The 72089-nt window shown below is 39.0% G+C and overlaps 1 protein-coding gene across 3 annotated transcripts; it reads left to right on the forward strand.

Annotated features, from left to right (window-relative positions):
• Positions 1–1552: 1552 nt before the first annotated feature.
• PPM1A (protein phosphatase, Mg2+/Mn2+ dependent 1A) lies at positions 1553–48840 on the forward strand. Of its 3 annotated transcripts, none has more exons than XM_020882900.2 (6): positions 1553–2108; positions 31930–32783; positions 34968–35085; positions 39233–39341; positions 40754–40811; positions 42032–48840. In XM_020882900.2, exons 1-6 carry the CDS (start codon positions 1838–1840, stop codon positions 42059–42061), a joined length of 1440 nt encoding a protein of 479 aa, XP_020738559.2. In that variant the 5' UTR covers positions 1553–1837; the 3' UTR covers positions 42062–48840. The 3 variants fall into 3 exon arrangements, with proteins under 3 accessions (XP_020738559.2, XP_070325540.1, XP_070325539.1); XM_070469439.1 differs by lacking the exon at positions 1553–2108 and adding an exon at positions 5533–5942; XM_070469438.1 differs by lacking the exon at positions 1553–2108 and adding an exon at positions 12561–12700.
• The last annotated feature ends 23249 nt before the right edge of the window (positions 48841–72089 follow it).

Here is a 72089-nt window from a genome sequence, read left to right on the forward strand (position 1 = left end):
CCTCCTTGGTAACCGTAAGTTTGTTTTCTATATCTATAAGCTTTTTTCAATACTACATATCATCTTTGTTTAAAATATAATTGGATGTTTAAATAATTTAATTTTTAACAGTGGCTGTGTTTAACAAACTGGCAAAATCCCTAGAAATTTAACAGTCTGCTCTCAGGAGATAGCATAAACCAGTTTTGAACACCACTGACTCTAAGTCCATGCTCTTTCTACCCCTGACTCTCTTGACTACTTTTATTACTACATGTAAAAGCTAGGGTTGGTCTATAGGATACAAGGGAAAACCTGGGTACCAGTCATTACTTTTGATGACCTTGGGCAATTGCTGGCTAGCTCTCTGACCCTGTTTCCTCTTCTGTAAAGGATGAGAGCAGTTCTTGCCTTGCCCAAGGGTTATTTTGATGATAAGATTGGCTGATCTAGGTGACAGGGCTTTGTAAATTGTAGAGTCAGATACAGAAAAAAAAAAATTTTATTATGACGGTCATTTCATCACTAGTTTTCAACCAGGCATCCATTGTTCAGTTCAGTTCAGTTGCTCAGTCATGTCCAACTCTTTGCGACCCCATGGACTGCAGCATGCCAGGCTTCCCTGTCCATCACCAACTCCTGGAGCTTGCTCAAACTCATTTCCATCGAGTCGGTGATGCCATCCAACCATCTCATCCTCTGTCATCCCCTTCTCCTCCAAAATATGTTGCAGTGTTCAAAGGTATGCTTTAGTGTGAGATCTTCTGTAATGCCCACAACAGACAGTAAACTCCTGGAAAAACTGTTCTCAAGAAGTCCAAATTTTTGCTAAGTCTTATTAAGAATAGCTATCTAAACTGGGAGAAAAACATTTTTTCCTAAACTTTAGTTTACTCATTTCTAGCTCCTGTTGGACAGTTTGAAGGGACCTCTTTATGGTATTGCAGAATGCTTTTTAATTTCAATAGCTGAATAAAAGTCCTTTGATTTTTAATTTTGATTTCTCAAAGCTGCTTTGCCTTTTGGGGCTAGATCAATTCAGCAAGTTATTTTGTATGATTTGTGTCCCTCTACTCAATGTGGTTTCCCAGCTGTAAACTGGATTAAGTATCCCAAATATTTTAAGTTATAATCCTAAACTTGAGCAAGTTTATAAAATATTTGCCTGAGTATGCTGAACTTCTCTTTGGTCTGCAGACAGCTATTCTCTCAAGCCCTTTCCCACATCAGGCCCTTGGTTTCTGGTGATCCTTCTGCCTGTAAAGCTCTTCCCTGGTTGATTACAAAGCTGACGCCTCATCCTTCAGCTCGAATGCTGCCTTTCTAGAAAGGTCTTCCCTGTACACTTGTTTCAAGTTATCTCCCCAGTCTATTTCCTTACTTATTTCCTTCATAGCACTGATCACAATCAGTAATTTCCTTGTTCATTTGTTGACTTCTTTGTCTATATCTCTCATTATAACATCAGCTGCTTGGGGCTGAGACTTTTGCTCACTGATGTCATAAACTACCCCCAGTCTCCAGCACAGTGCCTGGCACATAATAGGCAGCTGTTGAACAGAGGAACTTGTCTAATAAGGTCCACATCGATGGTGTGGGGCTGGGGCCACCTACAGTCTCCTGAAGCAAGATCCTACCCTAAAGATTAGCCAGGGCTTGACCTGTGATACTCCCGGTGGCCACATTTCTCTGGGGTCCAGAGTAGCCACAATGGCAGCTCCAACTTGCTGGCTCCTGTCTGCCCCACCCCAGTGGGGCCACCTCAGTGATATCATACAGGACAAGATTCTCTAATCCTTTTCATTCTGTGACTGTCCTTTAAACAGCTGATTTTCATGACCTGCTATGGTCAGAGAGGATGGAGCAAGGAGGGTCAGGTGAGGGGGGGTTCACCCCTCCCAACAAAATTCGTGTAGGGGGCCTAGCGGCTCATATGTATTTCTTCAGGAGAAAGTGGGCAGCAGAAACTGTCATTTCAACTAGGCTAAGGAAAAGTGAGAAAAGAAAAATGAGAAAAAGAAGAGCAAAGGAGATAAAAAGAGGACAGAAGGAAAAGAGAATAAGAAGGAGGAAAGAAAGAAGAGGAAGACATAAGAAGAGGATATCTGTGAGAAAAATACGTGCAACAGGTAGTGAAGGAGGAGGAAGGGTGTTGAGTGTGTGTTCTGCTTGACTTTGCGGCTCTTGGGTAGTGACTGGCCTCAGTGTGAACGGATGGATGATTCAGTTGGGGGATTCACAGGTCCTCACCCGAGGGGCTACTTACTTCGCTGAGATCATTTTGAGAGGCCCAAGCCAGGCTGTCTTCGGTGACTGTCTTGGATGGATTCACAATAGTAATTGGGCTTTACAAAAAATGGAGACCTTAAGAAAAACATCCTGGCTGTGGAGGAAAAGCCAGGGGTACTGCTAACCAGAGTAAGCTTCCAATTCATCACTGCCTGTCCTCAGCCCCAAGCCTCTCAGTTATAGTCTAATGGCACATAGTTAAATCCAGGACTTGAAAACTAACCTTTCAGAAAACCACCTTCCTCTTTGGTAACTGAAATACAAACAGATTTCTGAAGCAGAGTAGAACAGTTAGACAATATACCTGTAAAAATTACTGAAGTACAATTATGGCAACACATTCTCACTGATGTTTTGCCAAAGCTGACTATGAACATCCCAAATGTGTGTAGGAGACCCAAGCAAAGCCTTGTAGTTGAAAAGAGAAGAAAATTTTAACCTTCTTTTTTCAATGTCACTTTCCCCCCTTCTAATAGTTTAATTTTTTTGCCCTTAGCATAATATTTAGGGAATATTTAGTACAATATTTAGGGAATATAAAATGTAGTATAACAATAATAAGGAAGAGGCTATTATATCAAGCACATTTAACATCAAGCACATCTAAACATTTATTTAGATAATATTAAGATATCTTCCAAATTTTAAACTGTTAATCTTACAACCTATGAGTTTCCTCATGAATACCTGCAATACCTGAATGTTCCTGCAAGCTGTATTCAGAAATAAGAAATAGTGGAAAGGTGCAGCTTAATTGGCAGTCTATGGTACACTACAGACTCCTTAAAAATTTCTCTATGCTCATATTTCCTATTTTTCTACCTCTTCCATTATAGCTGACTCAGATTCTTCTATAAGTGTAGAACAGAGAGAAGATGTGGAAGCCTAAAGGAAGGAAGCAAAAAGACAGGCAAGACCTTTGAGCTCTTTATAGTCCAATAGTGCCACTGGTGACCCAGGTCCTGTCTTACGAATAAGAAAATTTGTTCTCTAAGGGTGCTCCAAATAGGGGTAGTCACATGGGCTTTTCCATTTTAGAATGGTAACGAGTCCACTAGCATGCTAATCATGCTGCTAGCATGTAGATATTAGCATGGATATTAGCAATCCATGTCTGAAGTATTATGGATTCCAATTAGGTAGAATTTCAAAGATATTTGATCTAATTTCCTTCTTTTTTCTTTTAGCAAATGTGGGGAGAATTAATTAGGAAATACGTCTTCAGATAATACTGGGACCAAATATATAAGTGAACTTTATTTTTACTTTGTATACCTGGAAATGATCCATCTTCATCTTACTCTAAGAAATCCTAACCCCAAAGATACTGGGTAGAGTAACACTGAAGTTCCTTGAAGAAGTGGCCTGCCAGTGATCATCGGGTGATATTGTTTGATACTGTTATTAGGTCCCAGACCTGAAAGTGAAAGGAACAGAATCTTCCAAAAAAATATTGAAAAAAACTCCAGAGGACTTTTACAGCTTTAAAGCAGCTATGTGAAAGTTGCTCAGTCGTGTCTGACTCTTTGCAACTGTATAGTCCATGGAATTCTTCAGGCCAGAATACTGGAGTGGGTATCCCTTCCTTTCTCCAGGGGATTTTCCCAACTCAGGGATCGAACCCAGGTCTCTGGCATTGCAGGAGGATTCTTTACCAGCTGAGCCACCAGGGAAGCCCAAGCTAAATGACAGGGACAGAATAAATGGGTTGCTTTTGATCTAAGAGTTGGAGCAACAAAGTGGTTTTAGGAGATACAAACTAAGCATTTGTATTTTAGGAGATACAAGTAGGGTACAAGCTTCTGGGATAAAATAGAGAGGCCCCATTACAAATTTACCTTTTATCTGCCAGAATACGATTTGGATAATATTTTCAGTTGTTCTTTTTAAAGTACCTGCCTCTAATAATGAAGTGTTTGGTTTTTCTTTGTATTTACCAGAGCATCTTTTTAAATATCAGATCTCAAAATCTATCTTTTTAAAATCTCAAATCTTTAAAAATTTTTAAATCTCAGATCTTTAAATTGTTCCTTCAAATTTGGTGTAGGTTAAACCTCTGAACAGGTTAAGTCTCTGACAAGAGAAAGGAAGGACACCCCAGCCAATAGGAGACCCTGCTGGTGATGTACTGCTCCTCAGTTCTGATTCATTGGCCGCCCAGGGTTTGTCAAGGTCTGCAAACAGCGTGGGTCCGGTTTTCCGTGGTCTAGCTAGCTAAGCTGGATTTTGGTCACCTGCACATTCAGTTTCAACGAGGTTTAGCAGATCTCCAACTCTTAATATAAGCAGCTGTTACGTTTTTATTGTCTTCCGGAATTTGAAAAATCTTTCGTTTCTTTAACCTCACTGGAGGTCGTTGGAAGTCCTCAGTGACAGAATCATGTGACTGTCTTAACAAGTGCAAATAAATACAACCTGGAACCTCACGAGCTACAGACTGGAAACCGGCCAGAAACTCGGAGCATGTGCCTGGTGTGTGCAGCAGCTGCACTCGCACGTGGGTGGGTGGCAGTACGGTGTGCGGGTAGTTGCCCTTCGAGATGCGAGGTGTGTGGCTGGGGTACCTGCGTGGGTCTCCCAGGGTCCCTGGGGGTAGGGTGGCTCTGGAGGGGTGGAGCCTTGGAGGAGGGGGTCTGGCGGCGGCCTGACACCGAGTTAACTTTTGAGCCGCAGCAGCCAGGCCTGGACCAGGCCGCGACCGTGCCCGCGAGAAGTCGAAAGCACGGGGTTGTCCTCCGGCCTCTGTGGACTGCGCCTTCGCAGGGAGCGGTTTGTGTATTTGCAGAGGGTAGCGCCTCGCCGTGAGGCCCGGATGCCCCTGGGGAGCGTCCGAGTTCCCGTCGGCAGACTGCCAGCCTTGGTGAGCATCTTGATTCCTGGGGCTCCTAACAATCGCACACTCCGTCCAACCCGGCGCCGGAGGATGAAGGCCCCGGTCCCGGTTCCAATCCGGGATTCGCGATGCTCCCTTAAGCCTCGGTCGGGGCCGGGGTAGCAAGCCGACTGCGGCGAAAGATGCCGGGTAGGGCAGTGACGTCATCTGCACCCTCCCCCCCCCCCCCCCCGCGGCTGGCCGGCCGGCGCGGTGGTTCCTGCCCAACGACATCCGGGTCTCTCCAGCTGCTCCACCGCGCCGCAGCTGTAGCGAGGGCTGAGCCGACTGGGAGGGGTGGGGCGGGGCGGGGCAGTCAGAGGCGTGGGGGAGGGGCAGCACGGCGCCGTCGTGAGCGCGCCTGCGCGGGGACGCGCTCGAGGCGGCGGCGGCGGCGGCAGCGCTAGGGACGGGAGCGCGCGCGGGAGGGAGGGAGCTGTGGTCTCGGCGCCCGCCCGGCTTGCAGCTTCGGGTGCTCCGGAGGCTGCAGCTCGGGAACCGGTGATTGGGGAGGGGGGGTGGGGGGCGCCAGGCAGGTGGGGCGCGAAAGCTATGACTCTTCGGCTCTTCCTCCTCCCGGACCCGTTCTCCGCCTCCCGCTCCAACGCCCGGATGATCTGAGCCGCGAGGACGCCGAGAGCCGGGGGCCCGGACGCAGCCCGGCTCCTCCCCTCCTCCGCCCCCTCCCCGGCCTGACCTGGCCGGCCGCCGCCGCGGTGACCCCCCTCCCGCCCCCTCCCCGGCCGCCGTCGCCGCCGCCGCCTCGGCGGACCAGGGACTTGCTCGTCCGCGGCTGCTCCGGGTAAGCGCGACGCTCGGGCCGACAGCGGGCGGGAGGGCGGGCGGCGTGGGCCTGCGCGGCGGCGGCCAGGCCTGGGGCCTGGGGCCTGTAAACAAGCCGGGCGTCTGCCCGGGCGCTCCCGGGAGGAGACGCGACAACTCCACCCCCTGGCCCGGCCTCCTCCCCGGAGCCCGGCGGCAGGCGGCGAGGGGTTAACGCTCCGCGAGGGCGGCGGCGGGGAGGCGGGGGCGGGGTGTTTGTGGTGGCGGCCGGGGGAGGGGTCGCGACCCTCCGGCCGCCCAGGCCCGGTTCGATGTTAGTGGAGGCGACGCGGACGAGGCCCGTGGCCCGGCCTGCCCCGAGAGCAGTCGGCGGAACTTTTCCCGAGCGGGGAGGGGGCGTCCGGCGCCCCCACTCGCCTGGCCACCCTGGGCTCCAACCCTTGGAGCGAGGCCGAGAGTTAGAAGCGGGGGAAGGCTTCCTTCGGACCGGACTTGGCCTCGAAACACTAAATTTGGGGGAATTTGCTTTAGGTTTTTATGGAGACCGTGCTGAGAGTGAGGTTCCTTCAGAACTCAAGTCAGGGATGCCTCCAGTTCATTCATTATTTAGGCATCGAACAAATCCATTGAAGTAAATCGAACTGATTTCTTTTTTAACCGTATAAAAGTTCTTGATGCTAGAGTTTAGTTGAGGTGTGGTTCTGCTCTGCTTGTACATGTTAAGTATTTTCTTGAAGGACAGCTGGCTGTGGAGAGCCTCTGCCAACCGCAGTTTTAGATATGTTTTGAAAATCTCATCACCTGAGGTTTTTTTTTTTTTTTCTTTTTTCAAGTACCGCGGTGCTTAAAAATCCACAAAGGTCATACTTCAGTTGTGCAAGCCAAGAAGTCTATTCGCCGCCCCCACTCCCAACTTTAAATTTTCTTATTGCAGTAATAAGCCGAATGCATCTTAAGAAGTGACTGAAAGAGTATGGGAAATGTAAGAACCAATGGGAGGTGGTTTTCGTTTTCCCGGAGTAGATGATTTTGACATTACTAAAGGAAATTAGAAATTTAAAAAAGTTGTTCCGAGGAAAAGGTTTAACCTTTTCAAACTTGCACGTTCGGGTTTTAAACACAACCACTTTTTAGGCGTAAAGAACTCTGAACAGAGTCAGAGATTTTTAACAGTGCTCTTCTGAGCCTTAGGAGTTCCAGAACTCTGAGTTCAGCACGGATTGCTCTCCACCTGCTCTTTAACTCGAACAATTTCACTTTAGTGTTTTTATCTTTTTACACATTGGGCCTTTTCCAAAGTCTGTGCTTCTGTAACTCTTTCGAGATTAGGAAACTGACTAGGGCCATAGTGACCCACCCCACTCCCTGTTTTGTAAGTGTATTTTGTTTCTTTTGACAAATAATTTGAAGCACAAAGTAACATTTCTGTTTTAGGTCTGTTCTTATGTGCAACTCACGAGTATCTGTTTAAACATTCAGTCATAAAGTGATGATTACTTTTAACCTGCAAGGTACAGCTATACCACATTTTGGAAACTATAGTGAACTGCACATAGAAGTTAAGACATTTTTGATTAGATATCACTAGATATTTTTCAGTAATTACTTTCAGTGAAGTAATTATTTTATGGGAGAGATATATTAAGACTGGTAAACTTTGACTAGGTACCTCAGTATATATTTGAGAAATAAGATGGTCGAATGCTTGAGTCATCAGAATTTCTTTTTATGTGATGTGTGTGTTAACATATAAAGGTGGTTTATATTTTTGTTTGAAGAACAAAATTGATGCCTATAAGTACAGTATAAACTGTTGAAAGAAACACTGCACTAGGAGACAAGAATTGTTTGGTCATGGTTGTGTTCCAAACATCAGCACAGCCAAAGGGGTAGATTATCAAATGTTTCTTATTCTCAACATTGTGTATTTAATAGGCTTTGACTCAGTGCCTGTTATGCGCCAGGCACTTAGATGTTTCAGCATTCTGGCGCTGATTTTCTTTCAGGGTTGTGTCTTACTTGAAAGAATTTTAAGTCAGTGATTGTTATTTAGGAAAGATATTCCTGTGGGTAGCCTTTACCAATTTTTCTGTTGGGAATGAGAAGTCTAGAAAAGCTCTTGGGAGGAAGGCAGATGGAGATTCCACAAGAGACAAAGGGTGGTTGAGCCTACAGGTTTGAACAAGCACAGGACCCTTGGTAATTTGATGTGAAGGGCATTTTAAGAGCACATTGTGCAGGTTTTCCTGTCAGTTCAAGCTGGGTCTTGCTTATCTTGACTTAATAAACCTTCATTTGAAAATTTGTTCTCTGATATGCAGTTTTTTTCAAAGAAATTTATAGAGCAGTGTATTGTCACATGGTAAATATTGCTAAGCAGTTAGTAAAAAACCTACAAGTCTTTGAATTTGTTCACATAGCACTTAGACTTTATTAAAATGGCTAATAGCATGGGTAGCTGATTCTAGTTTAACTGCAAATGCTTATTTGTTTAAAAATTTAAAGCTAAAGACTGACATATGTCCATAGGGAGCTTGTTATCCTTGAAATGCTCATGCCTGAGTGCTGGGTTAATTTCTTAAGACGTGAGTCGGTGATCATGTAGTTACAATTAAGTAACTAATTGTAAGGTGATATTTTGGTGATCACCTGAATGACACTTGCTTGGGCACGTTACTCTGAGTGGTACTCTTGACTACTTTCCATCCTTACCCAATCAGAGGAAGGAGGCATCCCATTAAGAATATCTGTGCAAATGGAGTCCTGCAAGAGTCAAATAGAAGATAAAACAAGGTGTGGCCCTGTGAAATATATGGACCTTAGGGGAAGGAAAAGGTGTTGTGAAGCAACTAGGTAAAAGTTGGTGCCTTCCCGTACTTTGGTTAGTAACTTTACTCCAGAATATGTTCTGTCTTCATCTCATATGTTAGTGACAAACTTTTAAAGATTGAGTTGCTTCATTTTCTGTTTCACTGTTAGCCAGGAAATTTTCTGACTTGGGATTATTAACTACTGTTATATGAAAGTAATTTGGGTTAAACTGTATCAGAAGGAGAAGGGGACGACAGAGGATGAGATGGTTGGATGGCATCACTGACTCAGTGGACATGAGTTTGAGCAAGCTCCAGGAGTTGGTGACAGACAAGGAAGCCTGGTGTGCTGAGGCCATGGGGTTGCAAACAGTTGGTTGGACATGACTTAGCAACTGAACTGAACTGTATATCAAAACCAAAAGTTTGATTACCTATATTCTTTCTTTTGTTCTTTCCAATGCCTAATGTGCTCTTATGCACAAGTAATAATTTTATATTTTATTATGAATCTCTAGAATATATTTCTTGATGATTTTGACTTTTGGATTTCCTAGCTATCTGTATATCTTTACCTAGCTTTTCTTTTGCTGAAGTAGGTAGAAGGAGCTAGAGAAAGTAATTAAGAGAGGTGAGCTTCTGTATACCTTTATCTAAAATGTGATAAGAGTTTTTAGAATTTTTGTAGAAAACTGAGGGAAAGATAATGAATGTTAATGTGTGTTCATGGATTGTTGATACTGTGTTTATAATATAAATTAAGAGATGTTTTAAACATTCGTTGAGTAAAGGTGATAAAGAAGGGAGTTTCAGTTGTTATATTTCTTAATATGTTTATCTGGACTCCATTTTCTTAGTTTATGAAGTATTCATATTTAGGATATGGATTGAAAGTCACTAGACTTTTTTCATGGCTGATATGATTTGAATTAAGATCCTATGAAACCAAACTACTTCTAGATACATAAGTGAATAATAAAAGCTGTAATTTATTGACCACTTATTTGCGTGAGGCTTTAATTTTCACCACAGCCCTCTAAAGCATATGATGTTATCTCTGTGTTGCAGATGAAGAAATGTAGGGTTAGAGAGTGTAAGTAATGTGCCAGAATCAGATCTGTAAATACAGAACTCCTGAGCAGACTTTTCCCAGTTAGATCAGCCTTGTTGTTCCTAGGAATCAAAATTTGAAAAGCTGAATGTTATGCTTCTGATACAGATTCCTAGAATTAAAAGGGACCTTACAAATTTATGTAGTGTATAAGTCTTCCAGTGCAAAAGTCCCTTTTAAAACATTCCATAGAGATTTAAGAAGTTAAGATCATTTTCTCATTCCCAAAGTTTCAAAAGTCCACAGAGATAAACAGTTTTATGTGTTCAACTCTCATGGTTCAGACTAAGAAAGGGAGTCAATATTAATTGTCGAATAGTTGATACCTGTAATGAAGGACTTGGGGAAATGTTTCTGAGCGCATACAGTCAGTGGAGCTATGTTGAAGGCTCCAGAGAACATGGTGAAACTTACTAGTGGGGTGATCTTTTGGCAAGCTACTTGATTTTCCTAAGCCTCAGTTTTCTTTATCTGTCAAAATCAAATGGAAAAACCTTTCTCATTAGGTAATCTTGCTTTCACTGTGCTGTCTTCATTGTTCTCTGGCATTCTGTAGTTGTGGTGAGCAGGGCTGCCCTCTTTCCTCTGCGCCAGCTTCTCTTTGTGGCGGCTTCTGTGTTGCTGACCGCGGGCTTTAGGCACATGGGCTTCAGGAACTGCAGCACGGGGGGACTCAGTAGTTGTGGCGCATGACTCAGTAGTGTGTCTGCAGCATGTGTGATCTTCCCAGACCGGGAAGTGAGTCCGTGTCGCCTGCATTGTCAGGAAGATTCTTAACCGCTGGACTACCAAGGAAGCCGTGTCTTAGGTAATCTCAAAGATTACATGAGATGACCATGTAAAGCACATGACATGGTTTCTACTGTGAAGAAAGAAATGGTCGCTGCTGTTATTGAGTATATGAAATCTAGAGATTCTTAGGGGAAGAGAAATTAAGTGAGTATGAGAGGCTTGGAGCAAAGCTTTAGTAGTGAGCCTGAAAGACAAACTAGGAGACTGAGTGGAGGCTTTAGAAGAGGTTGTAAAGGTTGTGGGCATATAGACCTTGTATATGAGTACACTAAAAATTAAGAGGTAATGGAAAAGAAAGTTGACTATGAGTAGATTTATTTGACTATATGAAGCTAGAGCGAAATTAGGTTAATGATTAGGTGGGAGTTGGTGGTTAAATAGAGAATCAAGAGTAAGTAATAAAGCAAAGGTGAATGTTCGGACAAGAATGATCAGTAAATGAAGGACACGAGTTGGAGTTTTAAAGAGGAGACAGTTCATGATTAGAAATGGGCAAGAGGGCTATTACTATAGACAGAAAAGATGCGAAAGCGTAAGAGACATAAATTATTCTAATTAACTCAGTTCTTATGAAACAAAAAAAATAGTCTTCATAAAAGGTATTTAGGCTTTGTTTGTGGGTCCTGGGTTATTTAAGATTGAAAAATTATATTGGAACAGTTCAGGTCTTATTAATTCATACCCAAACCATGTTTAATACTCCAAAACTTGTCTTTCCTAGTAGCTTCTTGTACTGCATCTCTCTCCTCCATTCATTAAAGCATCACAAAATTCTTCCTAAAATACTATTTTCATCACATTTCTTTGCTCAATGTGTTTAGTAACTTCGTTTGCCTCTAGAATTAAGTTTAGAATTCTTAGTTTGGCTTTGACACTTTGCGTAGTTGGCCCTCGGGACTGGTCTATTGCAGCTAAACTGGTGCCCCTGCGATCTCAGGACCACACCCTGTACTTTCTCCCTGTCAGTGGATCTTTGCTCATGCTAACTGATAGTTCAGAATTCTTATCCCTCCTTCACCAGCTTTTGTTTTCTTCTTTACCAAAGCTCATTTCTAGCATTTTCTCCCCCACAAAACCTTTCCTGATCACCAGAATGTTTCATTTCTCCTCTCTTTGTACTTCCATAGTATCATCTATTATTTGTACAGCTTTAATCATATACTTACTGTGAAGTATTTGTGTTTTAATTATAATTGTGTGTTCAATTTAATTATAAAATTCAGAAGGGGAAAAATACAATATCTTTACAGTATTCAAAGCCTGGCACAGGGCCTGTGGATAGTGGACATTCAGATATTTTTTATTAGGCAAAAATCTACCTGGAAGTAGGTGTGATTGCTCTAGAAGAAGTTAAAGGCTTTCTGGTGGCAGATATTTCTGGCTCTCTTCTCACTCTCTTTTTAAATATTATTTTGGTTGAACCTGTATTTTTTTTTTTCCCCTGCCACACTACTTGGCTTGCAGGATCTTAGTTCCCCAGCCCGGGATTAAAGCTGGGCCCTGGCAGTGAAAACGATGAGTCGTAACCACAGGACCACCAGGGAACTCCCTGAAACCTGCATTTTTAAGTGCGTGAAGATTATGCAAATCTGAACGGTGTCAGAGTTGTTATGTTGGTGTAGAAAATTATGTTGATTCTGGATCTAAGGATTTCATCTTACCTTCCTGTGTTTTGGCTTTAAATAGGACTCACAGCCATCCCATCCATCCCTTTCCAGAGTTATATGTGCAATTATTATAACCAGGCATTCTTTTAAACAGAAAGGAATTGTGGAATCACAGTAACTAGACAATGTTATCAGTTTAAAAAGGGAGATAGAAACTTCTCTGGTGGTCCAGTAGTTAAGAATCTGCTTACCACTGCAGGAGACATGGGTTCAGGAAGATCCCACATGCTGCCGGGCAACGAAGGCCATGTGCTGTGGTTACTGAGCCCAAGCTGTTGCGCCCATGGGCTGCAACTACTGAGTTCACATGCTGCAGCTACTGAGCTGGCAAGCCTAGAGCTCGCGCTTTGTGACAAGAGAAGCCACTGCAGTGAACGAAGCCCGCACAATGCAAAAGGTAACGAGAAAAAGCCCATGGGCAGCAACAAAGACGAGTGCAGCAAAAATCTTTTTTAATTAAATAAAATATTTTTTAAATAAATAAAAATGGAAATAACTATCAACTTTTAATTTGACTTTTAAACAAATGGCTAATATATGAATAGTCTGTTCATATAGATCTCTAAGCTAAACTTAAGCTTTATCAAGTTGTTAACTGTTTCTAGAATTTAGAAAATAGTAAAATTTTCTTTACTGAATTTTTTGAGTGGATAATTTTATATAAGGAGTCTGTGATTGCTTAGATCCATTTGTTGGAGCATGATACTAATGAGACCAGAATCACAAATTTGATTCTTTGTGTGCCTCTGAACTTTTTCTAGCCTTGACATTAGCTTGTAACAATGAGAGCTAATGTTACTGACCACTTATATGCAAGTTATTATTATAGACATTTTGAAGTATAGCTCATTAAATCTTTTATAACTGTCTATATGAGGTAGATATTGTACTATTACTACTTGTATCAACAGATGAGGAAGTTAAGATAGAGGTTAATTTTCACAGCTAATAACAGAAGCCAAATACAGGTCCTTGGACTTTTCAAAGTAATTATATATGTGTCACTGCAATTTCATTGCTACTGGTGAAAATAACTTTAGGCAATTGTGATGGGTTAGAAATCTTTGTATATGAAGGGTGTGACTACAGTTCCATTGTACCTAGAGAGTCAATCTTGTGACTGAGTTGCAATCAGAGGTAAGTATAAACTAGAGTTGAAAACTACAGGATCACATGTCATGTCAACTCCCTTTAGAACTTTTCATCAAAAACAACCATAAATTTTTTATATAAAAAGCACTTACAAGTTAAAGCTATAATTCAACTAGTACTACAAGTCCTACAAAATTTTGTCTTTTGGCTTATTTAATTCATGTTCACTTCTGTGACACCCACTGACAAATGATTTCATGAGCCCTTTATTCAAATTAAATTCTTAGTTTAAGAAGATAGTCTTAAACACAAGGTCTCATAATAGAGATTATACTATAAATAGAACATTTCATAATAAGGTTTATTAAAGGTAAATTCCTTGAAAACAGGGACCAGGTTTCATTTGTTTTAAATATGTGCTCGATATATGGTTATTCGTTCTTTGTAGTCTCCCTGCTCATTTTCTGATGAACATGTGCGTGTGTGCTCAGTCGAGTCTTTGCGACCCTGTGAATAGTAGCCCGCCAGGCTCCTCTGTCCATGGGATTCTCCAGGCAAGAATACTGGAGTGGGTTGTCATGCCTACCCACAGGACAAAGAAAATTGACTATGAGCCAGAAATATAGCAGACTATGAGACAGTATAGGTCACAGATAATCCAGTTTAAATTTAGGCTGGTGCTTTGTGTTCCTCTGTGATAATACTCTGTCAGGCAGGGATGTAGATAAATAGGTTTTTTGTTTGTTTTGTTTTGAGTCATGCTGTATGTGGCTTAATTATTTTATTGTAAAATATGCTATTCAGGAACTGTTGTACTGCCTCAGAATAAGACCATAGTTCATTACCAACTTTGAATGTCTTGGCTTCTTAGCATTGCTCTTTGTCTTTAATTATGAGTGGTAGAAAATTGTGTCCTATTTGGCATTATGTCTATTTGAGATGCAGGTTTCCCAGGTAGGTCAGTAGTGAAGAATCTGCCTGCCAAGCAGGAGATGTGGGTTCAATCCCTGGGTCAGGAAGATCCCCTAGAGAAGGAGATGGTAACCCACTCTAGTATTCTTGCCAGGGAAGTTACATGAACAGAGGAGCCTGGCAGGCTACAGTCCATGGAGTCAAAAAAGAGTCAGACATGACTTAGCGACTCAACAACAGCAACAGCTATTTGAGATGCAGCTTGCTTATTTTGTTAACAAAATTTAGTAATGAAAATATTAACAATGAGGCTAAGCATGGAGTGGCAATGTATATATGTTTTTGTGTGTTTTGTCTTACAAACAGAATTGCAAAACTTAACCAGACTGTTGGAAGACGTTTTTGCAGTATTCCGTCATGCTTCAGAATATAAATAGATAGTAAACAGAATTTTCACTTTTCTTAGAGCAGTAGAGTATTATCTTTGCCAAGAGTCTTTAAGGCTGTTTTGGACATCAAGGGGCAGATCTTAGAAGTGGCAGCTTTTGTTTTGTGGTCAACCCATAATTTAATTCTGTTACTCCATATCTGTCATCTTCATTTTCTCTGCCTGTATAAATACTTCCTGATACTGTTAGCAAGTCCTTTAACAGCCAGCCATATAGAGTGATCTTGTACTGGTGTACTACAGTCAGTAGAATAAGGATCTCTTTAAATGCAAATGGGATTGTTCATTTTATACTGTAAAACTCCCAGACTAAATTCAAGATATTTTTGTCTGAAATCATATTTGGCTCCCAGAAATTAATCCTTTGACTTTAAGTTTACTTATACTTTGCTTCTCACATAGAAGAGTCTTTTATAAAAATGTACCCATTCGTGAATGTTGAATGAGCAAATGAATAATAACCCTGGGAAAGGGAATGTATAGGCTGTAGGTTCTAATCAAAGCTATGTCTTTTCTCTTACCTCCTTCAGCATATCTCATGTGGCGTTTTTCAGTAATGAATGTGTATTTAATGATGTTGAGAAACTTTTAAAAGTCATTTGTGAACAGTAATCTGAAAATCAAGTTTTTGACTGGCAAATTAGAACTATGTATTCTATAGAATAACAACGGAAATGGTAGGATACAATTTGTTTGCAGGTCAGCTTCTATGAGAATACCTTTTCCTTGGTAGAAAACAGTTCCTAGTGCTGTTGACAAGGGAGAAGTCATGATGATGATGTCATATATGAATTAGATGTCAGTATGTAATGCTAAATATTGATACCTATGAATGAAAGAGACATGATTCCTCCAAAAAGTAATCAACTGGCAGAGGAAGTTAGCTGTTGTTTTCTGGGCCAGTGTGTGAATCTTCAAATATGCAAGGATTGAAAAACAGCAAACTGGGAATTGAATCCCCTTCTGAATATATAGACACGTTATCCAAAACTGAGAAATTTGAAATAGTTAACAGATGAGGCAAATTGAGATTGTGAATACCAGAACAGTCTTAGGAAACTTTGAAAACTAAATAGCTCTATGCCATCTAAATCCTTTAATATTTTGCTTATACTGTAATGTTTAGTAGAAATAGCTCAGTATCTAATGTTATAGTCACTAAATCCTCTAATTAAATTAAGCTTAGGTATTCTTCAGGCAATTGTGTACTTCTAAAGTTATACTTTAAAAAATTGTAGAGTAATTTCTACATAGCTTTATAGAAGTTTAAGAAGAGTGCCTTATGGAGAGTGTGATTCAGATCATAGCATATCTAGAAGATGGTGATACATTAAAAAATCATGAAACATACATCAAAAGTGGCAAGCTCTGTCTCATACTTTGTGAAATTGAAACTGCTGCTGATATCTGTGTAAACTGACTGTAGTTTGGGTACTAAATGACTTGTGTCATGGGGTTTATGGAAATACTATTTAGCATAAGAGCATTATCTGACTTATTTTTTTTGGTTTGATTAGTCAACTTTGATTTGCTTTTTGAAATTTAATTTTTAAGATTTTAATTTGGACTTGTAAATTAGAGTATATTTAACTCAATTAACAATATTTTGTATTAGAATTCATTTGGGTGAAATTTGGTTTGTTGACAGAGGTTAAGTAATTATTTAGTTGAGAGAGTGGAGTAAACATTGAAGCTGTAAGGTGAAGAGATACTGAGCAGCTGAGAAACTTTCAGATAACTTTTTTAATCTGAAAAAATTTTAATATAGTCTCTTTCATGTTACTACAAATAATGTATGGTCATTTTTTAAAACCTTTTTATGCAAAATAAAATACACAGGAAGCCATATAAAATCATAGTAATTCTTTTTAACTTTTATTGGAGTATAGTTGTTTTACAATGTTATGTTTGGTTTCTGCTGTACAGTGAAGTGAATCAGCTATATGTGTACGTATATCCCTCTTTTTTGGATTTCCTTCCCATGTAGGTCACCACGGAGCACTGTGCTATGCAGTAGGTTCTCATTCGTTATCTTGTCTTATACCTGGAGTGTATGCATGTCAGGCCCAACCTCCCACCCTCCTAGGTCTTTATCCATTCCTCTGTTGAGAGATTTTTAGGCTGTTTCTGTGTCCTGGCTATTGTAAATAGTGCTGCAGTGAACATTGATGTGGGTGTAATTTTCTGAATTATGGTTTTCTTTAGGTATATGCCCAGGAGTGGGATTGTGAGGTCATATGGTAGTTCTATTTTTAGTTTTCGGAGAAACCTCCATACTGTTCTCCATAGTGGTTGTACCAATTTACATTCCTACCAGCTGTGTAGGAGTTTCCCTTCTCTCCACACCCTCTCCAGTGTTTATTGTTTGTAGACTTTTTAATGATGACCATTCTGACCAGTGTGAAGTGGTACCTCATTTGTTGTTTTGATTTGTATTGCTCTAATACTTAGTGAAGAGGAGAAGGAAAAGGGGGCATCAGAGGATGAGATGACTAGATGGCATCACTGATGAAAATGGACATGAACTTGGGCAGACTTCAGGAGATGGTGAGGGACAGGGAGGCCTGATGTGCTGCAGTCCTTGGGGTCACAAAGAATTGGACATGACTGGGCAACTGAACAACAACAATAGTTAGTGACGTTGAGCATCTTTTCATGTGTTTGTTGGCCATCTGTATGTCATCTTTGGAGAAATGTCTATTTAGGTTTTCTACCCAATTTTTTTGACTGAGTTTGTTTTTTTGATATTGAGCTACATGAGCTATTTGTATATTTTGGAGATGAATCTTTTGTCAGTTGCTTCATTTGCAAATATTTTCTCCCATTCTGAGGGTTGTCTTTTCATCTTGTTTATGATCCTTTTTGCTGTGCAAAACCATTTGTTAATCAGGTACCATTTGTTTATTTTTGTATTTTCATTCTTCTAGGAGGTGAGTCAAAAAAGATCTTGCTGTGGTTTATGTCAAAGTATTCTATGTTTTCCTCTAAGAGTTTTATAGTTTATAGCCTTACATTTAGTCTTTCATTCATTTTGAGTTTATTTTTGTGTATGGTGATAAGGAGTGTTCTAATTTCATTCTTTTATATGTAACTCTCCAGTTTTACTGGGTGATGGAACAACAACAGTACTTAGTGATGCTGGCCATCTGAATATCTTCTTTGGAGAAATACCTATTTAGATTTCCCACCTATTTTTTTGTTGTTGTTTGTTTTTTCTTTTTAATTGAGCTGCATGAGCTGTTTATATGTTTTGGGAATTAGTGTTTTGTCAGTTGCTTCATTTATTGAAGAGACTGTCTTTTCTTCAATGTAGATTCTTGCCTGCTTTGCATAGATTGGGTGACCATAGGCATGTGGGTTTATCTCTGGGCCTTCTACCCTGTTCCATTGATCTGTATTTCTGTTTTTCTGCCAGTACCACACTGTCTTGATTACTGTAGCTTTGTAGTGTAGTCTGAAGTCAGGGAACCTGATTCCTCCAACTCCATTTTTCTTTCTCAGGATTACTTTGGCTATTCAGGGCTTTTGTGTTTCCACATAAACTGTAAAATTTTTTGTTCTAATTTTGTGGAAAACACCATCAATGATTTGATAGAGGTTGCACTGAATTTGTAGATTGCTTTGGGTAGTATTAGTCATTTTCACAGTATTGAGTCGTTTAGTCCAAGAACATGGTATATTTCTTCACCTGTTTGTGTTTTTTATTTCATTCATCAGTATCTTATAGTTTTCTAGGACTTTTGCCTCCTTATGTAGGTTTAGTCATTAATATTTTATTTTTTGTTACAGTGATAAGTGGGATTGCTCTTTTTCTTTTTTAAAATCTTCCTTTTAAAAATTTATTTATTCTATTGGTTGAGCTGGGTCTTTGTTGCTGTCCACAGGCTTTCTCTAGTTGCAGTGTGCGGGTTTCTCATTGTGAAGGCTTCTCTTGTTGTGGCACACGGGTTCTAGGCACACGGGCTTCAGTAGTTGCGGCACACAGGCTCAGTAGCTTGGTTCGTGCTTCAGTAGTTGCAACTCATGGGTACCTGAGTGCAAGCTCAGTACTTGTGGCACACAGGATTAGTTGATCCGCATCATGTGGAATCTTCCTGGACCAGGGTCAAACCCGTGTCCTGCTTTGGCAGGCAGATTCTTATCCTGTATACCACCAGGGAAGTCATGAGATTTCTCTTCCTAATCTTTCATTGTTAGTGTATATAGGAATGCAAAAGATTTCTGTGGGTTAATTTTGTATGCTGCAACTTTACCAAATTCATTAATGAGCTCTAGTAGTTTTCTGGTGGCATCTTTAGGATTTTCTTTGTATAGTATCATGTCATGTGCAAACAGTGACAGTTTTACTACTACCTACTTTTCTGATTTGGATTCCTTTCATTTCTTTTCTCTGATTGCCATGGCTTGGACTTCCAAAACTATGTTGAATAATAATGGTGAGAGTGGACATCCTTGTCTTGTTCCTGATCTTAGAGGAAATGCTTTCAGTTTTTCACAATTGAGAATGTTGTTTATTGTGGGTTTGCCATATATGGCCTTTATTATGTTGAGGTATGTCCTCTTTGTGCCTACTTTCTGGAGAGTTTTTATCATAAATGGGTGTTGAATTTTGTCAGAAGTTTTTTCTGCATCTCTTGATGATCATATGGGAAAAGATCATAGTAATCTTTTTAAATGGCTTTATTAAGATGTAACTAAAATAACATAAGATTCACCCATATGAAGTTAACTACTCTGTAGTTTTCAGTGTATTGACAGAATTGTGCAGCCATTACCACAGTTTATTTTTAGAACATTTTCATCACACCCAAAAGAAACCTTGGTTTTCATTAAGAGTCACTCCCCATTCTCTTCTCCCCCAGCCCTTGTCAACCACTCATCTCCTTTCTGTCTCTGTAGGTTTGGATATTTCATATAAATGGGATCCAGATAACTTTTTGATCAGTGATTTCTAGCTTTGATAAACATCTTGTGTATCTCATGAGATAGCCAGCTAGAAATAATTTAACCTCTTTTTATAGCTTAAATAATGACTGTTTCCTCCTTCTATGACCAGGAAAAGTTATTCAGTAATTGTAAACACTATCCAAATTTAAACCAAAAATCAGGCTCTTCACTAGTAACTTCAGGGAATATGTAGTCCTCACCTCCAGTAGTACTTTTCACTGTGGGTTGCTCAGTAGCCCCTTAGCTTCCCTAATATGTTGATTTAATCGCCATTTCTCTCTTACTTCATGAACTCAGACTTGCATGAATTCATTGAAATATTTTCCTTTGCAGCTGGCTTGCCTGTACCCTGCCTTCTTACTCTGTCGTGTAAACAAGAATGAGGAAGAATTAAAAGCGAGAAAGGGAAAACAGATAGATGCTCAGGCTTGGGAGGGACAAAGAGCAAGAATAGAAATGGTATAAAATTTTCAAGGAGATTGAATTTGTGGGCAGAAGAATAAAAAAATTTGAGGTTGCTTAGAAGAGAGTAAGGCCTGGAGGGAAGAAACAGAAGGCAAAAATGTTATATTAAAAGATAAGAAAAGTGAAAAGTATAGGAAATTTTCAGTTCTAAATTTTGAATTTTAGTCATATGTCTGTGAAGCACAAATGATGAATCCATTTTTTGATGAAGTATAATGCCCTTATTTTCTTTCCACAACTTTGTAGAAATTTTGAAGTTGAACCATAGTCATAGGTTTCTTTGGGGTTGTCAGAAGATCCTCAAGTTTGAACCTGTGCAGACTGGGAAATTCCTGTCACCTTGGAATTATTCTTTAGAGAAATCCCACAGAGAATAAAACTCTCACTGTGCCCCTGGGCTTTCTGGATTAAAGGAGCGGAATCCTATTGTGAGTGCTCTCCTATTGGGCTGCTTCAGAGTTCTAGAATTAGCCAGAGAATGGCACTAATTGAGAAACTGCTGCTGCCAAAGAAAATCTTACTTGATTTGATAGAGCAGACCTTCTGGTTGAATTAGAATTGTTAATGAGATTTTAGGGGTACTCAGTTCAGTTCAGTTGCTCAGTCATGTCCGACTCTGTGACCCCATGAATCACAGCACGCCAGGCCTCCCTGTCCATCACCAACTCCCGGAGTTTACTCAGACTCGTGCCCATTGAGTCCGTGATGCCATCTAGCCATCTCATCCTCTGTTGTCCCCTTCTCCTGTCCTCAATCCCTCCCGGCATCAGAGTCTTTTCCAGTGAGTCAACTCTTCGCATGAGGTGGCCAAAGTATTGGAGTTTCAGCTTCAGCATCAGTCCTTCCAATGAACACCCAGGACTGATCTCCTTTAGGATGGGCTGGTTGGATCTCCTTGCAGTCCAAGGGACTCTCAAGAGTCTTCTCCAACACCACAGTTCAAAAGCATCAATTTTTCGGCATTCAGCTTTTTCTTCACAGTCCAACTCTCACATCCATAAATGACCACTGGAAAAACCATAGCCTTGACCAGATGGACCTTTGTTGGCAATTTCTCTGCTTTCTAATATGCTATCTAGCTTGGTCATAACTTTGCTTCCCAGGAGTAAGTGTCTTTTAATTTCATGGCTGCAGTCACCATCTGCAGATTTTGGAGCCCCCTAAAATAAAGTCTGACACTGTTTCCACTGTCTCCCCGTCTATTTCCCATGAGGTGATAGGACCAGATGCCATGATCTTAGTTTTTGAATGTTAAGCTTTAAGCCAACTTTTTCACTCTCCTCTTTCACTTTGATCAAGAGGCTTTTTAGTTCCTCTTCACTCTCTGCCATAATGGGTGGTGTCATCTGCATATCTGAGGTTATTGATATTTCTCCCAGCAATCTTGATTCCAGCTTGTGCTTCTTCCAGCCCAGCGTTTCTCATGATGTACTCTGCATATAATTTAAATAAGCCAGGGTGACAATATACAGCTTTGACGTACTCCTTTTCCTATTTGGAACCAGTTAGGGGTACTCAGTCTGAGTTAGGGGTACTCAGTCTCCCCCAAAGATCTGAACTCCCCCATATAGCTTTAAAGTCAGTAAAATCCTGTAACAAAGCAGGAAATTTTGGGGGGAAGGGAGCACAAACTAATAGGAACTGTTAGTACCTGTATTTGACCACTTGGCTGATATGTTTAAACTCCTATATCAGAAACATGCTTATAATATAGCATATAAATCCTTATCAGAAATATGCTTATAATGTTTTATATATACATTTTTAAAGAAACAGCTGATGAAGATAGGTTACGTTTTCTTTATAACAGTTGAGATTTATTATTTAACAGATAAAGTGTGTTATCTGATTTATGTGAATGATTTTAATTTTGGAAACCAAGTTTACAAAATGACTATGTGTATAATTTGCTTTAATAGCAAGTATTCTTTTATTTACAAAGAATTACTGTATATGTAATATATGACTGTATTGTAGATTATACTATAGAAGAAGAAACTTAAGAGTACTTGTTGATTTAACTACTAGTCTATAAATTGAGCTTTATTACAAGAATATTTAACCAGAGAAACCTGTGAAAATATTTTTAGTCTTGAGCAAGATTGGAGTAATATTCTAAAGACCTTGACCTGTGAACTGCAAACTGATGTACCATGTACAAAACTTCTATCTTTAAAGAAAGATGTGAAAATTTAGATTGCTATGATTTAAGTATATTTAGAAAATATGGGATACCAGAAGAGCATTTGTTGAATGAGATTAAGCCTTACTGTATAGTATAAGACACCGTTATTTTGCTAATGTCTTCTGATCCTCTCAGTGGAATAGATGTTGGTAATAAATAGGGTCTAGGGAACTCTACAACTCCTATGTTACAGGTAGTTGACATGAACAGAGAGATTAGTTAATAGTTCCTCGGTTTCCAGGAGCACTGCAATGTCCAGGTCTTAAATTTCTTAGAGGACTATTTGTATTTATACTAATTATTGTTGGAGAGTTTAGTTTTCTTTTTCACCTTCCTCTTCTCTCACCCATTGGTTGTAGGTTTTTTGAAGTGAATGTAATTTTTCTCATTTCTTCAACTCAATGAGCTAATTTACTGCATTTCTTTATAATCTGTTTTTTAAATCATCCTTTGAGTTTTAATATCAATAATTTTTTACTTTGATTTCTTTTTTTAATTTTATTGAAGAATAGTTGATTTATAATCTCCCAATTGTTCCCCCTCCCACCTCCTCTCCCCCTTGGCAACTACAAATCTGTCCTCTGTGTCTGTGAGTCAGTTTCTGTTTTGTAGATACGTTTGTGTCATATTTTAGATTCCATGTATAAGTGATATCATATGGTATTTGTCTCTCTGAGTTATTTCACTTCGTATGATAATCTCTGGGTCAGTCCATGTTGCTGCAAATGGCATTGTTTCGTTCTTTTTAATGGCTGAGTGATACTCCATTTCACACATTCATGTGTGTCTCCCACACCTTCTGTATGGACCTTAGGGTGTTTCCCTGACTTTGCTGTTGTAAATAGTGCTCCCTGGATGCCTGCAGTGCAGGAGACCCAGGTTTGTGGTCTGGATTGGGAAGACCCCCCTGGAGATGGAAATGGCAACCCACTCCAGTATTCTTGCCTGAAGAGTTCCATGGACAGAGGAGCCTGGCAGGCTATAGTCCATGGGGTTGCAAAGAGTTGGACACGACTGAGTGACTAACACTTAACTTTCATGAACATAAGGGTGCATGTATCTTTTCAGATAATAGTTTTGTCTGAGTATATGCCCAAGACTGAGATTGCTGGATCATATGGCAACTCTTACTTTTAGTTTTTTGAGGAACCTCCATACTGTTTTCCATAGTGGCTGCACCAAATTTACATACCCAACCAATTAAAAAACAATCTTCAAAACTTCTAAAAGTGACATTGAATTCTTTACCAACTTGTTTGGTAATTTTTTAATTTCTTATTTTTCATTTTCTGTTTTTTTAAAAATCTTATTAAACATTTCATAGTTATTTTATATCTTAAATTCACTAATTCTGTTATTAACATGTGAAGTCCTTATGAGACAGGAAGGAAGCGGGCAGGGCACAACCATTAAAAGAATGACAGACCACTAGGAACAGGATGCCACAAACACTGGTTGGAACCTAGTAGGCCCAGGAGGGTAGGTAGAAGATTCAGCTTCCAGAGACCTCGAGCCTCGTTATACGCTCATTGTAATACATTAGCATGTGCTAAATGATACACCTCCAGGCACGGTGATAGTTCTGAGGGTGACCTTAAAAGCCAAAATAGTGGATGGTACCCCAGTTCCTAGAAATATCTGCCTCTTCTCAAAGATAGATAGAATATTCCTTCCACTTCTTAGCCTATGAAATTATCCAGCCCATAAAAACTGGCCACCCCCCACACCTCGAGGCAGACAGTTCTCACCTTTTCAGACTGACCACATGCTGTCTGTGGGATGTGTATCTCACAGAGCAGCTCTCACTTTCCTAGAGGACCCCATGCCTTGGGGCTGCCTCTCTCACCCTTAGGACTGCCCATACTGTGTGTGTGGAGTGTGTATCTTTCTAAAGAAACCTAACTTCCGGCTCATTCTTGAATTCTTTACAGTGAGAAGCCAAGGACCCTTCACTGGGCGGCCTGTCCCATGGACTCACTCAAGACCTGGAATATGACCATCCTCTCACACCCCATTTTTCCTACAGCACTAAGGGAGTTATATATGTTATGTTAATTCCTACTCATGACAACTTGTTTCCTTATATGTTTGACTTTTTTATGAGCTTATATTTGGTTAAACACCAAACATTCACTCCATCATGTATATAATTGCCTACAATTTTATTTCCCCTTTTGTAGCATAAATTTCATTTCCTTATTTATAGGGCTTCCTTGGTGGCTTGGACTGTAAAGAATTTGCCTCCAGTGAGAGAGACCTGGGTTCCATCCCTGAGTTGGGAAGATCCCCTGGAGAAGGGAATGGCTACCCACTCCAGTATTCTGGCCTGGAGAATTCCAGGGACAGAGAAGCCTGGCAGGCTACAATCTATGGGGTGTACTTTACCAGATTTTGTACTTACTGTTCCTTGTATTTAAAGATTTACCTTTCTTCTTGCTGAAGTGTATCCTTTAGTAATTTTTTTAGCAACAGAGTATGGCTTATAAATGTCCTTAGTTTTTGTCTGAAAGTATATTTTACAGTTTTTTTTTTCCAAATAAAAATTCTTGATTAATAGTTTTTTCCCCCTCCTATCAGCACCCTCAAGATATTATTTCATTGTATTATGAAACTTGGCAAACTTGGAAGTCTGAAAGTCTGGTCTCTACCTAATTGTTATGCCTTTGTATATAATTTTTTCCCCTGGTATTTTTAAAAAATACTCCTTTTCCATATCCTGTCACCACTATTTACTTGGTGACCGTGGGCAAGTTCTCAACAGAAGTAATGAAGTAGTGTATATCATAGGGACTGTCATGATGATTACGTTAATAGAAAGCATTTAGAGCCCTGCATATGTCGAGTTTGATGTAGATGTTAGAATTTGTTGTTTGTTTTACCGTACTTGATGTTCTGAACACATTCCCCATGATATGCCTAGGTGTGTGTGTATGTTGTGTTATCTGTAGGCATTCTTTTAAATAAATTGTTGATCTGAAGACTCATCTTTCTTCAGTTCTAGAAAATTTCTTAGCCTTTATATCTTTACATACTGCTTTTTCCTAATTCTCCTTAATTTCTGTGTTATGTTCTAAGCAATTCCTGGGTACATTTTCCAATTTACTAATTACACTTTGACTTTGCTCAGCTAATTTATGTGACCTTGGTTGTTTTTATTTCTCAGTGAATGCTTTCTCATGTTCAGGTTCTCGCTTGCTCTCACTCACTGCCACCTATTCTGGTTTGGTTTCTGGCTGTTTTTTATCCTTTTCCCCCCTTCATGTCTGTTGTTTTAGTTTGTTTTTTAGCTTTGGAAGGATACTAAACATGCACATTTTAAGTTATTTTCTGATTGCTACTTTTTCTTCTGGGTTGAATTCCTGCAATTGTTGGTGTGTGTCTGCTGTCCATCTTAGTTCGGTTGTCCTGGTGTGTTTTGGTTTCATATTAAGTGGAATTTTTTGTTTGTTTTCTTTCTTTTCACCCTTATCTAGTGTGTTTTGCATGTTCCAATCTGAAACCATGTCTTATATTAGAGGGTTGGTTCCCCTGATTCTTGATAACATCAGGATCAGGCTTATCTCTCCAAGAAACACAAACCAAAAGAAGGTCTATTTTTCTGTTGGAAGAGCATGTAACTACACTTAGACTAAATTTCCCACCAATGGTTAGTAAGTAGCTTTTCCCTGCTCCTTTTATAGGCAAGGAGCCCCTCCACTGCAGGCATTTGTTTCAGTGAGCCTGGTTTCTGCCCCAGCCTTGCACAGGGCATTTGTAGTTTTCCATTACTGTCCTAATGGGATGTAGCCTTCTATGCATCTGTTACTTGAGCCTGGGAGACTCACGGTTTCAGCTTCACCAGGTGCTTTGTATTGCAAGAGTTTATCTTTAGCAGGTGGCTTGGTCGTCTTTTCTGTTTTATAGCAATGTATTTAAAAACACAACTGGAACCAAGGAACACTTCAAAGGGTGAATATACAAAATGATCTTAATGGAAGTATCATTTAAAATTAATGTATATGGTGCATATCTTTCAAAAAAGTACCAGTTTGCTCTCCTACCTATGAGAAGTATGTATGTTTACTCCTTTGCCAGTAGTTACGAATTTTTGATCTTTATTAATGTGCGAAAAGCAAATTTATTTTTAATGACTAGTTAAGAGTTATCATTGCTCCATATATTTATTGGCCACTTAACATTATTTCATGAATTTCATTGTCCATGTTCTTTGTTTCTTTTCCTTTTTAAAAAATTTTTATCTATTTTTATTTACTTATATTTGGTTTGTTGCAACATGCAGCCTTTTCTCTGGTTGCAGAGAGCAGAAGCTACTCTCTACTTGCAGCACATGGACTTCTCATTGTGACTTTTTGTTGCAGGGCGTCGGCTCTAGGCGCTTCAGTAGTTTCAGTGCACACACCCTGCTATATGTGAGATGGACAACCAACAAGGACCTATTGTATGGCATAGGGAACTCTCCTCAATATTCTGTGATAACCTGTATGAGAAAAGAATCTAAAAAAGAGTGAATATACATGTGTTATGTCTAACTGAATCGCTTGGCTGTACACCTGAAGCTGACACAACATTGTAAATCAACCGTGTGTGTGTTAGTCACTCAGTCCTGTCTGACTCTTGGTGACCCCGTGGACTGTAGCCCACCAGGCTAGTCTGTCCGTGGAATTCTCCAGGCAAGAATATTGGAGTGGGCGGCCATTCCCTTCTCAGTGATCTTCCTGACCCAGGATCAAATCCAGGCCTTTGACATTGCAGGTGAATTCTTTACTGTTTGAGCCGCCAGGGAAGCTGTGAATCAACTATACTCTAATGAAGTTAAAATTTTTTTTTTTTTAATGAAAATTTAGACAAAATATGCCAAAAATAAATGCTGCTGGCCTCAAACTTCTTTGCAATGTCAGATGACAGGCAATAATGAAGTAATACCTGTAAATGCTGAGGATAAAGAAATCTAGATCCTGCAAAGTTGGCATTTATTATGAAGATAATTGAAAGATATTACCAAATATACTAGCACTAAAAAGGGGTATTATACATGTACCATTCCTATAATATCTGTTTAAAGACAAGTTAATGCTATCAGGAGATTAACCAAAGCAAGAAACTCACTGGAGATGCCCCAGGACACAGAGCTTTGTGGCAGGCAAAATATACCAAACAAATAAAAAAGTCAAGGTTGAAGTTTAACTTCTGAATCTTTAAAAATATGTCCTTATTGTTCTTTGCTTATTAATATATTTTATTTAGTTTGAGTCTTTGAGATTGGCATCGCCAGAAACTGCAATTAGTGCACTATTATTTGCTGTTAGACCCAAAAATAAAAGTTGAGATTTCTTGCTTCTCTTCCTTTATTTTCTCTTCTTCTTTACCTCTTCTCTCCTCTTTTTTTGGTCATTTATCCTTGGTAGTTTAGAAAACAAATTATATAGAGTAGGCACAGGAAAAAATGACACTAGAAGAAGTTTCTGCTTTCTTTGGTGACTATCTTCCATGCCTATCTGCCTTTTATGTTGTCTTTTTAAAGCCTACATTTTAGCCTACTAATTTTATTTAGTCAACTCTGAGCACATGCTAGGTTGCATCACAACACGAGCATTATTAGCTGATGTATGACAGTTATGAAGTTACTTACTTATATATAATTTCTGATAAGTATTATTTTTATATAACTGCTTCACTAGGCTTCTGCAAATTATTCAGAATTCAAGGAGGTAAGATTTCTAAATGGCTATTTTTAAGTGTGTGAAACTCCAGACAAAATTATTAATTGGTTAATAATTATTAATTATTATTATTTTGACTGTACTTTTGCATTTGCAGAAGAGCTGGACCTAAAATTTTGTCATATGATTGACTTGGTTTGTTACATTTTTATATTCCTAATATATATTTTTTCAAAAGTTTCAAAGAATTATTTGGTAGTTTCATGTGTATATTTAGAAAATTAACTACTGGAATTTTCTATAAAAGTGTAAGGTCCCTATTAGGTAATAACAGAATCTAGATTGGCTGTGTATGTGAGAATGTAGTAATAATTAAATAGTTTCCATTTGCAGAGTTCCTCATTTTTGCTATACTCAATGTAACTACTTTGCAGCCATTACCTCATTTAAACTTTTGCAGCAGCATTCAGAGGTAAGTGTTAATATGCCCACTGTACAGATGAAAAAAGAATGCTAGATTAGTGATATCAAGTGTCCTAAGAATATAGTTGTCCAACATTATTTGCAGGGAGTGATTCCAGGAGCCCCCGTGGATACCAAATATGTGAATGCTCAGGTCCCTTCTATAAGTGTAGTACAGTGAATATGGTGAGCCCTTCATATTCATGGATGTGAAACCCGAAGATATGGAGGGCTGGCTGTAACCCTTCCCACCTCCCCTTTAGCCTCGCAAAAGGAATTGAGGTACAGAGATGAGGCAACTTGCTGTTGACCTTCAGCAGATGACTTAACCTCACTACAGCTCTATCATCTTCTATCTTCCTACCTAGGCTTTCCATCTCTAATCTTTACCAGTGGTACACAGATGCCTAGGTTGCAGTCCTACTGTGGAAATTCTAATTTTTTTTTAATTTTGATTTTTTCAAAAAGTCCACAGATAAGTTCTTTTGTACAGCCATGACTGAGACCATTGCCTTAGTAGTAAATGGTGCTTTAGAGTGAGGCAGACTTGAATTTGAGTCCTAATTCCCCTAAATTTTTCTGATGAGTGACATTGGCCAAGTTTTTTAGTCTCAATAAAGTTCATCTATTAGGTTGGTGCAAAAGTAACTGCAATTTTGCTTTGTTGAACTTTGCCATTGGATATTGAAATACATTCTTAAATGTAGTTATATTACTGTTTTAATGCACATTTCTCACTTTGGTTTTTTTGCTAATGACTTTATTACTTGCTGTTTATTTTGGGCTATAGAAATGATGTTAGACAAAAAGCCAATTCAAGCAACTTTTTAATTTGAGTTCAAGTGGGTCATAAACCAGTGGAGACAGCTCACAACAGCTCATTTGGTTCAGGAGCTGCTGACAGAACGTACAGTGGCGGTTCAAGAAGTTTTGCTAAGGAGACGAGAACCTTAAAGAGGAGGATGGTAGTGGCCAGCCACTGGAAGTTGACAGTGACGTGACCAGTTGAGAGCCATTGTCAAAGCTGATCCTCTTAAAACACATGAGAAGTTGCTCAAGAACCCAACTTTGACCATTCTGTAGTCGCTCAGCATTTGAAGCAAATTGGAACAGTAAAAAAGCTCAATAAGTGGGTTCCTAACGAGCTGACTGAAAACCAAATCATTTTGAAGTGTTCTCCTCTCTTGTTCTGTGCAACAACAATGAACCATTTCTCCACTGGATTGTGACATACAATGAAAAGTACGACAACCAGCTCAGTGGTTGGACCAAGAAGATGCTCCAGAGCACTTCCCAAAGCCAAAATTGCACCAAAAAAATGTCATGGTCACTATTTGGTGGTCTGCTGCCCATCTGATCCACTGCAGCTTTCTGAATCCTGGTAAAATCAAGTACATCTGAGAAGTATGCTCAGCAGATCTATGAGATGCACCGAAAAGTGCAGTGCCTGCAGCTGGCTGGCACTGGTCAACAGAAAGGGCCCAGTCTTCTCCACAGTGCCTGACTGCACCTCACAGAACCAGTACTTCAGAAGCTGAATAAAGTTGGGCCTCGTCCGCCACATTCAGTTGACGGCTCATCAGCCACTGCCTCTTCAAGCATCTTGACAACTTTTTGCAGGGAAAATAGCTTCCACAATCAGCAGGAGGCAGAAAATGCTTTCCTAGAGTTGATTGAATCCCCAAGCATGGATTTTTTATTATTTATTTATTTTTGACTGTCCTGGGTCTTCATGGATGTGTGGGCTTTTCTCTAGTTGGGTAGAGCGGGGTCTTCTTACTGTGGTGGTTTCTCTTGTTGTGGAGCACAGGCTTCAGTAGTTGGGTCACATGGGCTCAGTAGTTGCAGTTTCTGGGCTCAAGCCCAAGCTCAGTAGTTATGGTGTGTGGGCTTAGTTGCTCTGAGGCATGTGGGAACTTACTGGATCAGGGATTGAACTCATGTCTCCTGCATTGGCAGGCAGATTCTTTACCACTGAGCCACCAGGGAAGCCCCCAAGCATGGATTTTTGCTCTGCAGGATTAAACAAACTTATTTCTTGTTGGCAAAATTGTTGATTGTAATGGTTCCTATTTTGATTAATAAAGATATGTTTGAGCCTGGTTACAATGATTTAAAATTCAAAGTTTGAAATCACAGTTACTTTTTCATCAACTTAATATAAATTGAACATAATATTATAACCTACCTCAGAGTTTTTTTGAGAATAAATGAAGTAATGCTTGCAAAACTTAGAATGATTTAGAGTTCATCTTACACATTGTCTGCTATTAAGATGTCATTACTATTGTATCTTTGTCCCATCAAAACACTCACCCTTGCCATATTATGTATCAATTTGATGAATACCACCTTAAGAAAGGAATAAAGACTAGTTTTCATTATTTAACTTCCATTAGTGGAACTGTAATGTAAGTGGACAAGTAGGCAGGAGATCATTTTATCATACCAATCAGCCAGACTTCTCTGCTGTGTATTAGTTTGGCCTTAGTAGGATAAAGAAGGAGCGAGAGGTTGCCGGGAAATTTTCCCGAGTTGTTTTTCTTCTTCCTCTTTCTCTTCCCAACTTCTTTTCAGAGCTTAGCATCATAGCATCACAAATTCCCAATTTCCTAAGTTCGTCCTAATTTACCTAGGTACTTTCCCCACTCCTACCCATCTCTCTCCACCTTCATTAAATCTGATTCTATCCTTCTTTCAGATTGCATTCAGTTATTGACTCATTTGATGACTTAGACCCCAAGTCTCTACATTCCTAGGCCATTACTCAAGTAAAGGCCAACCTGAATCCTGAACACTGTCTTCCTGCCTTGTAAGCCCATTCCAAGCCAGGGGTTTTAGCTTTTGATTATTGGGAAAGGTTAGCCAAGCTTTCAGATTGTCCACAGCACTGTCCTAGACCTTTTGATCTCCTTTACTGTTTATACTGAGTGATTATAAAGTGCTATCATAATGATATGTGTTATTACCACTAGGTTAGATTACAGTAGGTAAATTTTGTTATAGGTGTGTATAATTGCTTTGCAGCTTGAATACTGAGGCTGAACCACTTACAGTAATTTAATAACTTATTGGCTTATCAAAGACTGAAAAACCTATGGAAAACATAGAATTTGAGCTAGAATTTAAAGGACGGGTATACTTACTTATATAAGGAAGGAGGAAAGGCAGGAAATCCCAGTTAAGGGCACTGACATGAGGAAAGGCTTAAGAGAAGGAGCATGCAAATTTGGATCATTGTAAGTAGATTTTTTTTTTTTTACTTTTTCAGAGGGTTCATGTAGTAGGAATAAAACTAGATATTTGAAACCAAACGTTGGAAAATCCTGAATACTCAACTAAGATATTTAAGCTTTCTTTGTATTTCCTTCACTCTTAAAGAAAGGTTGTTGGATTTGTATTGATAATTTGTTTATAAGATAGTTATTAACTTTTTTGTTTCTCTTCCTTTGCAGACCTAGAGAATCAAGACATAATGGGAGCATTTTTAGACAAACCAAAGATGGAAAAACATAATGCCCAGGGGCAGGGTAATGGGTTGCGATATGGGCTAAGCAGCATGCAAGGCTGGCGAGTTGAAATGGAGGATGCACATACTGCTGTGATCGGTTTGCCAAGTGGACTTGAAACATGGTCATTCTTTGCTGTGTATGATGGGCATGCTGGTTCTCAGGTTGCCAAATACTGCTGTGAGCATTTGTTAGATCACATCACCAATAACCAGGATTTTAAAGGGTCTGCAGGAGCACCTTCTGTGGAAAATGTAAAGAATGGAATCAGAACAGGTTTCCTGGAGATTGATGAACATATGAGAGTTATGTCAGAGAAGAAACATGGTGCTGATAGAAGTGGGTCAACAGCTGTGGGTGTCTTAATTTCTCCTCAACATACTTACTTCATTAACTGTGGAGACTCAAGAGGTTTACTTTGTAGGAACAGGAAAGTTTACTTCTTCACACAAGATCACAAACCAAGTAATCCGCTGGAAAAAGAACGAATTCAGAATGCAGGTGGTTCTGTAATGATTCAGCGTGTGAATGGCTCTCTGGCTGTGTCGAGGGCCCTTGGGGACTTTGATTACAAATGTGTCCATGGAAAAGGTCCTACAGAGCAGCTTGTTTCACCAGAGCCTGAAGTCCATGATATTGAAAGATCTGAAGAAGATGATCAATTCATTATTCTTGCATGTGATGGTATTTGGGATGTCATGGGAAATGAAGAGCTCTGTGATTTTGTAAGATCCAGACTTGAAGTCACTGATGACCTTGAGAAAGTTTGCAATGAAGTAGTCGACACCTGTTTGTATAAGGTAGCTAGACTTTTTTTTTTTAAGATGAAATGATTTTATGTCATCTTAATTACTACTCTAGTATAAAATCATCTTAGAGCCTATAGTTTGGAAATAAGTTTTTGGTACAGTTGCTGAATACTTTTCATCAGTTATGAAAAGAATATAGGAGTACTTCTTAGAAATAAGTTGTCCAGTTACCATAAATGCAAGAGTTATAATCTGGATGTTTAGTCTTTTCTAGTAACCATAATTACTTGAGTTTTTTGATATTATGCAGTATTATCAAAGGTGAAAAGACTGTATCAAAGTGAATGTTTTCGAAAGGGGAATGGAAAGAGTTAAGCCTCATTGTTTATAAATGAAAGGCATTTTAGAATTTTAATATTTTATTTTACCATGTGATATCTCAGTATATTTATGGAAATACTTTGAGACTGGTCTAATGAATCTGTAGCACCAAAAGAGGATTTAGTGATGATTTGGTGTTACATAATAGAAATAGCCTTGGACATGGAGTCAGAAGCACTTGGTATGAGACTGTGTATGACTTCAGGTAAGCTCTTTAAACTATCTGGAAAATCAGTTTCTTTAATTGTTCAAGAGAGAGATATTATTACCCTGTCTTATGGGGTTGTCTGGATAATCAAATGGGATTGTGTAGATGAGCAACAGAATGTTCTGCGGACTTAAGAGTCAGAGGTGGAATCAAATCTTACCTCTGTTACTTTTGTACTGTACAGCCTTGAACAAATTGTTCAACCTCTCTCAGCTATTTGAATGAAGAAAATAATATTGAGCTCATAAGTCTGGGGAATGAAATTAATGAGCTAATGTATACATATAAAGTACCTAGTTTAGCAGACTGTGTAGTTGATACATGTTGCTCCCTTTTTAAGAGAAGTTTAAATGTTACACAGTTGACTCCTTTAGTTGCAGCACTGACACTAGAAGCCAAGCCCTTGACTTGGGTGCAGTGTTCTTTCTACCATACTGCTGTATTTTGTCAATAATGCTTACTAATTCTGTGTGGGTTTTCTTTTGTTTGTTTAAAAAATTCTGATTTTATAAAACTTCAGAGGCTATATGTCTGATTTTCTTTTAAAACTCAGAAATAGTAAGTCAATAGAATACTGTTTGTAGTTTTATATGCACAACTGCCAGCTATACTTAAAATCTTAATTAAAAATCAGGTTTATGTAACATCCAACACAAATCAAGTTTATGTAACATCTAACAAATGTGTTAAAAATCAATAGAACAACAACTTGATAGTGCACACTATTAATTTTTGAATTTAGGAGGAACAAAACAATGATGCTTATGTTCTTTGTCCCTTTTAGTATAAAAAAGGGACAAAGTGGCATTCATTTGTTAGGTTTATCCTTTAGCACTTAAGAATTAAATACTTTGTTAACTAAGTTAAAAGCTGTTTTCTTAGGAGACTTATCAGATTCAGATATTAGTAAATTATGACTCAGATTGCACTTTATCTATTCTGCATTATGCTCTATAGAAGGTAACTCCCAGTTGTTATTAATAATAGGAAAAGGAAGTGATTTGTGGGGAGGCCAAAATTGATTCAAGTATTGTAATTATAGTATTTTGAATATGTAGTTGTCTTTAAATGAATGTACTTCCTAAAAGTTAAGCCTTTTTTAAAAAATTATGAAAGTTAAAAATTGGTTTATTAACTTTATATATGTAGTTTTCTAATTCCATATTTCTACTTATTATGAAGCAAATCAGTTAGTCCCACAACTTATTTTAAATGTAAATTTGTCAGGTATATGTGTAACTACAGATGAAATTATGTTGTAAGGAATATCACTAGAATTTTCTACCTTGTTGAATTCAATGTATGTGTGTATGTGTATTTGTGTTAGGTATCACTTCATGTTAAGTAGGCCACCAGTAAATGTTCAGAAATATTTATTTTATAAAACTTTAAAAAATTATTGTTGCAGTAGAATTTAACCTGTAGTGTTTCTTTCCTGTCTTTTAGAGTATTGGTTATTCTATATACCATAGGTACTATATATGTATTTGGGGGATGCCCTTCCACATGTGCATATATATTTTTCTCTCCTTATAAACAATATATATTCTCACTAGAACAAGTATAATTGACATGGCTGTCAACGTTCTCAAGGAAATGTTTACAAAAAGGAAACAAAATGTTTTCTCAAACTTTTTTCTTCCCAGGGAAGTCGAGACAACATGAGTGTGATATTGATCTGTTTTCCAAATGCACCCAAAGTATCGCCAGAAGCAGTGAAGAAGGAGGAAGAGTTGGACAAATACCTGGAAAGCAGAGTAGAAGGTGGATCATTTAACAAAAAATAAGTAGCTCTATTAAAGAAAAACCTCAGCATAATCAAACTTTTATAACATGTTAACTTTTAGATCTTTACATACATGGCTTCGACATTTGGTGTTTAGTGTACAGAAGTGGGAAAGAGCATTTCTGTAGTAGCTGTTGAGGTATTTGTTACTGTCCTATTACAGTTATATTAGAAATAACAAGTATGGCCCAGTACATTCTGTTCAGGATACTTGGTAAAATGTTTGTATGCTTTCAAATTCTTGATTAATTCACTGGCGTGAATAATTTTATGCCAGGAAAGTCTGATTTATGGTTTATTATAAATCAATTATGATGGTGATAATTTGAATGCCATCTTTTGTGTAAAGCTGTGTTTATGAATTTAACATCTTTGGGACTTTTAAAATAAGAACTTGAAGATCATATTAATACCTTTCATGTGCCACAGCTTTTAAAAATTTAGTTTAAACTATTTCAAAGCTTCTTGCCTAAGCCATAAACTGCCTCACCTCGACAACATAAACCTGAATAGAAGACATACTAGGTCTCTACCTGGCAGAAATGTAAATGCTGAATAAAATCAAGAAATTAAGTTGGAAATTACAGAAGTGTATTTATCATAATTCTGCAGATTACTTTGAGACAATTAGAAAGGCATTTGTAACTCTCAGGTGTGATGCCTTTAAATATTTGAAAAATGTTAAAATAATTATTGATGCAGCTGCTATTTGGTATAAATATTAAGTATCCCCAGAGAATTACAGTTTATTGCATTATGCAATAAACTTGTAGATTATGCAGTTTCTTTAAGCAGGAAAAACTTGACATGCCTATGATAGTGTTAAAATGCATTTTTTTTGGCTCCTAATGTTATTACTTTGCACGTTAAAGACCTTTAATAGCATGTAAACATTGATACACTATTAAAGACCTTTAATACCATGTAAACATTGATATACTATATACTTAAATCCTGTTGTGCCTGCGTTATTAAAATTAATATGCACTTTAATTTTGTTTTCTCTCCTTTTACTGTTTGATACCAGTTATAATTAGTCTGGTGTTAGAATGGTGATTGGTTTTGATTTTCAGTACTGTCTTAGAGTTGCTATTTTGTTTTTTACTTCTCTCCCCTTCTTGATAGTGATATATATATTACTAGTATATACGTAGTATTTAGTATTTCACTTACTAAGCATACTATTCAGTTGAGTTTGTTTCCTCACTATTACCAAGGGTCTTGGAAATTCTTTGTTTTAAATAATTCATTTCAATATGAGTTATTTATACATAATACAGTAAGAAAATATTTAGAATGCTACCAAGTTATAGCACATTGGTTCACACTGTTTGTTCTTGGAAAAATACAAAACCTGAAGAAGAATATATATTGGGATATGTTGATATTTAATTTATTGGCATTTTAACTTGAGAGTACATGTTTTCTTATTGATTTAAAGAAATACCTACTTTAGTTTTATTTACTAAGAAATGGAGTCAAATTTTAGAAATGAATTGCTGCTTTTTCTCTTTAGTGTGCACTCTTTTAAGTTTTTGATGCAATTATAAATAATTGCTTTAGATAGGTAATTTTATGTTATAATATTAAGTTTTATATTGCCTATTATCAAGCAGGAATTGCCATCTGAACAAACTTTACATTAATACTCAATATTTTGGGTATGTTGAAGTTTTGTTATACTTGTATTGTTCAATTGGAGATTATTATGTCAGAAATACAATATTCTTTACCAAGGTAGATTTGATGAGACTGCATCTAAATATTACATTAATTAAAATCACTACTATATTTAAAAACATAGAAAGAATGTAGCTATTTGCATTGTAAAAATTATGTGTCTTAAAAAGTGATAAATACTGCAGTCAGCTTTTAAAACAGGCACTGAGTACCTTTTTCTTTTTTTCTTTCTTTAAATACATGCCTTCGCTAAATTGCTGTGACCTACTAAACCTCATTTTATTTGCATTGAGTACTTGTGGCTTCTCTGTCCACACCACAGAAAAGGACAAAGGCTTTTTGGCTCTCCTCCTGTGATCTACAAAATACTTGACTCTCTAGGGTTGTGAAAAGATGGAACTCATAATTTAAACTATACCACTTAAGGCTGTGGTCCTTCTAAGCCAATTTAAGAGGATACCTGTGTTGTTTTTATATTTTTATTTGCTACTGACTGCACAAGCTTTAAAGTTGCTAATTTGGAGATAACTGATAGAATTTCTCAGACTCGGCAGAGGGAAGTGGGGAGGAGCAGCATACGTGAGCAAGTGAAACGTAGACCTTCTGTACACATATATCCTTTAATAAAAGCACTCAGCCTTTTTACAGTTCTAATTGAAATGAATAGTCCAGGAGCAGTTAAAGGAATATTTCTTAAAATTTCTTTTTCTTTATTTTTTTTAAAGCAGAAAGAAGCAAGGCTAGTGTAGTGTTAAATGCTCAGATAGTTTAAATGTATGGTCCCATGTGGAATAGGAGAGATGACTGTTTTTAAAGTCTTATTTTTTTAAAGAATTTGTCTTCCTGTAATTTTCTTCACAATTAAAATATCCTAATTTTTATATTTTAACAAAGGAGGTATATAATACATCTAATATAGATGATTCAAGGTAATGTTTTCAGACCTGAAACCATCAGTTGAATTTATCATCAGTGTTCATTTATATTGTATCTAGTTATCTGTCCAATAATTGTACTGGCTTAGCAGAGACTGTATGTTAAGTGTATTACAACTTTAGATTGTGAAATTGTGCAGTTTAGGTAAACATCAAATTCCTTTATTTTTGTACAGCAAATTTCCAGCATTAGAATCATGTAGAATAAATATACTAGATGTTAAAGATTATACAATAAAGGAACTTGGCAAACCAAATCTGAGATGCTTGCTTTTTGTTCAGATTTAAGACTGGTTTAAAAAAAAAGATGGTAAAATTTGGCCTTAATCCTAAAAAGGACAATTTGAGCCTTTTAAAGAAGTATGGGTAGCAGCGTCTGTCTTTTAATATGTGCCTTTAATGATGAATTAATATTTTGAAACTTGATTGAAGGATGAAAAATCTTTACATGCATTGTTATTTTCAACGGTATTTACAGATTGAGAACTAGAATGATATCCAGTGATGACAAAGAAAATTTCTTAGTATAAATAATTGAAAACAAAAAATTGAACATATAACCACAAATACTCTTGGCATGATCTTATGTTTAGAATAAATATGCTAAAACTCCAGGTAAAGACTTCTTGGACTTAAATAATTTGAGCACTCTTTAAGTTGTCTGTGCATAATGGATTGGTATTTTATGGTATGAATGACAATATGCATCTGCATGGCAATACTGTAGATCATATCACTCCCATTTAATAACAATGTTTTAAAATTAACAATTTTAAATACAGTTGTATGGTTTATCAAATTTTTTCTTTTTAGAAAACTTAGTAATTTAGACTTTTTTTCCATTCTGTAGGCCTTGTTCAGATAATCAACAGGAAATGGTATATATCTGTTTATTGCTTAAAGATACTTTAGACAGAAGTTAAGCAGCAAGTGGGGTTCAAGTGTATGACCTATTCTGCCCATGCTACTTAAGTATCATTTTGTAAATATAAACATGTAAATATGATTTGTGTTAGTATATCATCAGTAAATCCCACATACTTAAAGGGTTTCTTTTTTCTTTTTTAAGATCTTGAAATTGTTTATTTTTTTTTTAATGTGTATTGTATTTTCAGGGCAAAATTCAGGAAACATGCTTCCAGTCTAATTAGAGGAGCTAATCTCCTCTGAAGTAACTAGCTGGCATCTTGAGAGGAATATCCTCATTTGTACACATGTATCCCTGATTATGTAATATATTGATTTTAATATGAAATTTTTTCACATTTTTATCTTGTTTATATTTGGTCTTTGAAGTTAATCTGGAAAGTATTGTATCTCTTGTATCATTTTGTACATCCTTTTGTCATCAATTTTCAAAGTTCAATTTGATTTTTTTTCCCTTGTACTAGTTTAGAAAATCTCAGATGTATATGCCGTCTTTAAAAACCTAAGTTATCTTTGTTTCATTTTTTTATTATTATTATTAAATTTGAATAACACTTACAAAAAAAGTACTTCTGATTCCCAGAAATCATAAAGAAGCAGGGGGACGGCGTCCCTGACTTAGTCCATGTGATGCGCACATTAGCGAGTGAGAACATACCCAGCCTCCCACCAGGGGGTGAACTGGCGAGCAAGTAAGTTACATTTTGAACACTCTTAGCATTTGTCTGGGTACATGAAAATGTTTGGTGTCGTCTGTAGGTCAGACGTGTGTTTACATAATTTCTAAAGTGACTTCAGAATGTTAACTTGTGGTTCATTGTTTTTCAGTGTTAATGATATACAGGTATCAGAATATCATTGTAACTAATTATACTGAAGGCTGTCTTCAGTGGAGGCTTGGATTACACTGATTATCTCATAGAGTGTAAATGAGATAATACAGTAAAAAAATTTTAAACTAAATTACATAGTACTATAAAATTCCAGATGTCAGTATTATTCCTACTATAATTTTATTTTGTTAATCCCTGGATAACTGAATACTACATGGATGAGCATCTGTCTCTTCCTCTTCCTGGGCCATTTCTCTGTATCTATGATTTTCCCGATGTTTTGGGTTGTTGATGCTGGTTGCTTGGGTTTTGGTGTGAAGGAAGATAGGTAGATGCATTTCTTGTTTTTTTCTCTTTGCACTTTAGTTCATAGAACTGGACTTAACCTGTGTTACATATTAACCTTGGATCTTTGTAAACTGCAGTGGAGACTTTATGCAGTTTTACAATTCAAGGCTTAAGACATTGTTACCTCAGATATTCATGTAATTGATCTACAAAGATATACTGACAAATTTCCTGTTTCTCTACTTGTTCTGTTAGTGTAGCCATGTTTTTAAAAATTTCATGTAATTGTTCAAAACTTCCTGTTTGAAGCATTTATATCTTGGAAATTGTTTCTTCCAATATGATATTCTGTGAAATGATTGAATATAAAATTGCTTCAAGTCAGTTTTGTAAGTAGGGAGGCTATAACTCAGAAGTACCACTACTGATTCTTATTTTTAATAAAATATTATTCAAAAAGTAATTACTAGACTTGCCAGGGAAATATCATATTTGACATTTCAGTTTTAATAGAGATTTTTTAAAGGGACATTATGAAAAGCAGAAACCTATATGTAAAATATCTAAATTATTTTATCATAACAGATGTTGAAGTTATATCTTCTTCAAAACATTCAACTCTTAACCAGAATATATTAATATTATTTCTTAAGAAATGCATCATTATTTTTGACTTATAAAAACTAAATGCCAGTTCAAATAGACATAGACCATATAGATTGAATTTTTTTTTTTCCAACCATGACTTTTTTCTTCTATTAATTGTATTAGTAGAATGGTACATTTTAGAGTAAATTCACCTGTACTTTAACAATGGGGCCCAAATATCTTAAGATAAGGCTCAGTTATTGACCGTAAGAAATAAAAGTAAAATAATTTGTGAATGATTATCCTTGACATTTTAATGAACACCTGGCTATGAGTTATTAAGTAGTCTCGTGCTCTGAAGAATTAACTGTTTGTTTTTATTTTCCTAAATTTAGGCGGAATGTAATTGAAGCCGTTTACAATAGACTGAATCCGTACAAAAATGATGACACCGTAAGTAACATTTTAGCTCCTTCTGCTTTCCCTTCCCTTCCGCTCTAAATGCATAGCCTTCCTGCCTGTTTTTGCAGAGCTGTTTACTGCACCCATTCTCTTACACACACCCCTGATTGAGTGCTCTGAATTCTGCCTGCATCACAGTTCTAGTGCTTGAGGACATTAATCATGGTGAGTGGCCATCTAACTCAAACAGGAGGAAAGTCCCTTTTAATTATTTTTTTAAGCCTCTTCAAGCAATCAACTTCAGAAGTTTTTTCCCACTAAATATTTTTTTGAAGTTGGGAATACCTCTGCTCAGATTCTTGAATTAATTCTGAATTTTGTAAGCAGCTGTAACAGAACCTCAGAATGCCCATCTCCACTAATAGCCATTCTTTGCCAGGAATGCTACACATTTCATTTAAATACTAAAGTAGAGAATTCTGTTTATATAAAGATGTTTAGAATGCCTGTATTCTCCAATTAGGGCTTCCCTGGTGGTTCAGCAGTAAAGAATCCGCCTGCCAATGCAGGAGATGCAGGTTTGATCCCTGGGTTGGGAAGATCCCCTGGAGGAGGAAATGGCAACCCACTCCAGCATTCTTGCCTGGGAAATCCCATGGACAGAGGAGCCTGATGGGCTGTAGTCCATGGGGTTGCAAAAGAGTCAGACACGACTGAGCAACCGAACAACAGCAACATTCTTCAATTAAGTTTTCTATCACAGTTCGATTGTACTGTTGTGATTACAAAAAACTGGTAACTTAAAATCATTTCGGCCTAGCTCTGAAATATTTCATATACTGCATTATGGAGCATCCTCAAATCTCTTGTTACTTGAGCTTTCTATGCAATAAAAATTTATAAAGATAATATTCTAAAAATAAATTGGGTTTATTGAAGAGAAAAATACAATTCTTTCTGGTAATTGGTTTAGAAATATATTTGGTCAACCTCATCGTAAAATCTTTTATTAAATGTTTTACTCCAAAACCAAACTGAAAGTTTGTTGTTGCTTAGTCTCTTAAGTTGTGTCCGATTCTTTTGCCTTGTTAGAATTCTTGGAACAGATTATTTATTGATATTTCATAAACACATGTACATATATACTATAGAAAACATTTATATCCTAAAGATCAACCTTACAAAACCTTATCTTTCTGCATTACCCAGAAAATAATGCATCTTTAAGTTTTAATTTAGTTCATTGTTTTGCTTTGTTTCCTTCTATAAAGGACTCTACATCTACTGATGATATGTGGTAAAACTGCTCATCTAGTCATGGATTTACCTTCACCTCCAAAGGAGAGTACAGCTCAACTTCACTGAACCTTTTAAACATCCATCCTCAACTTTTAAGAAGGGCATATGTGACATGGGTGAGAGTGATTACACCAGAGAACTTCAGCAGTACAACAGCTAGCCCAGAGCTGATTTTTTGTTGTTGTTGTAAATTTGAGACTCATGTAAACGTGATTTCAAACCATAATTCATATGTTGTAAATCAGACTCCAGCAATTTTTGTTGTATGATTTTGTTTTTTGTAAAGTATAATTGTCCTTGTAAAAAATGCTCATATTTAATTATGAACTGCTTTAAATCACTATCGAAGTTACAAGAAGTATTTGGCTTATTGTGTGATGCAACAGATATATAGCCCTTTCAAGTCGTGTTGTGTTTGGACTTGGGGTTGGGACAGGAAGAGCAGCAGCCGTGTCAGCTAGACACTCACATGTGCACCTGATTATGGAGAATTATTCCAAAATATTATTACAAAGCTGAATATCCAGGGAGTTAATTGAAAACTATTTTAATGTTCTTGGCAGTGGGATTGGAATTGTTGATAAAGTTGGTCCCTTCATTTAACTGTCTTTTAGGTTCTTTCCTTGTTGCCATGAGTATTGCAGGTAATAGAATATATTCATAAAAATATCAATCTTGGGGCTAAAATGCCTTGATTCTTTGCACCTCTTTTACAAGTCCGTACATTTAATTACTAATTGATAAGCAGCAGCTTCCTACAAATGGTAGGAGACTGCCACGTCTTTGCTATCATGATTGGCTGGGCCTGCTGCTGTTCCTAGTAAGATATTCTGAATTCCATTTTATCAATAAAGCTTGATTTAACAAACAAGAAATTTAATCATGTATGTGTAATTCCTCCTTTACTCCACCCTTATTTTAAAACACCGTACCATTGTAAATGAGAAGTTTCTCATGGAGAAAGATGTTAGTCTCTTAATTGGAAAATACTGTTACTCAAGACATAGATGGAACTGGTTCCCTTCTATCAGAAAGACTATAAAAGATTTAAGTCTGTGTTGTTCCTTGATCTGTTTTTAAGTGGGTTTCTTTCTGGCTACTTATTTTTTTCATTAAGATGTGTATCAGCTTGAATTTGCCTACTGTATAATTAAAATAATTGTCAAAACTTGACAATCTAACAGTGGTGGGGGCATGTGCGGTTTTTGTGTGTGTGTGTGTGTGTGTGTGTGTGTGTGTGTGTGTGTGCGTGCCTGTGACTTTAAGTGGCCCATGTCTTTAGAATCCAGGTAGTTATGATGTATTTAGTGATTTGAAATACAGCATGTTGATAATATTTAGCAGTTGGTCTTTAAAAATAAGTTCCAACAGCTTAAAGAGTTGTAGATATAAAAATAACCTAATTTAGGTTTCAATTGCTCTGATTAAGCACGTGAAAGTAAGTTTTAAAATCTGTCACATTGAAAAGACTACTGCTGTGCCCTTCTGTATTTTTGTCTCTTTGGGTTGAATGTTGTATTTACTCACCATTTAATTTAATCATTCAGTAAGCAGACTCCCCACTCAGTTCAGTTCAGTCGCTCAGTCTTGTCCTGCTCTTTGCGACCCCATGAACCGCAGTACGCCAGGCCTCCCTGTCCATCACCAACTGCCAGAGTCTACCCAAACCCCTGTCCATTGAGTTGGTGATGCCATCCAACCATCTCATCCTCTGCCTTCCCCTTCTCCTCCTGCCCTCAATCTTTCCCAGATTCCCCACTACAAACCTCTTAAAATGTAAGATGTAAGTACAACACCGAATATAAAATCAAAACTGTATATAAAAAGTAGTACAATTTTGTTATATTTGTTTTTTTTCCTAACTTGGAAATATACATATTTGTATATATAACCTTAAAACTAATGTAAGGTTAGAGAAGTGTTGGAAACAATAATGTGAAATGTCTCAGACTTAAGTAGTTACATACCAGCAAAATCTTTTCATTATCCTTCTTATTTGTGAGGTGATTAAATGTAACTTAATTGTATTTAATTTATGTCTTAAGCCAGCATGAAGAAAAACAAGTATTATTTATATTTAGAAATCTGTAACAGTTGAAATTACAGAACCAATTCTGTACTTACACGTAAATGCTTAATGTCTAAATCTGTGGTAGGGTACAAAGTATGATAATGTTCTAAGTTACAACTTTGTAAACATCCTAATGTACATTTAATGAACACCAGTGCTTCTAGTATAGATTACGAGTACTGAAAACTAAATTCCTATTATAATACCTTAATTTTTTTAAGTAGACTCACGTTTTTAGTTATGGAAATTTCAAAAACTTGAACAGGATTTTGAGATGCAAAATCTTAAATCATAACTAAAATATGTGATGGAAAGCTATATTTCAAGCCATTGTAGCGTATTTAGTGACTTTTTGAGAGTCTTTTAAAAAGAGGAGGTTAAAAATTCCTCTGTTAGAATTATTAGTACTGAAATTAGGCCTGGAAGTGAGAGAAAAATGTATGAAGTATTATCTAAGAGGACTAAATCTTTTCCATGTGAGTCTGTGTTGCCATACTAGATAGAATTTTTCATTATAAAAGGACAGGAAGGAAGTATGCATTGTAACGGCAGAGAGTGTGTGTTCTTGATTCCTGGGGCTCATGGTGTGTGGGGAACCAGCACACTTTTTAAAGGCACTTTTGCACCTCTGTTGTGCACTTCACTTTTGTACCACTTAAATTTTTGACCTCCTATCCCCTTTTGTGTGCTAATTAGCATCTCAGGGCAATGCCTCTGTTTTTTGATATGTTTCATATTTTCTTTGGAGGGAAAAAGTTCTTGTGTGATGATAACATACTATTCAAATGTACTTTCATTTAAATGTTTTAACTTTGCTGCTTTTAGTAGGACATTCATTTTGTATGGCAGATTGCTGCCCTAACATTAGTAATTTCACTGATCTCTTGCTATATTTTCGCAAGGTAGGCTCTCTTAATTTCCACTTTGTTAGGAGTGTACTTTTACAGATAACAGAAGCAGTTCTCAATATTGGCATTAATTTAAAAAATCTAAGTGGTATTTTTCTTACTCAGTTTTAGAACTGTTTCAAACTCATTTTTAATTATGATGCATTAATTTGTTTTTAGAGTTCTGTGCAATTAGTGTACTGCTCACTTAATTTTTTTTTACTACATAAAATTAAGAAATTTGGGTTAAAGAACAGATCAACTATGTAATTCAAATAATGTGAATTATAGCAGTAGTTTCAGTGACCATCCACTCACTTTTTCTACAAAATTAAGTGTTAATTGCAACATGCTCTTCTAGGGTAAGCACCTTGAAACTATCAAGAAATGAATAGGTCCTTGCTCTCAAGGAGTTTACATTTGAATAGAATTTATAATCTGATGTATGTTAATATCATAACTGGATCACTCATCCAAAAAATAGCTACTGCCCACCTGCTCTCTGCCAGATACTTTCCTGAACAAGGTGGGTCTCTGCCCAAAGAGCTTATTTGCAGTTCCTTAGTCACTTGAAAACTCTTTTGTTTTATTCTTCTCAGAGTTAAAAATCTTATTCAAAAGAAAATTTTACTTAGAAATAAAATTGGATTGATGAGGCTCATGTCTCTTCAGTGTGCTTGACTGCCTTTCACGAATGGCTTAGGCTTCCTGCTGACAGCAGCAAATCATAGGAATAAGTTTAATGTATTTCTTAGAAGTATCCAACCCTGGGAATAGGAGTTTAAGGCATTTGAAAACATATATCTAGGACTTCCCTGGTAGTTAAGACTCCAGGCTTCCAATGCAGGGTGCATGGGTTCAATCCCTGGTCAGGGAACTAAGATTCCACATGCCACATGGTGCAGACAAAAAAGTTAAAAAAATCAAAAGTAAAAACGCATCTATCTAACCTTATTTTACCAAAAGTCTGTATTTTCTTGAAAAAACACTGCCAATGTTAATATCCAATTTTAGCTAAATGATTACTGTGCTTTAATTTTTTTTTAATAATTTTACTGACCATCTTTACAGAACAAATTCATATGGAAATTCTATTTGTAGTTTCTGAAGGAACTGATGAAACTGGTTACAGGGTTTTTTGGTTTTAATTTTTAATTTCATGGTGTTGTATACTTCTAATTCATAAAGTTTGAATGAGAGGTTTAAACCTTTAATGTTTTGATTGCCATTTGTACAGTATTATGTTAGGATTTGGAATTAGAAAATACTATGTAAATATTTCCATATATAAATGTTTCTCATTTGAGATTTTTCTTCAAAGGAAACTTTCAAGAGTTGCATATACTTTTGCTTTCAAATACTGCTGGTGAGATGACCATTTTTAAATTAAGTGATCTAGTCTTCTAATTAAGTTTTTCTTTTAGGCATTAGAAAGACTATAGTTTAAAATTTAAGAAACTTAATTTTACTTCTTTCTATAATGTATGAGTTTAGAGTTGTATTTAATTTTTATATACAATACTTCAGAATATGCTTGAAAGATTTAAGAATACATTTTCTAAATATTATGAGTATAATGCTGTATTTTTTCATTGGGTCAGAATACAAGTCTCAGTTACGTTTTATTACCAATAGAATGCTACACAGAGATAATCAAAGGCATTTGGCTCCACTTCTGTCCCTTTTGACATAGATTCTTTCCCTTTTCCCTGTTTTATATATTTAGTGTCCTCTGCTCATATTTTCCTAATTATATTACCAGCAGGTAGGAGTATGCCAGTTAGAAACACGGTATTAAAACTGAAATTGTAGCTGACAGCTTACACTTTTATAAGGGGGGGTGGGGTGGGTTGTTTAACTTGATACAACAACAGTGACATTTTTTCTCCCCTATCCTAGAGGATCATTTCCTCTACTACCCTCTTGGTGGCTTTTTTTTTTTTAAAACCAAAGCAGGCCAATTCCATTTTCTTGAGCAAGAAAGCTTAGCGCATTACCTCACCAAGCCAATTAATAACTGTAAACCTGGGCTGAAAATAGGAAAATGTGGGAAAGGAGTGGGAAGATGCCAGTGAGGAGGACAGAGGAAGGTTGCTCAATTATTTAAAAAGCCATAGAAAAGTCTTCCTTGGACCTAGCTGTATATTCATAAGAACTGTTGCATCACATAAACCAGCAAGAACCAATCTTTTCTTTTGCAGATTGATTTTTCTAGCAAGTCAGATGAAAAAAAAAAATGACTGCTTCTCCAGCATAGAAACAACTGAGAAAAAAGTGTCTTTCAGTTCTTTTCATTGTTCCGAAAGCCAGTGTTCTATAATAGCTTTCTCACTGAACTGAATGTTTAGAAAAATTGTTTAAAAAAAATTTTTTTTAAATAGTCCTCCTCATCCAGTAAAGAACTTTTAGTAATATTTGTATTTGTATGGTACTATCTGAAGTTAGATTTGTGTAAGAAATTGGGTAGCTGCAGAACAAAATTAGTACTATTTTAATTAGGTGTAGTGAATGGCACAAATTGTTGCAAAGCTTCTAAACCTTTTAGGGTCACAGGCCCTTTGAGACGGAATAATCCTAGGAATTTGTCACCCAGGAAAATGCATAGAATGCAGATAACTCCTCAAAGTTTCCAGTATTGCAGTGGTTCATGGGCTCCTGGTTGAGACCCTATACTACAATACTAAAGGGCACATCAGTCTTTTTCCTTCAGAGCCCATAAAAAATACATCAAAGATGTCAAAATAATTTGAGGCTATTTTAAAGAATAGTTTCCATATTTAAAAGGTAGAGGAGGTAAGGGTCTAGGCTAGAATTAATTAACTGATATTAATTATGTTAATATCAGTATTAACATATTCTTTAAAAAAATTGTATCTTGAGGGCTGGAAAGAGAATGATTAGTATCCGGGCTAGTTTTGGAGGATAACATTTCTAAATTTGCCACTTTTGAATCTCAACAGACAAGAGGTAAAACAGAAATGTTTATGGAACATTTCTGACCTGTGTAGTATAGATTTAGTATATTCACAAGCAGCACATTTGACTGTCAGATCTCACTCAGGTTTTAAGATTTCAAGCTTCCTTTTGTCAGAGTTTATTAAGTATTTAATTCACTTCAAATTGTGAGGAATTAGGTATTTACTGATACAGAATGTTAAAATAGGTACATACAGCCACCAATGTACAGGATTATGAGATTTCTTTTAAGCATAACTACCATGAAAAAATGGATTAGCTTGTTGCATTTGTTGCCAAAATTGGATGTTTGGTTATAGTATATGTAATTCCCATTTGTGGGGATTTTGAAACAGAGACTGTTGTCTTACCTGGTTAGCCCTTACCCAAGTCAACAGCATATCTGCAGCAAAATAGCTTATTTATAGTAATATGCCCGAATACTGGTTGGTTTCACTCTTGAAATTATTTCAATTAATTTGTATAAATGTTATGAGTGGAGAGACCGTGTTAAAAGCATGTTGCATTATATATTTTTCAAAATCCATACATGTAAAACTAATACAGAAGTATTTCCTAAACACAGTGTATAACAAAATTCTCCATAGTATTTCATCTACTGTTTGTAGTTTATGTGATCCAAACTCTTAAAGAAATTCCATTAATGTATATGTTGTATTTTGTACATTTCCTGGTCCAAAGAAAGTATGTAAATTCAGTTCTAACTTTTAATAATGTACTTTTTGTTTTCAAGTCCATTGGAGAAATCACATTCAACTTGTGAGTGGATACAGATGTATGAAATGGAAAGTAGAAATAATTCTAGCTTGCAAAACTGGTGCCACCAAATAAACAGGCAATTGCATAATGTGTGTGTATCTATGATTGTTTGATACTGCAAGCAGCATTTTTGATTTGCCTAGAAACCTGGAAATTTTGAATTTATTCATTAGGAGACCTTAAGAAAATTTTTGTTCAATTGAACTTCGTTAATTTGCTTAAAAGAAGATAGATCTGATAGTTAATGATTTGAACTAGAATTGTCCCTCCCTGATTTTAGGAAGACGACTGAAGGCCAGTAAGTTCAGATTGATGTTATTTTCATGAAAACATCCCAGAAATAAAAAAAAAGCCATAAGTTGTTCCTCTTGGCAAGAACATCTCATTTGTCATGTTACTCCCTTAAAGAGTTGAGACTGCATGGGGAGTGGCCTGGAAAAGGACTTCTCCACCTAGCTAGTATCCCTGGTGTAGTGCCCTTCTTAGTAGACACTTAAGTGTTTAGGATGCTTACTTCCTCTGCTCATTCTGAAAGTTGGTTGTACTACTTCTGCCCTGTATTCATTCATGTCTGAAAGTGTGACTTATTTTATAAGCTTGCATAATTAGAGGGATTTTAGAGTACATTGAACTGATGATGAAGGAAAGTTCTATGAACTGCAAGAGCTTATTTTGTTCATTTGCAGTTTGTAACAAAAACACAATAATGAGACATAAGCAAGGGCAGCAAGTCTTATAGCTAAGTAAAATTGAAGTAAATAAGGATTAATTTGGTTTATGCATAACTAGTATCTGTTCACTTGTCAAAGTGTGTTCTGTAGTTTTGTTTTTGTTTTTTGTAGTTTTTCTTTTGAATGGTGAACCTAGGTTTTTGTGGGGTCTTTTGTTTTTTTAGTAAAAAATGTTGATTTCAGTTGTCTGTCTTCATTGGTCACATACTGAGAAATTGATACTGGGGTACTCCCTTTTTTTGCCTTTGTTATCACTTAATAGCTCAGACTTGAAATTCCCATCAAATCACAGAAATTTTAATTCTAGTTGAAAAGTCTATTCTTAGATGAACTACCCTGAAAACATTGGCATGAATGCCCTCTGTAGAATTTGGTTTACTTGCCTCAAAACCAAACAGTTAACCAGAGACTGGTAAAAGATTTGTGTTCTGCTGCCTACTGTCTACATGAGACTCATATTTATTCTCATGCCTAGTATAAGGCTATTCAGAGTACCGACAAAGCTTTTTATAAGATTGTGTTTCATGTTACTGTTACCTAAATAGTGCATTAGCTAAACACACTATATGTGTATCATTCTTTCCTGTAACTGGGATACCAGGTTGGGTCTTTCAGATACATCATTTTCTCTATGGCTTTCCTTATAGCTACGCAAATGCTTTTCTAGACATTTGATTGGTGAAATTGCCAATATTTGATCATTTTTTATCTACCAAAATGGCCATTTTTATCTGGCTGGATTTAATAGTTTCTGAAATTACTTCCTAAATGATCAGATTGCAAGTCAGTATAGTTGACCCTTGAGCAATGTGGCAGTTAGTAGTCGTGACCCTCTGTACAGTTGAAAATCCAAGTATAACCTTACAGTTGGCCTTCCAAACCCTCATTTCTGTGTTGGCAGACTCAATCAAGCAGATTGGGTAGTACTGTAGCACATATTTAGTGGAAAAAAGTACGCCTACAAGTGACCTGTGCAGTTAAACCTGGTGGTGTTCAAGGATCACCTGCACTTCTCATTTGTATTTCAGTTAAATCATGTCTCCTTAGAATTGATCCTTAGAACTGTATGACAAGTTTTAAAGAAAAGCTATAGCTTTGAAAACATTTGCAAATATGAAGTTTGCTGAATATAGACAATACCAAATTTATAATTTCTACCTTGAAATTAAATGAAAGTTCTTAAGATAACATTCATATTACTAACTTATTATCACTCCAACTTTTCATAAAGCCCCTATAGTTGTTCTACGATAGATCCAACTTGCTGCATAGACATTGGTATGAGAAATGTTATTCCAGCAGTCACCCAGAAAGGGAATAAAATTGAATTTAAATGTTGAGGCAGGATTATAATAAAGCATAAAATATAAGGTGGGGAAATTATATTACATAATTGAGATAAGTGAAGAGTTCCTTTCAAACATTTTATTAAGGCTATTGAAATGTATAGATCCAACTCAGTCTTTGACTGTTGGATCCATACAATCAATCGTTTCTGAGAATCATACTCTAAGTTCAGTCCTTGTTAAAGGTGGATGAAGGCTCTAATATAGTTCTAGCTGATGAACAGACTCTGAATTAGATTGTAGTCAAGCTGTGCCCTTCCTAAGGATCTCTTAGATTTTGCTATTTGTGTTTGTTTTGTTAAAAAGTGGCTAAAATTGCCTAGTTTAGAAATCAAAACGTTTGCTAGAAAAGTTTTTGTTCTAAGTCAAAGGGATTATGTATTTTCCTCATATTGGCATCCTGAAACCATTCTGGGATTGTCTTTTAAATTCTCAGTGTTAACATTTTGAATGTATAGTTCGTTCTATTTAATGAACAAAACAGTGTTTACCTCTATGTCATTGTCTTCCTTGGTGGCTCAAAGTGTAAAGAATCTGCAAGGCAGAAGACCCTGGTTCAATCTCTGGGTTGGGAAGATTCCCCAGGAGCAGGGAATGGCTACCCACTCCAGTATTCTTGCCTGGAGAATTTCATGGACAGAGAGCCTGGTGGGCTACAATCTATGGGGTCGCAGAGCTACAATCTATGGGGTCGCAGAGAGAGTCGGACACGACTGAGCAATTAATACTTTTCACTTTTCCTTTCATTATGAGAGCAGAGTTATTCTCAATTATTTTAGCCATTGGTCTTTTAACTGCCTACTAACAAAACTGTATGGTTTTTTAAGACTAAAAGTCTCCAGAACATTCCTAACAAAAACTTAAAATTTTCTAGTGATTGAAGTAGAAGCACATGGGAAGTAATTTTTTAAACTTTGCATTAGACAAATAAAAGTCCCCCAGTTTTTATAACTGTCTGCCTTTTTTTGATGTATTTTGCCAAACTCTGCAGCAATGATCCTTAATGGAAAGAGGTCTTTTTAAGGGTAATGAAACTGTTTCTGTGCCTAGGTCACAGAAAGGAAGCTTGCTTGATGTCCTTCCTCAGTATTTCCTTTTCTGTCTAAACCAGAATGATTGCCTTGTTTTTTCCCTTTGGTTTTGTCTTAAATATCCTAAGTTCCTAGCATCCATTCTACTTTAGGACTTCTGTAAATATTTTTTAGAAATATCTGAAAGCTTTGAATTCTGTATTCTTGGATATCATAAAGCTTTATCATGTGCTCTGAATTTTAAAACATACAGACTGAACTATTTAATGATAGTGAGATTATAAATGTGTTATATATGCATGTATAAATATCCTGGTTCAAGGTCCACTGCACAGTCCCCATCAGTACTGTTACTGATTCAACCTGACCTTCAGAGAGGTTTGCCTGCTTCACCATCAGATGGATTTGACATCTGACAGGACCACAGTGTCAATAAATGCTTCAGCTCGGGAGGATCAGAGCTCCAAGGAAACTTCCTAGAGGGCAAGTCTCCATAATTGGAGATAAGGAAGAGTGAAGCAGCGGTTTTTGAGGATCACATATTTGGTGCTCTAAATCTGTTGTAACTGTCTTGACACTTTAGTTTCTTGGCCTGAAAGTTAACACTTTTGTTCAGAAATCATTTGTCAGGTATAAAAATTGGAATACTTCATGTAAAAAGAATTATAATTTTTAATCTTAGAATCTGATTTTTCTTAAACATTAACTTGCAGTCATTTAATGGAGTTGGCATTTTTCTTTTTGGCATGGGAGGAGGAAGGGAATGTGCAGGAGGGGCAGAAAAAGGAGATAGATACTAAAGGCAACAAGAGGAGGTTGTTTTAAAGTAAAGTATCTTTTTTAAGTTAAGAAAATTTTGTTTTGAAATTTCAAATAGAATTAATCAATTTAGTAAATCATCTGTTTTATAGTAGTCAATAATGCATTACAGTTGATGAATTAGTCAAGTCTCTTTTTGCTCTCCATTAAGTCCCTCCAAAGGCCCTGTGTTAGGAGAAGGGAATGAACCAACTTCAGGTGTTAACTGTCACTTGTAGGTTCCATTGGGAAAGCAATCAAAATGAGATTTATGATAAGGATTGCAGGTATCCCTTCTACAGTATTATCTGTTCTTGGCCTTTCTGAAGCAGTGGATCGAAATCTGCCAGCAAGATAGAATTACTTGGGAAGCTTGAAAAAATCCTTCAGCAGCGCGGGTTAGGTTGAAAGGTTCACACTTAAAATTATCCACCACCCTCCCACCCCCACCTCCCCCATTCCCAGTCAGTGGCTCCCATTTCACTCAGTAAGAGTCAAAGGCTTTACATGATCTCCCTACAAAGCCCCCTAAATAACCTGGTCCCCGTGACTTCTCACACACCTCTCCCTCCCTCTGCTTCCATACTGGTCTCCTGGCTGCTCTAAATCATGCTTGTCTCATCCAAACCCTAGGGTCTTACTTGGTTTTTTACCTGTTCCCTGTACGTGGTTTGTTTCATTGACTAAAATGAGTCACATCTAACTTCAAGGGGACCTAAAAGGACCGAACCAGAATATTATGAACAACCCTACTTACCAACATGGGGCACAATATAATATGGATGAATAAGCCTGTACATGTGTGTGCGCCTGCAGAAAATGAGGTTGGTGTTACATACACTCTAGGAGGTGTGGTCTCTTCTGAACTGTGCCCTTTGAGAGGGGTGCTGGTAGCAGAATAGCACAGAGAGTCATATTTTAAGTGTTCAAAATTATTACGAGTCAATGCTATTGCACCTTTGGGGATGAAGTTGGAATACATAATGTTAAGGATAAGATTAGATATCTGTGCATGCTAAGTCGCTTCAGTCAGGTCTGACCCTTTGCAATCCCATGGACTGTAGCCCGCCAGACTCCTCTGTCCATAGGATTCTCCAGGCAAGAATATTAGAGTGGGTTGCCATTTCCTTCTCCAGGGGATCTTCCCAACCCAGGGATTGAACTCTGGTCTTTTAAGTCTCCTTCTTTGGCCGGCAAGTTCTTTACCACTAGCGCCACCTAGGAAGCCCAAGATATCTGTACACAAAGCTAAGTAGGAAGAATCTTCCAGGCAAAGGAACAGCAAAGGAAAAAAAGTATCAGGAAAGGCAGCTGAAGCCAGAGAGAATGTTGGTCTTAGTGGGAACTTTCCATGCACATCCTAAGGGGGATAAGAGTGAAAGTGAATGTCACTCAGTCGGGTCCGGCTCTTTGTGACCCTGTAGACTATACAGTCCATGGAATTCTCCAGGCCAGAATGCTGGAGTGAGTAGCCTTTCCCTTCTCCAGGGGATCTTCCCAACCCAGGGATCGAACCCAGAGCTCCCACATTGCAGGCAGATTCTTCACCTGGTGAGCCACAAGGGAAGCCCCAAAATACTGGAGTGGGTTAGGAATCTTCCCAACCCAGGAATTGAACCAAGGTCTCCTGCATTGCAGATGAATTCTTTACCAACTGAGCTATCAGGGAAGCCCAAAACAGGCAGACATCCTGGAATGTGAAGTCAAGTGGGCCTTAGGAAGCATCACTACAAAATTAGTGGAGGTGAAGGAATTCCACTTGAGCTATTTCAAATCCTAAAAGATGATGCTGTGAAAGTGCCACACTCAATATGCCAGCAAATTTGGAAAACACCAGTGGCCACAGGACTGGAAAAAGTTTTCTTTCAAATCCCAAAGAAAGGCAATGCCAAAGAATGCTCAAACTATCACACAATTACACTTATCTCACACACTAGCAAAGTAATGCTCAAAATTCTCCAAGAAAGGCTTCAACAGTACATGAACCATGAAATTCCAGATGTTCAAGCTGGATTTAGAAAAGGCAGAGGAGCCAGAGATCAAATTGCCAACATCCATTGGATCATTAAAAAAATAAGAGAGTTCCAGAAAAACATCTATTTCTGCATTATTGACTATGCCAAAGCCTTTGACTGTGTGGATCACAATAAACTCTGGAAAATTCTGAAAGAGATGGGAATACCAGACTACTTGACCCGCATCTTGAGAAACCTGTATGCAGGTCAGGAAGCAATAGTTAGAACTGGACATGGAACAACAGACTGGTTCTAAATCAGGAAAGGAGTCTGTCAAGGCTATATACTGTCACCCTGCTTATTTAACTTATATGCAGAGTACATCATGTGAAATGCTTGGCTGGATAAAGCACAGCTGGAATCAAGATTGCTGGGAGAAATATCAATAACCTCAGACATGCAGATAACCCCACCCTAATGGCAGAAAGTGAAGAAGAGCTAAAGAGCCTCTTGATGAAAGTGAAAGAAGAGAGTGAAAAACTCGGCTTAAAGCTCAACATTCAGAAAACTAAGATCATGGCATCCGGTCCTATCACTTCATGGCAAATAGATGGGGAACAATGGAAACACTGGCTGACTTTATTTTTGGCCTCTAAAATCACTGCAGATGGTGATTGCAGCCATGAAATTAAAAGACGCTTACTCCTTGGAAGGAAAGTTATGACCAACCTAGGTAGCATATTAAAAAGCAGAGACATTACTTTGCCAACAAAGTCCATCTAGTCAAAGCTATGGTTTTTCCAGTAGTCATGTATGGATGTGAGAGTTGGACTGTAAAGAAAGCTGAACGCCAAAGGATTGATGCTTTTGAACTGTGGTGTTGGAGAAGACTCTTGAGAGTCCCTTGGACTGCAAGGAGATCCAACCAGTCCATCCTAAAGGAGATCAGTGCTGGGTGTTCATTGGAAGGATTGATGTTGAAGCTGAAATTCCAATAACTCTGGCCACCTGATGCGAAGAATTGACTCATTAGAAAAGACCCTGATGCTGGGAAAGATTGAGGACAGGAGGAGAAGGGGATGACAGAGGATGAGATGGCTGGATGGCATCACCGACTCAATGGACATGGGTTTGGGTGAACTCTGGGAGTTGGTGATAGACAGGGAGGCCTGGCGTGCTGCAGTTCATGAGGTCACAAAGAGTCAGACACGACTGAGCGACTGAACTGAACTGGAGGAGGTGGCCAAAGAAGACAAAGGAGGATACGAGAGGTTTAGAGAAAGATAGATCTCTAGGAAAGTCAAATTCTTGGGTCCTTTGCTTCTTGAAAAGAGCTTCCATGAAATTTATCTTATGAGTACGACATTGCTTATCTCAAATCAGCTTTACTCAGTGGCATTTCAGTAACACATGGAATTGTCCTTCTCTCTTACACCACTCAGGGCAGTGTTGCCCCGAACCTCAGTCTTTAAATAATTTTGGCTGATTGTCCAGTCAGAAAAATCTACCTTGTTATGTCTTTCACCCAGATGGCTTATTCTGGAGTCTCCGGAAGAGAGATGGGCTGCGGAGGGCCTTGGCAGTAGCTCTGGCAGCCCTTCGGAATCGTGTAGAAGGCGTTCTTCACAACCTTAGCTAGCCGGGCCCTACCCGCCCAGCACGAGCCAGGAGCTGTGGTCTAGTCTGAACCGTGCACGCCGAGTTGGCGGGCGCAGGGAGGCGGGACCACGTGAAATGCTGTTTGAGGTTTCCTGTTTGCTCTCGCTGCTGCGGCCCTTTGCCACCACCTCCCTCCAAGCGAAAGCAAAGTAACACTGACATTGAGAATGTGGGGGCAGTTAAAAGCAGTCAGCCATCTGACAGTTTATCATTCTCCAAGTCTTTAAGATGGACAACGTACAAAATTTAAAAAACATTATAAAACAACCTCCAGCATGTCAGCAACTTACCTCTGATGTGACTATCTTAAGGTGCATAATTATGTGCATATTTTTGAGCTGCTTCTAAAGCTATTACCCAAGTCAATTCACAATGAATGTGATCATTTGTATGTCAACACTGCTTTATTCTCTCAGAAAGCTTCCCTTCACCCACGGTGCTCTGCTTGATTCCATTCTAAAGCAGTTGTTACTCTACCATATGCGGCTTGGACATAAGGTAAACAGTGATATATTTTTCTTCTTAGTAAATGTGACTTGTTTAGTAGAAATTCTCTGGAGGTAAGTAGTAAGCAAGAAAAACAAAAGCAAAACCGAACAGCATGGGCTCTGCTCACCTACCGGATGCTTCATCTCCCTGCTGCTCAGCTGTCTTGCCCAGTGTTGCTGGGGAGAATTATTCCCCAACATTAAATGAACCCCTGCCTACAAAACCCTGAAATACCCTAAAGCCACTCCTGTCAAAAGCCCCTCTGCTGAGGTCCACACCTGTGACTCGGGAGGCAGTGCACGTGGAAACCATCTGCCGTCTCCACTGCACGTTCCTGGGCCCAAGCAGATATTTGCGGAATCATTACCCGGAGGTGAGACGGGGGCCCATCTCTCTGGGGTGTTTCCAGGACCACCAGAGCGTGTTTCATGTTTGCTGCAGGCCTGTGTTTTGTGTTAGACTATACTAAGCCTCCAGACTTGGTGAGTCTTTCCAGTCATTTTCTTGTGGTGCAGGGAAAAGACAAAGCAAATAGAAGTTCTCAGGTATATGGATTATTGTATAAGTGAAAGAATATTAATTAAAATATAGTAGATTTACCTCCTACCATGATTTAAAATATCCTATTTTTTAAGAAAAATCTTTAAGCTGGAAAAGAAACCAGCATTTTTTCAAACTTTGGTTGATATTAGCCACCTGGATTAACCTATCAAAGACTGCAACACCTTTATTATCTTTTGACAAATTTGTTACTGTAAAATATACATAACAAAAGTTAGCATTTAACATATTCAGGGGCATTAAGTACATCCACTTTGGCCACCTCATGCGAAGAGTTGACTCATTGGAAAAGACCCTGATGCTGGGAGGGATTGGGGGCAGGAGGAGAAGGGGACGACAGAGGATGAGATGGCTGGATGGCATCACCGACTCGATGGACATGAGTTTGAGTAAACTCTGGGAGTTTGTGATGGACAGGGAGCCCTGGTGTGCTGTGATTAATGGGGTCGCAAAGAGTCAGACACGACTGAGCGACTGAACTGAACCGAACTGAAGTACATCTACAATGTTGTTTAGCTGTCCCCAGTATTTATTGCCAGAGCATTTTCACCACCCCAAACAGGAACTCTGTTCCCATTAAGCAATAACTCCCCTTCTCCCCTCCCTTTGGCCTTTGGCAACCTCTGTTCTACTTTCTATCTCTAGGAATTGGCCTATTCTAGATACTTTATGTAAGTGGAATGATACACTATTTGTCCTTTTGTGTCTGGCTTATTTCACTTGGCGTAATGTTTTTAAGTTTCATCCATATTGTAGTGTTTATAGGAATTTTCTTCATTTTATGGTTAAATATTATTCCAGTGGTGTATATACCACAATTTGTTTATCCACTGATGAACACTTGGGTGTTTTCCATCTTCTGGCTCTTGTGGATAGTGCTATGAATGGGCATACAACTTTGAATCCTTTTTTTCAATTCTTTTGGGTATTTAGGAGTGGAATTGCTGGATCTTATTGTAATTATTTCTTCAGTTTACTGAGGAACTATCAGACTTTTTCCACAGTGGCTGCACTGTTTTTCATTCCCACCAGCAATGCATAAAGGTTCCAGTTTCTCCACATCCTCACCAACACTTATTTTCTGTTTGTTTGAATAATAGCCATTGTAATGGGTGTGCAGGGGTATCTCATGGTGGTTTTGATTTGCATTTCCCTGATGACTAAAGATGTTGAACATCTTTTCACATGCTGCTTATAAGTTATTTACGTATTTTCTTCTGAGAATTTTATTTTTAGGTTATTTGCCCATTTTAATCGGGTTTTGTGGGGTTTTGATGTGTTGAGTTGTAGTTCTTTATGAATTTTGAAAATTTATTAGATAGGTGATTTACAAATATTTTCTCCCACTCTGTGGGCTCTCTTACTCTGTTGATAGTCTCTTCATGCACACGAGTTTTTAATTTTGGTGAAGTTCACTTTTTCTTTATAAACTGTGCTTTTGGTGTGTAACGTGTGCTTAGTTGCTCAGTCATGTCTGACTCTTTACGACCCTATGGGCTGTAGCCCACCAGGCTCCTCTGTCCATGGGGATTCTCCAGACAAGAATACTGGAGTGGATTGCCATGATCTTCTCCAGGGTATCTTCCCAACCCAGGGATCGAACCCAGGTCTCCCATATTGCAGGTGGATTCTTTACCATCTGAGCTACCAGGGAAGCACCTGGTGTCATATCTGAGGTTACACCAAAGATAACTGTGCTTTTGGTGCAGTACCTAAGAAATCACTGCCTGATTCAAGGTCATGAAGATTTTCACCTATATTTTATTCTAACGGTTATATAGTTCTTAAATTTAGGTCTCTGCTCCATTTTTTGGACTTAATTTTTATATATGGTAAAGGTAAGGGTGTGACTTCTTTATTTTGCATATGGATATAGTTTTCCCAGTACCATTTGTTGACAAGATTACCAATTTTATTTACAATGATAAGACTGAGTGTTCCTTTTCTCTTCCTGCCTCACCTGACAATGGGCACAGAAAACTTGCAGACTGTTTCTTCTCCTTCCTATTACCTGGCTGGTGAAGATCAACCCTGATTCCTACATTAACAATGGCACTTACACTACATTTAGAATTTGCCATTAGCAAGACAAATGGGTTTTACAATTTTTTTTTAATTTATTTACTTATTTTCTTTTTGGCTGTGCTGCATCTTTGTTGCTGCTCGGACCTTCTCTAGTTGTGGTGAGTGGGGGTTACTCTTGGTTGCAGTACGCAGGCTTCTCATTGCGGTGGCTTCTCGTTGCAGAGGACGGACATTAGGCACATGGCTTCAGCAGTTGTGGCTCATGGGCTCTAGAGCAAGGACTCAGTATTTGTGTCACATGGGCTTAGTTGCTCCATGGCATGTGGAATCTTCCTGGACCAGGGATCAAACCCATGGCTCCTTCTTGCAGATTCCTATCCATTGCACCCCCAGGGAAGTCCCAGTTCTACAGTTCTTATGACCACATTTTCCCTATAAGTCTGCTGGATGACTATGAGAATTACTGAGACAGTGTATCCAAAAAAACCCAGCACAGTGCTTATCACAGAATTGATTAATTTCTTAGGGTTCTTCCTTTCTAAGCAGCTGACTCTAGATAACTTAAGCAAAAAAGTAAAAGCTATAGACAGGCCATTAGAAGTTCACAGACTTATAGAAGGCTAGAAAACCAGGCTTGGAAATGAGTAGGAACCAAGGTAATTAGAGGAAGGATCTATCCTTAGAGCTTCATATGGGTCACACACCAAAATTTAGTGATATGTCAAAATGATACATAATGCTGTAGAAGAGATTTCCCAAAGGAAAATGCAGTTAGGAAGAAGGAGTGAATGCTGGGCAACAGTTTATGACAACTGTCTGCCCTAAATAATCTTGCTGGTTTCGCAGTATCCATATCCATGTGCTTTTCATTCATATACTCCCCAAGATGCTCCTGCCTCACATATTACTATTATCAAACCTGCATGGTGTGTGTGTGTCCTCGGTTGTGTCTGACTCTTTGCAACCCCATGGACTACAGCCTGCCAGGCTCTTCTGTCCATGGAATTTTCCAGGCAAGAATATTGGAGTGGGTTCCCATTTTCTTCTTCAGGGGATATTCCTGACCCAGGGATTGAACCCAAGTCTCTTGAATCCCCTTTTTTGGTAGGTGGATTTTTTACCACTAGCACCACCTGGGAAATCCAAAATTGCACTACCCCTCCTCAAAGGAAGACAACAGAAAGTGTTGTTACTGTTCCAAGGCCAGACATCTGTGATGTCTGCTGTTTAGTCCTGTCACAGTCCCATTTTGGTATTCAGTAACTTACATATTAAAGGATGAATTTAACAAACAAATAGTCTCTGTGGGCAAGTAGCGGTCAGTTCAGTTTGGTTGCTCAGTCATGTCCGACTCTTTACAACCCCATGGACTGCATCATGCCAGGCTTCCCTGTCCATCAGCAACTCCTGGAGCTTGCTCAAACTTATGTCTATCACATCAGTGATACCATCCAAGCATCTCATCCTCTGTCGTCCCCTTCTCCCGCCTTCATTCTTTCCCAGCATCAGGATCTTTTCCAATGAGTCAGTTCTTCGCATCAGGTGGCCAAAGCATTGGAATTTCAGCTTCAGTTTCAGTCCTCCAATGGATATTCAGGACTAATTTTGTTTAGGATGGACTGGTTGGATCTCCTTGCAGTCCAAGGGACTCTCAAGAGTCTTCTCCAACACTACAGTTCAAAAGCATCAATTCTTTGGCGCTCGGCTTTCTTTATAGTCCAACTCTTACATCCATGAATGACCACTGGAAAAACCATAGCCTTGACTAGACCGACCTTTGTTGACAAAGTAATGTTTCTGCTTTTTAATATGCTACCTAGGTTGGTCATAACTTTTCTTCCAAGGAGTAAGCGTCTTTTAATTTCAAGGCTGCAATCACCATCTGCAGTGATTTTGGAGCTCAGAAAAAGAAAGTCAGCCAGTGTTTCCACTGTTTCCCCATCTATTTGCCATGAAGTGATGGGACCAAATGCCATGACCTTAGTTTTCTGAATGTTGAGCTTTAAGCCAAGTTTGCTGACTATGTAGAGCTTCTCCATCTTTGGCTACAAAGAATATAATCAATCTGATCTCAGTATTGACCATCTGGTGATGCCCATGTGTAGAGTCTTCTCTTGTGTTGTTGGAAGAGGGTGTTTGTTATGACCAGTGTGTTCTCTTGGCAAAACTCTGTTACCCTTTGCCCTGCTTCATTTTGTACTCCAAGGCCAGATTTGTCTTTACTCCAGGTATCTCTTGACTTCCTACTTTTGCATTCCAGTCCCCTATAATGAAAAGGACATCTTTTTGGGGTGCTAGTTCTAGAAGGTCTTGTAGGTCTTCATAGAACTGTTCAGCTTCTTCAGCATTACTGGTTGGGGCATGCAGTTGGATTACTGTGAAATTGAATGGTTTGCCTTGGAAATGAACAGATTATTCTGTTGTTTTTGAGATAGGAATATGATTAAATTATCTGAAACCTTTAGATATGTATATACTACTATTTGTTGTATCAACAACACTATTTCCTCTTAATAGTCTGTGTGAATCATTCCCACTATTGTATTTTGTTCAAAATACTCTATGGCTCTCTCTAAAGGGTACTTCATGTGGGACCCTCCATTGGGAAGATTATACACTCCCATCCCATTAGGCTGGCTACATGGTTTTCTTTCACCAGTTGAATGTGAGCTTAAGAGATTTCCATGAAGAAGCTTTTGTCATGTAGTTCTGCCCTTTTCCCTCTGTCATGAGCTTGGCACTGCCCCATACACTGGCCTATACCATCATCCTTGGTCTCAGAGTGAAGAGGACATGAGTAGAGCTGAAACTACTGATCCTTAATTGACACATGATGCAAATGAAAAATAAACCTTTGCTGTCATAACCCACTGAGAGTTGAGACTCACTTGGCAAGTGCTACTTTAAAAAAAAAAGGTCAACGATGAAATCAAAGAAATAAAAAATACCTCGAGACACATGACAAATGAAAACATGACCTTACAAAATCTATGGGATGAAGCAAAAGCAGTTCTAAGAGGGAAGTTCACAGCAGTACAGGCCTTCCTCAAGAAACAAGTAAAATCTCAAACAACCCAATCTACTACCTGAAATTACAAAAATATGAACAAATAAAACCCAAAACCCAAAAATGGTATAAATGAACCTTTTTCCAAACAGAAATAGCGTCACAGATGTAGAAAATACTTACGGTTACCAAGAGGGAGATTGGCAGGGAGGGGAAGGAGGGATAAATTGGGAGATTGGCACTGATATATACATACTACCAAATAGTACTACCACTAAATACATACTAACAAATAAAATAGATAATGAGAACCAAGTGTATAGCACAGTGAACTCTGTTCAATACTTTGTCATGACCTACAGAACCTTATAAAGAGTGATATATGTTTACACATAACTGATTCACTTTGCAGTACACTTGAAACTGATACCACATTGTAAATCAACTGTACCTCAGTGAATATTAACTTTAAAAAATTTCCTCCAAAATTTTCTCCAAAAATTTCAGAACCTAACAAATGTACTAGGAATTCTACCAAGAAGAACTTACATCTATCCTTCTCAAAATATTTACCAAAAAAAATTGAAGAGAAGGGAACACTCCCAAATCTACTCCATGAGGCTACTATCACCCTGATAGCAATACCAAATGAAGATATTGTAAAAAAAGATATTTATATGTCAATATCTTTGATGAATATACAGGCAAAAGTCCTCAACAGAATATTAACAAACCAAACCTAACAATACCTTAAAGGGATCACATACCATGGTCAGGTGGGATTTATTCCAGTGGGATGCAAGAATTTTTTAATATCTACAAAATGAGATACATCACATTAACAAATTGAATAAAACCCATGATCATTTCAATATATATACGTTAGTCGCTCAGTCATGTCCAACTCTTTGTGACCCCACGGACTGTAGCCCACCAGGCCCCTCTGTCCATGGGATTTTCCAGGCAGAATACTGGAGTGGGGAGCCATTCCCTTCTGCAGATCACTTCAATAGGTGCTTAAAAAGCTTTTTACAAAATTCAACATCCATTTATGATTAAAAAAAAAACAAGACTCTCCAGAAAGTGGACCCAGAGGGAACCTAACCCAACATAATAATGGCCACATACCCCATGGATTTGGACTTCCAAAACCATGCTGAATAAAAGTGGTGAGAATGTACACCCTTGTCTTGTTCTTGATCTCAAAGGAAATGCTTTCAGCTTTTCACCACTGAGTATGATGCTAGCTGTGAGTGTGTCATGCACGCGTGCTAAGTTGCTTCAGTCATATCCAACTCTTTGTTACCCTATGGACTATATTTCACCAGGCTCCTTTGACTGTGGAATTCTCTAGGCAAGAATACTGGAGTAGGTTGCCATGCCCTCCTCCAGGGAATCTTCCCGACCTAGGGATAGTCTCCTGCTTGGCAGGCAGATTCTTCACCATTGAGCTGCTGGGGAAGCCCGTGGGTTTGTCATACATGGCCTTTATTATGGTGAAGTAGGTTCTCTCTATGCCCACTTTTTGGAGAGTTTTATCATAAATGGGCAGGCTGTTGGGTGGGGCCAGGTCTCAGTGCCAAAAAGGTAACCTCTGGGAGAGTTCATGCTGGTGAGCATTCCTTGGGGCCTCTGGGGCCAGTGTCCTTGCCCCTTCTGTGAGCCACAGTTGACCCCCACCTCCCTAGGAGACCCTCCAAGATGCACAGGTAGGTCTGGCCCAGGCTCCTATGAAGTCACTGCTTTGCCCTGGGTCCCCGTGAACATGAAGCCTTGTGCACCCTCCAAGAGTGGAGTCTCTGTTTCCCTCAGTCCTGGGGAGCTCCTGCACTCACACCCTGCTGGCTTTGAAGCCCAAATGCTCTTGGGGCTCCTTCTCTCAAATACCAGATCCCCAGGCTGGGGAGCCTGGTGTGCAGCTCAGAACTCTCACTCCTGTGAGAAAATTCCTGTATATAATTATTCTCTGGTTTGTGGGTCGCCCACCTGGTGGGTATGGGATTTAGTTATATCACAAAAGTGCTCCTCCTAGCATCTCATTGTGGCTTCTTTGTATTTGCATGTAAAGTATCTTTTTTGGTAGATTCTGTGGTTTTTGTTTGTTTTTTGTCAATGATTGTTCACCAGTTAGTTGTGATTTTGGTGTTTTCACAAGAGAAGTTGCACATTTGGAAAAAAATTAAATACCTAGGAAGCAACAAAACACATTTATATATTAGAAGGCATCACTGTGTGGCATGAGAGGGAGACAGTAGACCCCACTGGACCTGCTGCAACCTGGGAATGCCCCTCCCTGGCCAGCCACAACTTAGCCAAAGAGCTTGATTTCTTGACCCGCAGTCCCTCTGGAGAGCACAGCAGTGCCCATGGTTGAGGAATAGTGCCCTGTATTGTCAGAGGCCCCTTGGTCAGCAATATGAGGCCACGGAACTGGGTTAGGAAGGGAAGGGAGACCGGAAGGTGCAGGCAGTGGGGTGTTTGGTTTTGTCTCGAATTTCAAAACAATGGACTCAGCTAAGAGGCTATCTGTTCAGCTGGTTTTCACTTCAGTTTGTGTTCCAAAACTCTTAAGAGTATTTATACATTTGGATGATGGTCACAGAAGGGTAAACGTGTTCCTATATGTAGCACGTAATTTTAGGTAGACAAATAAAGCCTGAGGGTGACATCATGCGAGAAAAGAAGAGCTTCAGCTTCTTGCTCACAGGCAGCTCTTGCTTTTTGCTTTCAAGGCCCCACCACACTGGTGGGGTGCTACTTGCTGCTACCAAATGATGAACTCCCTCCACAGACTAGTAATCCAAAGACAGAAACTCTGACTGGCTGGCCAGACAGCATTCATTTTCAAGAGTTTTGTTGGGCTGCGGGATAGCTGCCTTAGATTCAGGTGCCAACCTCTGACCTAGGGTGGCAAGGTCACGTGGGTGAGTCAAGGTCATCTTCAAGAGTAGCAGGGACTCAGATCATAGCCAGCACAATAGTGGAGGGTTTTACTTAACATTTTCCACAGCATCAGCAAGCCCTTGAGCTAATCTGTGTAGGAGACAGAGGTGTGGAAAAGACTTGCTTCCTGACATTCACGAGTAGGAATCAACCTTAAATATTCATTGGAAGGACTGTTGCTGAAACTAAAGCTCCAATACTTTGGCCACCTGAGGCGAAGAGCCGACTTATTAGAAAAGACCCTGATGCTGGGAAAGATTGAAGGCAGGAGGAGAAGGGGACGACAGGATGAGATGGTTGGATGGCATCACTGACTCAATGGACATGAGTTTGAGTAAACTCCGGGAGTTGGTGATGGACAGGGACGCCTGGTGTGCTGCAGTTCATGGGGTTGCAAAGAATAGGACTGAACAACAACAAGAATAATTCATGCCTCACACGGTTATGAAGAGGAGGGGAGTGAAGAGTCCCCTCTGATGGTGAGTGTTGGTTCTGCCTTCAGTAAAGCATGCAGATCAACTGCTTAACTCAGGGCCTCCTCCCTGATGAGCTCAGTAAGTGATAGCTATTACTATGGAAGCAGCAGACAAAGCTCTATACCGGAGCCTCCCAGGCATGGTCTTATCGCCCACCCAGTTTTGCTGGACCAGAAGGTTGGGGAGCAGGCACAGCCAGTCCGTGGACATGCAGCTGCTTTGGCAAATGGGAGCGAGCAGGGCAGGGGCAGCGCCTGCAGGGGCAGCGCCCAGAGGGACTGCCACTGTGTTCAAACAGCTGCTAACCCTTCCCTGCGGGCTGCCCTGGGCCCAGGTGAGTGCTGTGACTGGGCTAGTCAGAGTCTCACCTGGGACTTGGGAAAGCATTGGCTCCTCTCAGCTTTCCAATCCCCTCACCCTCCCTGGCTTGTCAGCAGGTCAGCCTGACACCACCCCTTCATGGGCGCAGCTCCAATGTCTGTCCTGGAATGCGTGGATTCAGATGAACTTCTGCTGTTTTCTCTGTGACACCTTCAACTTCTCCAAAGCCATAAGCCGCAGTGGTTAGCTGGAGGATCTTCCTGAACAGCACGTGGCTGTTTCCCTGGGTGCCCCCAGCCCTGGCAGCCAGCCTCGTGGTCCCTGTGGCCAGAGGAAGGCTTATGTGGGTGCTCACACCTACCACACAGCAGGCAGGGTGAGGCCTCGGCCTCAGACGTATGCGTCCCAGGTCAGGGTGAGTCAAGTTGAATAGCAAGGATTAGTTTATGTCTCATAAAGTCTATTTGGGTCTTTAGTCAAATTGGCCAAGTCATCTTTTTACCACAAAAACTCAAGATTACCACCTAAGCATGACTTTTGAAAAATCACTTTTGAGATACATTCTGGCAGGCTCTCAGCCTTTGGGAGCACAAAAGCCATCACCACGGTCTCGCTGGGGTGGAACCGAGAGCGAGGGGAAAGGCAGGGGCTGTCCACACGACTGTCCCTCCGGCCGGGACGCTTTTCAAGGGCCGTGAACGAGTTGTACCTGTGTGACTAAGTCTGGTCTAATTTCTAATGTGTAAACCATGATTGTTAGTTTTTAAGTGTGGAGGGTACGTGGTGTCTTCATCTGTTGCCAGGGGCTTAGGTGAATTCTCACAGGCTAGTTAGGGAAGATGGGTTGCGGTTCATCGTTGCGCTTTTCATCTGAGGGCAGGTGTCTGATGCTTCCTCACGTCCTCTCCTTCCTAGAGATCCGCACCACCCCCACTTCACTCCCTAGTCCTTGACCGGCTAAACCCTTCCTACGTCTCTCTCAGAGATAGGAACATGGCTAGGAAACCAGTATTCCTACAGCTCCTCAGAGGTAGCGTAGGCCACAGAGGGACAGGTGGGGATGGGTGCAAGGGAAACCTGACTTCTCAAATAGGATTGTGAAGATCCACAGACCCAGAAAACAAACTCGTGATGACCAAAGTGGAGAGGGAAACGGGAACGGCAAACTAGGGGCCCAGGAGTAAAAGATCCAAACTGCTCTGTCTGAAGCGGAGAAGCAACAGGACATGTTGTCTAGCACAGAGAATCAGAACCATTAGCTTGTAATAACTTTTAATTGAGTAAAAGCTGTAAAAATGCTGAATCATTGTGTTGTACACCTGAAACTGATATTGTAAATCAATTATACTTCAAAAAATGAATAAAATCAGATTGTTGAATCCTCCAGAATGGGCTCCTTAGAAAATGCACTAGTCTTGAAAAGACCAGAGACCCTGCCAGGGACCCTGGGGTTTGTACCTCATCATCCCAGCCCTGTGACATATGAAGGTGTAGAAGGAGGGAGTAGTCTTTGTCAGCCCACCTTCCTAAGCAAAGAGACTTGTATGGGGGCCCCTAGAAGCAAGAGGTACATAAAACCAGCTTCAGATGCAAGATTCCCTCTTCAAGAAGGAACGTGACAGGTTTAGAAGGCTATTCCCCAAAGAACACAGCTACTGTCTTCCACAACCACTTGACGCAGGGCCAGGCAAAGCCCATCAGCGCAGCACCACGTCGCGATCAACACTGTGTGCCTGCTCTGAGCCAGGACTTACCCTGAGGTCCTGAGGACCTCCCGTGCAGCATCTCACTTCAATCCTCAAAATAATACCATCACATAGGCTTTCCGAGTGGCTCAGATGGTAAAGAAACCGCCTGCAATGCAGGAGACGCGGGTTCGATCCCTAGATTGGGAAGATCCCTTGGAGAAAAGCATAGTAACCCACTCCAGCATTCTTGCCTGGAGAATTCCATGGATAGAGGAGTCTGGTGGGCTACAGTCCATGGGGTCACAAAGAGTCGGACGTGACTGAGCGACTAACACTATGGAACTATAGGCGCAGTAATCGTCCTACTGAGAGGGAGCCTGACCTGTGCTTACTAACTCGTTGAGCCAGGGAATGAACCCAGAAAGTCTGCCTATAAATCCAGGTCCTTAACTACTCTGTGGTCCACACGGGCAATCTGCTGAGTGCATGAACCACAACTTTTTCTTTCCTTGCCTTAATCTCAGTTTGGCACTGGAGCAAATCCCCCACTTGGAGTTTCTGACCCCAGAAACTTCTCCTGCAACAAGACACTTCCCTGTTCAGGGCATAGCTTTGTACCCCAAAGCCCCACAGGGTTTTCTAGGGCTAAAGAAAAGTGAGCTGTAGGCTCCTTTGTTCCCTGGGTAAATTCCATTTCCTTTTGTATTGTCTAAGGATTCCTAGTGATGTAACATTACACCCAGTATATCCTGCTTTTAAAAAGAAGCTTCCACGGAGGTTGGCAAATAACCCCTCACAGCTCCGTGAATGATGAAGTCACAGGAGATGAGTGGAAGCCTTGCACCTGGTGTCAGTAATTACAGGGAGGACCGAGGGATGAGGGCAGGCAAGTACAGCTGGGTGTGGGAGGCTGCCCAGGACGTGTCTGTGAGTGCTGGGGAGTGGGAAGCAGGGCAGCTGGGGAGGTTACATCACCACCTGCCCCAGCCCTGCTCTCCTTACTTTGGGTTTCTTTTATGATCTGTGTTTTTTCTCATCTCAGATCTTTGTCCATCTACCCACATTAGCACCAGATGGCCTGTAAGGATCAAAATAAAAGCTCTTGGGGCATCCTCATGTCAAACAATCTGTGTTCTGCTTCTTCATTTGGGTTCTCTGATCTGTATTATGTGGGAGAATCTGCCAGGAGCACTCCAGGAATTTACTCTAGAGATAAGATGGAAGGGACTAGAAAACAGAGGTCACCATGTCCATGACCCCTCAAACTGGGCTTCCTCAGTTATTATTTTCAATTTTAAAGTGGTATTAGTACATTTGATACTGTACTAATACCACTTACAAATATCTTACAAATGTACTTACAAATGGCTGAAAAAAGAAGAGAAGCTAAAAGCAAAGGAGAAAAGGAAAGATATACTCATCTGAATGCAGAGTTCCAAAGAATAGCAAGGAGAGATAAGAAAGCCTTCCTCAGTGATCAATGCAAAGAAATAGAGGAAAACAATAGGATGGGAAAGAATAGAGATCTCTTCAAGAAAATTTAAGATACCAAGGGAACATTTCATGTAAAAATGGGCACAATAAAGGAGAGAAATGGTGTGGACCTAACATAAGCAGAAGATATTAAGAAGGGATGACAAGAATACACAGAAGAACTATACAAAAGAGATCTTCATGACTCAGATAACCACGATGGTATTGTGATCACTCACCTAGAGCCAGACATCCTGGAATGCAAAGTCAAGTGGGCTTTAGGAAGCATCACTATGAACAAAACTAGTGGAGATGATGGAATTCCACTTAAGCTATTTCAAATCCTGAAAGTGATTGTGATGCTGTGAAAGTGTTGTATTCAATAAGCCAGAAAATTTGGAAAACTCACCAGTGGCCACAGGACTGGAAAAGGTCAGTCTTCATTTCAATCCCAAAGAAAGGCAATGCCAAAGAATGTTCAAACTATCATGCAATTGCACTCATCTCACACGCTAGCAAAGTAATGCTCAAAATTCTCCAAGCAAGGCTTCAACGGTACATGAACCGTGAACTTTCAGATGTTCAAGCTGGATTCAGGAAAGGCAGAGGAACCAGAGATCAAATTGCCAATATCCATTGGCTCATAGGAAAAGCAAGAGATTTCCAGAAAAACATCTACTTCTGCTTTATTGACTACGCCTAAGCCTTTGACTGTGTGGATCGCAATAAACTGTGGAAAATCGTGAAAGAGATGGGAATACCAGACCACCTACCTATCTGAGAAACCTATTTGCAGGACAAGAAGCAACAATTAGAACCGGACATGGAACAAATGAACTGGCTCAAAACTGGGAAAGGGGTACATCAAGGCTGTATACTCTTACCCTGCTTATTGAACTTCTAGGCAGAGTACATCATGCAAAATGCTGGGCTGGATGAAGCACAAGCTGGAATCAAGATTGCTTAGAGAAATATCAATAACCTCAGATATGCAGATGACACCACCCTTAAGGCAGAAAGTGAAGAAGAGCTAAAGAGCCTCTTGATGAAAGTGAAAGAGGAGAGTGAAAGTTGGCTTAAAGCTCAACATTCAGAAAACTAAGATCATGGCATCTGGTCCCATCACTTCATGGCAAATAGATGGGGAAACAATGGAAACAGTGATAGACTTTATTTTGGGGGGCTCCAAAATCACTGCAGATGGTGACTGCAGCCATGAAATTAAAAGACACTTGCTCCTTGGAAGGAAAGTTATGACCAACCTAGACAGCACATTAAAAAGCAGAGACATTACTTTGCCAACAAAGGTCCATCTAGTTAAAGCTCAGTTAGTAAAGAATCTGCTTACAATGCAGGAGACCCAGGTTTGATTCCTGGGTTGGGAAGCTCCCCTAGAGGAGGAAATGGCAACCCACTCCAGTATTCTTGCCTGGAGAATCCCATGGACAGAGAAGCCTGGCAGGCTACAATCCATGGGGTCCGCAAGTGTCGGACACGACTTAGCTACTAAACCAACCAACCAAGTCAAAGCTATGGTTTTTCCAGTAGTCAGGTATGGATGTGAGAGTTGGACTATAAGGAAAGCTGAGCCCTGAAGAATTGATGCTTTTGAACTATAGTGTTGAGAAGACTCTTGAGAGTCCCCTGGACTGCAAGGAGGTCCAACAAGTCCATCCTAAAGGAAATCAGTCCTGAATATTCATTGGAAGGACTGACATTGAAGCTGAAACTCCAATACTTCGGCCACATGATGCAAAGAACTGACTCATTGGAAAAGACCCTGATGTTGGGAAAGATTGATGGCAGGAGGAGAAGGGGACAACAGAGGAAGAGATAGTTTGATGGCATCACCGACTTGATGGACATGAATTTGAGTAAGCTCCAGGAGATAGTGAAGGACAGGGAAGCCTGGTGTGCTGCAGTCCATGGGGTTGGAAAGAGTCAGACATGACTTAGCAACGGAACTGAACTGAGTACATTTGACACCTGGAAATAATTTAATCTTAGAGCTGTATGGTTGCTATTTAAATTACAACTTGAATAAAGGTGAAATAAAATTAGAAGTTCAGTTCTTCAGTTGCATGGCTGTAGTTTAAGAGCATGTGGTGAGTAGCAGCCACGCTGAACAGTGCAGATATAGAATATTTCCATTACAGCAGTGTTGGGCCATACGCTGCAGATCTGTAAGCCTTGTAATCACCCAGCCAAGAGAGTGAAGAAAGTGCCTGGAGACAACAACAGAGACATCAATGGTTTATTGAGCAGGGACTCTTACAAGTCTGGAGCAGAGTCCTGGAATGACACTGACCGAATATGGCAGATAGCAGGCAGGACGTGACATCCCAGGGAGGAGAGGGTAGTGGAGAAGGAGGCTACCATTTATATGGGAATTCATATCAGGTTGTCTCATCAGTTTCCAGGGAAACCAGCAGAGGAACGTGTTCCCCACTGCAACCTGCGATAACTGTCCTCCCTAGGGCAAATGTTTGCCTTTGATAGCCTAGCATGTTAGAACCTTTCTGGTCTGAGGATTAGAACAATCAGTAGCTGGGAAGAGGACAAACACACAGGCAATTACTGATTAAACTCTATACTTAAGAGGGAAGGCCAGGGACTTCCCTGGGGGCACAGTAGATGGGAATCCACCTGCCAGAGCAGGGGACACGGGTTCGATCCCTAGTCCGGGAAGATTCCACATGCCGAGGAGCAACTAAGTCCATGTGCAACAACTGTTGAGCCTGCGCTCTGGAGCCCATGAAACACAACTACCTGTGCTCCACAAGGAAGAGTAGCCCCCGCCTGCCACATGCAGAGAAAGCCTGCATAAGGCAATG

This window comes from Odocoileus virginianus, chromosome 6, assembly GCF_023699985.2.
Source record: "Odocoileus virginianus isolate 20LAN1187 ecotype Illinois chromosome 6, Ovbor_1.2, whole genome shotgun sequence".
In the NCBI taxonomy this organism is placed as follows: Eukaryota; Metazoa; Chordata; class Mammalia; order Artiodactyla; family Cervidae; genus Odocoileus; species Odocoileus virginianus.

Excerpts from the sequence above, each read along its gene's own strand:
- PPM1A (XM_020882900.2), top strand. The coding sequence starts at position 1,838 with ATGGAGCAAGGAGGGTCAGGTGAGGGGGGGTTCACCCCTCCCAACAAA. Across the intron at positions 2,109-31,929 it reads GAGAAAAATACGTGCAACAG|ACCTAGAGAATCAAGACATA; the intron begins GTAGTGAAGGAG and ends CTTCCTTTGCAG. Across the intron at positions 40,812-42,031 it reads CGTACAAAAATGATGACACC|GACTCTACATCTACTGATGA; the intron begins GTAAGTAACATT and ends CCTTCTATAAAG.